We start from the raw sequence: 51378 nt of genomic DNA on the forward strand, positions 1-51378 counted from the left end.
AGTGGGAGGGGAGGCTCAGAGAGGTCACTCAGGACCCAAAGTGTGCCCAGACGGGCCCTAACTACGCGGCGTGACCTCAGGCGGGGCAAACACATCAAGGACACAGGGTCCCCACCCACCCTGACCGCTCTAGGGTATGCTTAGGTATCCCAACTCTTGCTCTCCGAAGAGATTCAGATAGCGAGAGACACCCTTAACTGTCTCCCGAGGCCGGGATTGGCCGGAGCGGAAGCGGAGACGCACTTCCTAGGGGCGCTCCTGGAGCGCACTGCGCAGCCGCAGTGGGAGAAGGCACTGGCCGCGCGGCGGGAGGGCGTGCGGGCCGAGCAGCGCAGACAGCGCCGGGAAGATGAGCACGGCAGGTGGTGGCCGTCGCTGCCAGGCACAAGTGTCCCGCCGCATCTCCTTCAGCGCGAGCCACCGACTGTACAGGTAGGGTGTGCACACAGGTACAGCGGCGGGCGGCGGGCGGCGGCGCCGGGCCCCGAACGTCACCGGGGCGGGGCCGGCGGGCGTGCTGACGTCGGGCCCGGGAGGGTCGCCGGGGCTGCTGCGGCTGCTGGGGCTGCTGGGGCTGCTGGGGCTACGATGAGAACGGAGGGCGGCGCGCGCTGGTCGCCTTCGCGGGGCTTCCGGCGGCCCCCAGCATCCTGATGGGGGCTGGAGTGTCCCCAGCCCTGGAGGGGTAGGGGAGCTTGATGGTTAACAGAGCCGACTGCGGAGGGCGATGGCCCACGTCTGGGTGCGGGGCCCACACCCGGCTCTACGACTCGAAGAAACGTCTCTGCCCCTAGGAGTCCCTTGGTGTAGACCACAGGGTTGCTGTGAAACTCAGCAATGTTAAACTCGCCTATGTTACACAGTACCTGGCGCGGCGGAGACACCCAGTAAATGTTAGCTAATCTTGTATGCCAGGAGCATTGGCGACCATATCTAATGTAATTACAAGGCAAGTTTTAGCCCCTTTTTTACCAAAGACAGAATGAACCCAGTCCCTGGTGGTCTAGTGGCGAGGAGAAAAAAAAAAAAAAAAAATGAGCCTAGACGTTCAGTTTCCGAAGCAGCATAGTTGGGATTTGAATCCCGATCATACATACTGCTTGCATGCACTGACGAGTTGATTTTGAGCAATTTTACCACGCACTAACAAGCTCCACTCTCTGGCCCTCCGTATCGTCGTCTGTGAAATGAGGATGACCGTTGCTGTCTAACAGGATTCATCCCTCCATTCGCTAAACCAGGGTTTGTTTCGTACTTGTCAGGGCTTGTGCTAGGTAACGGATGCATCAGGGATCTTGTATGGGGTTTCCAATCTGGCCTATTTTGTGGAGGGTACACTGAGAGAATTTTGTGCAAAAGACTTTAGCACTCTAAATACAAGAAGTGGCTGAGCAGGAGAAAGTGGGGGTGTGTTATTCCATTTTGCATTGCCACAAAGGAATACTGAGACTGGTATTTTATAAAGAAAAGAGGTTTATTTGGTTCTGCAGGCTGTACAAAAAGCATGGCACCAGCATCTGCTTCTGTTGAGGCCTCAGGGAGCTTCCACTCATGGTGGAAGGCGAAGGGGGAGCAAGCAAGCAACTCACAGGGCAAGTGAGGGAGCAAGAGAGAGGAGAGGAGGTGCCAGGCTCTTTTTAACAACCAGCTCGCCCATTAACTAATAGAGCGAGAACTCACTCATTGCTTCAGGGAGGGCACCAAGCCGTTCATAAGGGATCCAATCCCATGAGCCAAACATCTCCCACTAGGCCCCACCTCCAACATTGGGGATCACATTTCAACATGACGTTTGGAGGGGACAAACATCCAAACTACATTGGGAGGAATAATAAAGAGGATCTCAAAACAAAGGGGTTGTATAATAAGAAGCGTAAACACCTGAGGGTGGTAAGGCCTCATAGATGATGCAAAATTGAATGGATGGGTATAAGTATAAACATTCATTAAGCAATTTGTTTTCTGTCTGAGACAACAGCCAAAGATTGTAATTTTAAAAATTCACCTGCTTTGAATATTCCTCAACAGATTGGTAAAGTTCTCATGAGGCAGTAGTTGAGACATAGTATAAAGCAAGATTGCTAAATAGGAGACTTACCAGGTCATGTAATTTTTTTTTAATTTTTTTTTCTGGATCAGTAGTTTAGCTTCTGGGAGAAATGAGATAGTAAGCCACTTTGCGGATCACCATCTATGTTTATCATTATATGCTGTTATTTCATTCAGCACTTGCCTAGTACATTGTAGGCACTCAGTAATGTTGAATTGAAAAGTGGAAGGCCTATGAGCAGATCAGTTGCTGTGGAACAAGGGCGTTGAAGTTAAGGTTTGTTTGTGCTAATTTGTGTGGTACAGTCTTCTAATTAGGGAATATGCCATGGTTTCTGACATATACATGAGTAATAAAATCAACATGATTTCTGACTCTCCCTTTGGTGAGCTAAAGTAATAAATTGGGAAACTTTTCAAAGTTCAGAGCAAATAATAAATATAAGGAACAGAGAAGGGGGTTTGAATGTGATACTTGTGTCATGCTCACTTTTTTTTTTTTTTTGGTCAGTAAATTTCTAAGTGATGAAGAAAACTTGAAACTGTTTGGGAAATGCAGCAATCCAAATGGCCATGGGCACAATTATAAAGGTGAGAGAAAAACTGATGACATTTCAGCCCTTCAATAAGGATGAAAGAGTATTCAGCAAATGTAGACATAATGAATGGGAAAACTTACGGACACAGTGTGAATGCTTTGAGCCTTGAATAAGAAGTTAAATGGGAGTTCAGAATGAAAGGATCTGTTGTCTTGGTTGGGTGTGTGTTAAGTTTTACCTTGCAATTGTCAACTCTTAGAAACAGTCCAAAACAATGAATGGTTTAAAGCATTTTTCTTTGTCCTAGAGTACACAATAAATTTCTTTCTGATTAGGTATGGCTGAGGCTAATGTTAAAATTAGATTTTATTCTTTGAGTAAATAATGACTGACAAAATGGGAATGTTGCCTAGGAATGTAATGTATGGCAGAAAAATAGGTTTGGTCTAAAGCTTTGCCAGCAGTGTTGCAAGAAAGTAGGTAATTTGTTCAAGGATAAGAGACTTGATTCTTTGAGGTACAGCCTGCCTTAAAAAACAGCTACATAAGTCATAGAATATAAAACAGTATGTGGCGTGGTGGCATAAAAAAAACAGACAAGGTGTCAGGAGATTAGGATTACTGGTTTAGCTACTGCCTCTTCCTTAATCTATGGTATCTCAGTCTCAGTGTACTCACTTATCGTGTAATACCTAATGGTATTTGTACAGAACTAAAATACATAAATTCATAAAAGTTATTAATGTGTAAAGCACTGATAAAGTGTTTTTTTTTTTGTTTTTTTTTTTTTTTTGAGATGGAGTTCTGCTCTTTTTGCCCAGGCTGGAGTGCAATGGCGTGATCTCCTGTCACTACAACCTCCACCTCCCGGGTTCGAGCGATTCTCCAGCCTCAGCCTCCCGAGTAGCTGGGATTACAGGCACCCACCACCACGCCTGGCTAATTTTTGTATTTTTAGTAGAGATGGGGTTTCACCATGTTGGCCAGGCTGCTCTCAAACTCCAGACCTCAGGTGATCTCCCCACCTCGGCCTCCCAAAGTGCTGGGATTACAGGCTTGAGCCACCACGCCTGGCCAAGATTTTTCAAATGCTTCTCACAAGCACTTTTTAATTTACAAAGCATTACTTTAGACTTTGTATACATTCATGTGAGTAAGGGGATAAGAATTTAAGGCCCAGTAGTATTGCTTGTTCAGAAAGGTACTGCTCAGTATTGGACCAGCTTGCTGTGTAGCTGGACACCTGCAAGTACATTTTCTACTTCTACAGGCAGAGATTGAGCAGCATCTTGATGCTTCCTAGTGCGTTAACATTATAAGCAGAATTTACACCCTTTTCAGTCTTGGCTGAGTGCCTCTGCTTAGCCAAAGTTCCCACTAAGCTCCTTTGTCTTGCTTGCGTCTTGCTTTGGTTGATTAAAAAAAAATTTAACTAAAATAACAGATGTTTTAGGGTAAATATTTAAGTATAGCTTTTGGGGACAGATCTAATAATTTATGTTGCCAACTTGTGCTTGTATGTTGCTAACTTGTGCTTGGATGTTGATCTGTTGAAAGTCATGCTGTTTTTTTTGTATTTTGTTTTCTTTCCATAGTTGTGGTGACAGTACATGGAGAGGTATGTGCAGAAAATATTTGTGTGGTTTTTGCAGATTGCTGGGCTCTCTTTCAGCCAGTGTGGTGGATTCTGTGTTGAAAACTGTTCCAGTCAGTGTTGCTTCATTGTTGGCCCTTGTATATGTGTGTATGGTGAGCTGCTGCCATTCCAGGCCTCTCCTCTACCAAAGTGTTGTCTTTAATGTGCTGTATGTGGACAGGTAGAAGGGCTATACAATGAAAAGGATGCTTGAAGTACATGGTGCTTCCATGCTGAGGTCAATGATTATCTCTGGGATGAAGGCAAATGTGCAAATGTGGGCACAGTCTCTGCACATTGTACTGCCTTTAATAATTTGCCAGCCGTTTAATATGGAGAGCCTATGACAGTAATATTCACCTTTGTTTATTCTTTAGATTGACCCTGCTACGGGAATGGTTATGAATCTGGCTGATCTCAAAAAATATATGGAGGTAATGGCATGTTGGGTGCTTATTATGTGCTATTCCCTAAGTAATATTTGGTGGCCCCCTATCTACTTCCCCAACCAGTTATCTCCTAAGGTTCCATGACTTTGTGAATAGAACTGGATGTGGGTGTTGGGGAATAGTTGGAAGAACTACTCGCATGGCCTCTAAAGGTGTTTTGGTGACTTAACGGAAATTAGTCACAGTTGTGTTACAGTGATGGGAGGAAGTATAACATGCTCACCTTGTATTCCTTGTTGGAATATCCTGATTTCCTTCAGTTAACAAATTCTCCATTTCTTTTAAGACATAGCTTTCTCCTTGAGACTTACTTTCTTTTTTTTTTTTTTTTTAATAGGCACAGAACCAATGCAAACTTTTCTTTTTGGTAGAGGTAGGGGTCTCACTATGTTGTTCAAGCTGGTCTCAAACGCCTCCTGCCTTGACCTCCCAAAGTGCTGGAATTACAGGCATGAGCTACTGCTCCTGGCCTTCTCCTTGGAGCTTTCTCTTCCCTTTCTGAATATTCCTTGTACCTTTGATCATAGATTTAGACACCACACCGTGTTGTTCATTCTAGCTTTATTATAAACCCAGCAGAGCAGTACATCATAGAGATAACACACAAGGTGTTCAATGAAGAACTTAACTGATTGTGTCATTATAGAATTCTTGCACTGTAAGAGACTTTGGAGATTATTCAGACCAACTTCTTCAACCCACAGATTAAGGTTGAGAGATGCTGAACAGTTAACTGACTTGCCCCAGGTCATGTGGCTAGTCATTTGCAAAGTTGGGAGTAGATTTCTTTCCATCTAGCTGTTTTATTATGCCGTCATTTCACTTGCAGCTTAGTTTTGTTCTGAAATTTGACATTTGCTTTATTAAAATGATGTTATTAGTAATGATTACTTCTTTTACATTACTTATTCATATATTCAACAAATTTCTCTACTTTGCATCAGTTTTTGAGCTAAGTATACAAAGATGAATGAGATGTAGCCCACAGAGTGTATACATTACTTTTTCTAGGAGGTGAAGAATATTAATTGTTAAATAACTGTTGATTTAATAAATGAGTAGAAGAATGAGTGAATGAAGAAACAGCACTGTGCTCAAAATGCTTTAGGAAAGTTATAGAGATAGGGCCAGCATGCATTTATGGGGCGGGGGTCGGGAGGCAGGCGGGGAGAGGGGGAGAGAGAGAGACAGACAGAGACAGGAGAAGAGGAGGGGGAGGGGAGGAGAGGGAGGGGAGGAGAGGGGAGGGGAAAGAAAGAAAAAGAAAAAGAGAAAGGAAAAGAAAAGAAAAGAAAGAAAAGAGACAATACAGCAACATAAAAGGCCTCAACATATGACTAAATACTGGAGGAGGGCTTCTCTATGCTGTTTTCTGCTTTTGTATGCCTGAAGGACACCACACTTTCATCAGTAAAAGTGGCTCATCATGGCGTATAGAGTAAAGTTAGAGCCCTACTATGGGGGAAGGATTGCTTGAGCCCAGGAGTTCAAGGCTGCAGTGAGCTATGATTGTCCCACTTGCACTCCAGCCTGGATGACAGAGACCCTGTCTCTAAAAACAAAACAAAAGAAAACAAAAAGCCCTGCATAAGAGGCTTTAATGGAGAAATTGGGACTGGAACTGGGATTGAAGATGAAGCAAGGATGTCTGTTTTCTTGTTATTTATGTGGAACATCCCTTCATTGGATATATTTCAACAACTGTTTGATCTAGGACTTACTCTTTTTGTATGATTCTAGTTTTTCTCAAGAAATGATTGCTATTACTGTTATTAATGTACCCTTCTTGAAACTACATCCTATGGAAAATTAGATTTTTTTTCACAGATTTTTTGCAATAGCTAAAAGCAAAAACCTAGAAAGAATAAGGCAATTTAATCCTTGCTGATGATGAGGAAGAACATTATGTTAATATACATGAGCATTAGGGAGTAATAGTCTTTACATATTTATATTTTTCCTTCTATGAGCCCAAGATCATTCTTAAATTATTCCTCATAGCAAAAATTTAGAACTACTTACATAATTTCAGTCTAGATCTGCTTTGTAAAATGTAGTAGTCACTGGATCTTTGTCCTTATGATATTGTGGCATTGTTCCATAGGTGTGACAGTGTTATGGAAAAATATTTGTGCTAACTGTTTGGACAGGATTCACGAAGTGTTAAACTGAATTCCGAATTACAATGGCTTGTGTTTCGAGAAAGCTCCAGGAATTCCCTGCTTTTTGGTTTCTCACCTCTTTTTATTCAGTAACAAGTATTCCTAATCATTACCGACAGCTGGGCCTGACTTTATTTTACAACTTGAAATTTTGTAACGTTGCCTTGTAAGACTCAAATCTAGTACTTACAAGTATTTAGTTAGTGGCTAAGTGATAAGGTGAGATTTAGAGGCATACGTGGAACAATTTGGAATTTGAGTCATAAATGGAGTCAATGATATTTTCCCTTGGTTTTATCTCTAGGAGGCGATTATGCAGCCCCTTGATCATAAGAATCTGGATATGGATGTGCCATACTTTGCAGATGTGGTGAGGTGGGTGGCACTATATCTTGCCTTATATGGATTGTAAAACAAGAATTGCTTTGAATACTTTGTTGTGTGATTTCTGAAGTTTTAATTTAATGAAATCTTTCGAAACTAGAATTTCTATTCTCTGTAAGTACTAAACATGAAATTTTATTGTTTGCATTTTGAATTTTTTTTGTTTTTGTTTTTTTTCCTATAGCACGACTGAAAATGTAGCTGTTTATATCTGGGACAACCTCCAGAAAGTTCTTCCTGTAGGAGTTCTTTATAAAGTAAAATTATACGAAACTGACAATAATATTGTAGTTTATAAAGGAGAATAGCTATTGGGGTTAACATTGCACAAAGCCCAATTTCTTTCTGTGTTTGAAAAAGATTTTGATCCCATTGGAATATTAAGAGGTCAACACGTGATTGTTGTACGAACACATTGTGCTCTGGAGTGCCTATTTATTGAAATCATTGTAAGACCTGTTATAAATTTAATTCTATTTAAAACCAAACTTGTAATATATCCTGAAAATCATTGAGAGTCTTTTATTTATAAATTAAAAATCACTTCATTTTCACAAAATGTTTTGGTGTGGGATTATTTGAAAGCAAAAGAAATCTAATTTTGTTTTCTCCATTACCTCATTTTTAGTATTCATTTTTACTTGGTATAATATACATGATTAAAATGCTTATATGACTTCGAGTAGGTGAATCTTATAAGAAATAAAATTCAAGTGACCACAAAGTCTGGAGACAATATATATATTTTTAATAGATTGAACTCTCTTGATTACTAGTTGTTGGGTGTGCTGAAGGCATAAGTGGATTCAGTGAAAATTAGACACACAAATCATCTGAGGCAATCTGTTGTGGGTACATGTACAAAGATGGATGGAAATGCTGCTTTAGAGCACATTGTTCATTACAATTTTGCACAGCGTATTGAACTATGAATTGCTAGTGAGGAAAAACACATTAAACATATCATGAATATCAGTAAATTATTCAGTGTACTCATCTGAATTTCTGAACCTTATGGGCACTTGAATAATTTCAACTCAGAAGACTGCAGAATAATCATATATTTTAAACTCTAAAAAATACCATAAAAAGGATCAACTACCATATAAAATATTTCCTGTATATAGTTTTTCCTAATTGATCCCATTTTGTTCTGATTATTAAACTTACTATATGCTTGGCATTCTTCTTTGGGATCTTTTCCTTGTGACTAAATCCACAAGAAAGTATTTGCTTACTTTGCACAGAAGACTGTTCTGTGTTCTTGTTTGTATTCTAAATGTCTTAAATGCAGGGTTCTGATTTTCTCTCCACATAGCAACTAGTATACAATGAATTCCCAGAATGTTGTTGCCTGAAAATAGTAAAAGGACTTTTGCAGTGATTACTATTCTAGAAAAACTTGCAAAGAGTAGTCTTTTTTAGTGATTGCAGAAATAGAAAGTTTGACAGTAATGCAAATGGCCACTCAATTATATTTGAATGTATTTTAGTTATCAAACAATTTGAATGTTCTCTATGTAGAATGTTTTGTATTGATTACTTGAAAGGCAGATAGCTATTATTTATTAAGGCACTTTATGTTTTAATTCACACAAATACCCTGCAAGGTAGGTATTCTCATTCTTTAGGTAAGATAATTAAAGTTGAGAGAGTTTAAGCTATTTGCTTTAGATTATTCAGCAAATAAATTGCAAACTGGATGTTTAACATTCAGGGTCTTTCTGACTCCAAAACACTGACTCTGAAAAGGGACAATTTGAATATTTCCAGATTTTTTGAGAGTCTGATCTTACTTATTTGTTACTCAATTTAATTTTTTTTTTTTTTTTTTTTTTGAGACCGAGTCTTGCTCTGTCACCAGGCTGGAGTACAGTGGTGCAATCTCAGCTCACTGCAACCTCCGCCTCCCGGGTTCAAGCAATTCCCCTGCCTCAGCGTCCTGAGTAGCTGGGACTACAGGCATGCGCCACCATGCCCGGCTAATTTTTTGTATTATAGTAGAGATGGGGTTTCACTATGTTGGCCAGGATGGTCTCGATCTCCTGACCTGGTGATCCACCTGTCTCAGCCTCCCAAAGTGCTGGGATTACAGGTGTGAGACACTGTGCCTGGCCAAAAATCTTATTTTTGATTGGATTCAGACTGAGAAGTAGAGGCTTGCAGTGAGCCTAAAGCCTAAAGAGATCTGCGTCTCTTGGCAATCTGTTCCTGGTGCTTTTCTTTAGCCTCCTTCATTCTCTTGGCCAAAAGTTTAGCATATTCTGGAGCCTCTTCCTTATTTTTCTTAATATACTGTTTCTTCGAGCAATATGCTGGCATTTGTGCTGCAGGACACGTGGAGGAACAAGATGCTGAATCTTGGGCGCTGCAGGACATATGGAGGAACAAGATGCTGAATCTTGGGTGCTTTGGTCCTAGGTTTCTTACCTTCTTTAAGTGCTTGCTTATGACATACTGGCAGACATCATCTTCTTGAGAGAGATTGAAAAGTTTGCACATTCTGCTAGATCTTGGACCCCAGGAGATGAGACACCATAGGATCAGCCCAGGAATATCCTTCTCTCCTTTTTTAACAATAACCAATTTGAGAACGCTCAGATTGGCATCCACAATGCACGCTTGAACAGATTATTGCTTTCTTTCTCCAGTTCTCCCTGGTCTGTAACAGGAATGCCCCTTACCCAGCAGCAGGCAGACACCGCCATGGGTCAAGACATCCTGCTTCATGAGGAAACCTTGTTCCCACCAGTGATTCAGACTGCGTAACCCTTCCAGTGTTTACCCAGAGCGTCAGCAGCAACTTCTGTGGCCATACGCTTCTCATAAAAAGCACGGTTTGCTTTTTATCTTGAAATTTTACCTATTTAGTATTCATTCCCTGTTTTCTCCTGAGTTCCAAACCACATTTCTCCCTACCCCATCACTGAAGCATCTTGAAGCAGCTCATTGCCTCTGAGGTACTGTGAAAAAGAGGCCTGACTTCTGCTTTCATTTTTCATTTCTGTTTTTATTTATTTTTTGAGGCAGCGTCTCACTCTATCGCCCAGGCTAGAGTGCAGTGGTGCAATTTCAGCTGACTGCAACCTCTGCTTCCTGGATTCAAGTGATTCTCGTGCCTCAGCCTCCTGAGTAGCTGGGACTACAGGAGCATGCCACCACGCCTGGCTAATTTTTGTATTTTTTTGGTAGAGACGGGATTTCACCATGTTGGCCAGGCTGGTCTTGAACTCCTGACCTCAAGTGATCCGCCTACCTCGGCCTCCCAAAGTGCTGGGATTACAGGCGTGAGCCAGTGTGCCCTGCCACATTTTTTTTTTTTAAATGCAGAATTTTGCAGATCTGATACCATATTGGAAAACATTTTTCATAGTAACATTAACACTCCAGGTATTTGTTCATGAGTTGCTTCAAGAGAACTTTTGTTCCTACATGCCAAATGAGTAAATATTCTTAATGTAGAGAAGGAAAAAAGTCATTATGGGGTGATGAGGTTTGGAAAAGCTTAGTGGAGGAATGGTACTTTCAGTGATGGGGTAGGGAGAGTGGTGGTTTGGAACTCAGGAGGAAAGAGGGAATGAATACTGAATGGGTAAAATTTCATTAGCACAGTTACTAGGGTGGGAATATACAAAATATATTTGGGTTATAGTGAATATATTGATCTTAGTAGAGTGGTAGTGAGGTGTGAGTGTAATGAGAAATGAACTTGGAAATACAGGTTGGGGACAGCCTTGAATGTCCCCAACATTCAAAGGCCTTGAATGTCAGTCAGTCTTTATCTTTTGAGGAATAGCAAGCTATTTGTTTTTTAAAGAAGATAACCAGGTGGACAAAAGAAAGTGAGGAAACTATTTGCAAAGCTGTTGCAGGAATCTACACATGAAGTGATGGGTGCCTGGACCGTGGGGGTGGCAGTGGAAATAGATGGAAGAAGGAGAATCGAGCTAATTGTGCAGTGCCCACTGTGGTGTCAGGCATTTTGCTAAATACTTATCATATGACCTCATTTCATCCTCATAACCACCCTGCTGGGTGAATGTATTAGTTATCTACTGCTGCATAACAAATTACTCCCAAACATAGTGGCTTAAAACAGCACACATTTATTATCTCGGTTCTGCACACCAGAAGGCCACCTTTGGCTCAGAGTCACTCATAAGACTGCGGTCACCTCAGGGCTTGACCAGGAAGGATTCGCCTCCCAGCTTATTCCCATACTTGGTGGTTGGACTGAGACCTCAGTTCCTCCCTCTGTTTCTTGCTGTGTAGGCCTCTTCACAGAGCATCTCCCAACATGACGGCCTGCTTCAGCAGAGTGAGCAGGTAAGAGGGTAAGGGAGAGTGCCACCAAGATCGAAGGCACAGTCATTTGTAAGTGAAACACTTTTCCTGTATTTTGCTCCTTCGAAGCAAGTCACTCCATCCAGTCCATACTCAGGGAGAGGGGATTATACATATATTGCTGATGCGCACATTTTGATGTGGAGATAACAGGTGATAAGACTGGAGAGGTAGGCAAGGAGTGTATATCATGCCCTTTTTGATGCCAGGGAAGTAAATCACATTTCATTTCACAGGAGTGAAATATCAGAGCAGCATCTGTTGTTTACAGTGGGAATTGTGGAGTTTGTGGGTGGCAGAAGAATATAGAAATCTTGGAAACACAACTCTTGAAATTAAAACCAATTCTAAGGTGAGAAGTTAAAAAATATCACCATATCTCTGTAAACATAACAACCAGAGCTGAACGATCATTTGTATTACCTCAATTGAGGTAGGAACTACCAGCGAGTTATAAAAATAGCCAGGATGCTTTGATCAATTGCGTACACGTGGCCACTAATACATTAGACCTATGATAAATGATCTGTTTGGCTTTTTAAACTCCAAACTTTTAAATTCCCTCTGGAATTGAAACTGTCTTAAAGATGGGAAACAGATTGTGTTCATTTTGCTTTTGTTATGTCTGGGATATTTCTAATCTCCCTTGCACATAGAAAAATCATTGTTAGTTTCACACAATTTAACTTTATAGCAAGGTTCTGCTGCAAGACACTTCTGGAAAGTGTCCCAGATAAACACTGTTAAAATCTCCACATAGCTGCAGAGAGAACTGCTGTTGCCACAAAAGTAAGGGAAGGTGGTTCTTGCACTGGAGGATTTTCAAAGCAGCATTTCCGCTTTCAAGTAGCTCATCAGTCGGTTTGTTCCCTTCAAAAATGGACTCACCCATTTCCACCAGTGTTCTGCAACCATTGAGACAGAAGAATATATATATATATATATATATATTTTTTTTTTTTTGAGACGGAGTTTTGCTCTTGTCATGCAGGCTGGAGTGTAGTGGCGTGATCTTGGCTCACTGCAACCTCCGCCTCCCGGGTTCAAGTGATGATTCTCCTGCCTCAGTCTCCTGAGTAGCTGGGATTACAGGCGCCTGCCACCACACCCAGCTAACTTTTGTATTTTTAGTAGAGATGGGGTTTCACCATGTTGGCCAGGCTGGTCTTGAACTCCTGACCTCAGGTGATCCATCGGCCTCAGCCGCCCGAAGTGCTGGGATTACAGGCATGAGCCACTGTGCCCGGCCAAGATTTAATAATTTTAAAAAAGAAATAGAACAGTGTTCTTCCTACCCACCTTTCTTTGTAGTTCTTGGCTAAAGAAGCACCTCCCAGGCTTGTAAGCCTTGTATTCTTGAAGAAGCCCAGCAGGACACAGTGGCTCATGCCTGTAACCCTGTATATTTGGGAGGTCTAGGTGGGTGGATCACTTGAACCCAGGAGTTTGAGACCAGCCTGGGCAACGTAGCAAAACCCCGTCTCTATGATAAAAAACAAAAACAAAAACCCCAAAATTAGCCAGGCATGGTGGCATGCACCTGTAGTCCCAGCTATTCAGGAGGCTGAGGTGGGGGTATTGATTGAGCCTGGGAGATCAAGGCTGCAGTGAGCCATAATTGTTCCACTGCACTCCAGCCAGGGCAACAGGGCAAGACTCTGTCTCAAAAAAAAAAAAAAAAAAAGGCCAAGAAACGAGTACTGAGTACTTAAGCCCATATTTGTCCTTATCAAGCCAGTTTATTATTCAGTGAAAATTCTCAAGTTAGTATGATAATAATCTGAACCAAGTTTTCAAACCCTTTTCACTTTTCACAAGTATCTTCATAAATGCAAGCACTGTGGCTACAAACAACCTGAAGAAATAAAGGGATTCGTGTGTCTTTTACCTATTAAAAATTTTACTTGACCACAGATAGAGCCACTGATGGGTGTCCTGTGGGCACCACAAACTTAACATTTCCAAACATGAATTTCTGATTTCTCCTTCAAAACCTGTCCATCTGCCAGTCTTCCTTAATAATGCCACAACCAACCATTCTTTGTTTTGAAGAAGATTCTCACTCTGTTGCCCAGGCTGGAGTGGAGTGGCGTGATCTTGGCTCACTGACGCCTCTGCCTCGCGGGTTCAAGCGATTCTCATGCCTCAGCCTCCTGAGTAGCTGGGATTACAGGCACCCGCCACCATGCCCAGCTAGTTTTTGTAATTTTAGTAGAAACGGGGTTTCACCATGTTGGCCAGGTTGGTCTTGAACTCCTGGCCTCAAATGATCTGCCCGCCTCAGCCTCCCAAAGTGCTGGGATTATGGGCATGAGCCACTGCCCCTGGCGCCATTCATTTTTTCAAGTGAGAAACCTGGGAGTTCTTTTTGACCTACTCCTTCCCCTTCCCACCTCTTACATCTAATCTATCAGAAGGTTCTGGTTCTACCTCCAACATATATAATGGTTTTTGTCTGTCTCTTGTTTCTTTTTTTTTGGCGGGGAGGAACTGGGTATTGCTCTGTCACCCAGGCTGGAGTGCAGTGGCACGATCTTGACTCACTGCAGCTTCCGCCTCCCGGATTCAAGTGATTCTCTTGCCTCACCCTCCTGAGTGGCTGGGATTACAGCTGTGTGCCACCATGCCTGGCTAATTTTTGTATTTTTAGTAGAGACGGGGTTTCACCATGTTGGCTAGGCTGGTCTTGAACTCCTTACCTCAGGTGATCTGCCCGCCTTGGCCTCCCAATGTGCTGGGATTACAGGCATGAGCCACCGCGCCTGGCCCTGTCTGTCATTTCTGATGTCACCACACGAGTCCAAACCGCCACTGTTTCTTGCTTGGATTCCTGACATGGCCTCTTAACTGGTCTCTGCCTTCCCCTTTAGTTCTCTTCCACAATCCTGTGGATCTTTCTAAAAGAGTAAATCAGATCTTGTCACTTCCCTGCCCCGTATCACCACTTGAAAGCTTCCTCCTGCTTTAGGAATATAATCCAAACTCCCCACACTATCTACCAAGCCTGGTAAGATCCAGTCCCTGCCTGCTTCCCAGCCTCAAGCCCTTCACTGTTTTGGTTACATTAGCCTGCTCTGAAGTCCTCAGATGCACCAACTCCATTCCTGTCTCTAGAGCTCTGCATTTACTGCCCTTCTCCCTGAACTGCTGCTCCCCTAAAACCTAAGCATTCTTCAGATCTCAGCTTACATGTCACCCTCTTGGAGAAGCCTTCCTCAGGCCAGCCGTATAGATAGAACCCTGTTGTATTCTGGGACAATACCATATACTCCTCTTTCTTGCAGTTTTAAAGTTTTGTATATTTGCTTCCTTTTTTTTTTTTCACTAGTTTACTGTCTATCCCAACCACGAGGGTGTCAGCTTCACAAGGGCTGAAGCCCTGTCTGTCTGGTTCATTCTTGTCTCCCCAGGACCTAGTGTAATGCCTGCCATGCAACAGGTGCTGAATAATTATTTACAGGATGAATGAATGTGCCTGCCATCTCTAAAGAAGTGGTTGAATCTAGTAATCTGGTTTGGCAAATTTTTTGAGATTTAATAGCTAGACTACAAGTGTATACCACCATGCCTGGTTAATTTATGTTAGATAGATAGATAGATAAATAGATAGATAGATAGATATAGATTTTTAGTAGAGACAAAGATGTTGCTATGTTGCCCAGGATAGTCTTGAACTCCTGGGCTCAAGTGATCCTCCTGCCTTGGCCTCCCAATATGCTGGGATTATAGGCATAAGCCACTGCATCTGGTCTAATGCCAAACTTTTTGAGCATCATTCAGGTAGGTGGTATTCGTTATGCAGCTCAGCTTAGAGAACAACCACTACAACATAAAATAAAATTTCATAAGTATTCCTTCAAAACTGTTTATCTGCCTAACTTTATCTTCCTGGGAATTTTCCATTGCTATTTGTGGATACAATTTGTTTTAGTCTTCAACTACTGATTTAGGTAAAGATAAACCAGAACTCTAAATCCCAGCCCTTTTGGTAAATGGCCATCCTCATGACCACACAAGGGGCCTCCCTTTTAGCAGGGTAAACAATAAAGGTTGCATGTATTTGTCTCTCTCCCAGCTGTTGGAGAATAGATTTGTCTTAGGGATAGCCTCAGCTGATTTTGCAAAGAATGCTCTTTATCATTCTATCTGTTTGGCCCCGAGAGCAGGATTCCTTCTGGAATGTGGAACTGACCTAATTTGTGGTAACACTGAGGCAATATTTATTTTCTAGCAAATATGAGCCTCCTAATTTGTTGCCGTAATAACCCCCAGTAATTCCCAGAGTACTAGGAGGACAGTCAAGTCTCCATTCTTGAAGGGGAAAATGGTGTTTGCAAAAGAAAGAAAATGCAACTTAACCAGATTGTGGGGTATAACATATTCCACCCGCATTTGAGAACAGGTTGATGTCTGTGTGTTTCTGGAAAGGGGTCTCAGGCCAGACCCAAAGAGCAGGTTCTTGGACCTCACACAGGAAAGAATTCAGGGTGAATCACAGAGTCTGGTGAAGTTAAAATGGTTTATTAGAAACTACTCTTATTAAAGAGTAGGATGTCCTCAGAAAGCAAGAGAAGGAACACCCCTACCTCAAACATAATGCTTGGTTATATAGGATATTAGTGTAACTGAGTACTCCCGTTTGTCTAAGAGAAAGAGCTATTTTTTTAATGATTATTATTTGTTCTTTTTTCTTTCTCCTTTCCCCCTGCTCCCAACTTCCTACTTAGCTCTTCAGAAATGCAATTATAACCTTTTACCTCCCCTTCACCAGCTACTCCCTACAGGGCAAGTTCATCTAACATGCCAAGTCCCCCTTTAAAAGCACCTGCTTTCTGCTCCAAAAGGGACGTGGTACCCTGAAAGGCAGGAGCCTTTACATCTTCCTGTAAGCTAGCTTTGGAATAAAAAGTCACTTTCTTTTTTCTTTTTCTTTTTCTTTTTTTTTTTTTTTTGAGATGGAGTCTCCCTCTGTTGCCCAGGCTGGAGTGCAGTGGTGCAATCTCGGCTCACAGCAAGCTCCGCCTCCCGGGTTCATGCCATTCTTCTGCCTCAGCCTCCCGAGTAGCTGGGACTATAGGCGCCCACCACCACACCCTGCCAATTTTTTGTATTTTTAGTAGAGACGGGGTTTCACCGTGTTAGCCAGGATGGTCTCGATCTCCTGACCTCGTGATCTGCCCACCTCGGCCTCCCAAAGTGCCGAGATTACAGGCGTGAGCCACCGTGCCCAGCCAAAAGTCACTTTCTTTATACCAGACCTTGCTCTTGTTAACTGGACTCTGTAAGTGGCATGTGACTGAACCTGATTTTTGATTACATAAGGGCTAAAAATAATGTGCTTTATCGTATGTTTATTGCAGCACTATTTACAATAGCAAAGACTTGGAACCAACTCAAATGTCCATTAATGATAGACTGGATAAAAAAAATGTGGCACATGTACACCATGGAATACTATGTGGCCATAAAAAAGAATGAGTTCATGTCCTTTGCAGGGACATGGATGAAGCTGGAAACCATCATTCTCAACAAACTAACACAGGAACAGAAAACCAAACACCACATGTTCTCACTCATAAGTGGGAGTTGAACAATGAGATCACACGGACAAAGGGAGGGGAACATCACACACTGGGGCCTGTCGGGGGGCAGGGGGAGGGACAGCATTAGGAGAAATACCTAATATAGATGATGGGTTGATGGATGCAGCAAATCACCATGACACATGTAACCTATGTAACAAAGCTGCACATTCTGTATCCCAGAACTTAAAGTATAAAAAAAAAATGTGCTTTATTAAAAAGGCTTGTGATCAATTTACGACAGGCTATTAGTATTGTTATTCTCTTGTGTAATTATTGATTTCAGCAAGAATTTATGAGTGTACTATGATTTTTAAAGCGAAACCTATTTTTAAACTAAGAATGCTTTTTGTCCCCTCCCCCATCCTGCCCTTTTTCTTTTGAGACAGTCTCACTGTCTCCCAGGCTGGAATACAGTGACACAATCACAGCTCACTTCAGCCTTGACCTCCTTGGGCTCAGGTGATCCTCCTGCCTCAGTCTCCCAGGTATCTGGGACTCAAGTTCATACCACCACACACAGCTAAATTTTTGCATTTTTTTGGAAGAGATGGGTTAAAGTATCTTCTCTGAACATAATGTAATAAAATTAGAAATCAATAACAAGAGGAACCTTGGAAAATATGCATACACATGGAATTAAACAACATGCTCCTTAATGACCAAGGGGTCAATGAAGAAATTAAGAAGGAAATTTAAAAATTTCTTGAAGCAAATGAAAATGGAAATACAACATACCAAAATCTATAGGGTATGGCAAAAGCAGTACTAAGAGGGAAGTTTATGGCAAAAACACTTATAACAAAAAAGTAGAAATATTCCAAAGAAACAACCCAATAATGCACCTCAAGGAACTAGAAAAGCAAGAACAAACCAAACCCAAAATAGGTGGAAGGAAAGAAATAATAAAGATCAGAGAAGAAATAAGTGAAATTGAGCCAAAAAAATACAGAAGATCAACAAAATGAGAAATTGGTTTTTTGAAAAGATAAACAAAATTGATAAACCTTTAGCTAGACTAAGAAAAAAAGCGAGAAGACCCAAATGAATAAAATCAGAGATGAAAAAAGGAGACATAACAACTGAGACTTCAGAAATACAAAGAATCATTAGAGACTATTTGAACAAGCATATACTAATAAATTGGAAAACCTAGAAGAAATGAATAAATGAAGAAATGAAATTATACTTTTCATCTTCTATTCTATGTACAACATACCAAGAGTGAATTGTGAAGAAATAGAAAACCTCAAAAAACCAATAGCTAGTAATGAGATAGAAGGTATAATAAAATGTCTTCCATCAGGGAAAAGCCTAGGACCTGATGGATTCACAGGTGAATTCAACCTAACATTTAAAGAAGAGCTAATATCAATCCTACTCAAACTCTTCCAAAAAAAATTGAAGAAGAGGGGATACTTCCAAACTCATGAGGTCAGCATTACCCTGATACCAAAACTAGACAAGGACACAACAACAAAAGAAAACTACAGACCAATATCACTGATGAACATACATGCAAAAATCCTCAACAAAACACTAGCAAACTGAATCCTGTAATACATCAAAAGGATCATTGACTACAATCAAGTGGGACTCATCCCAGGGATGCTTCAAAAATGATTAAATCGACAGAAATAAACAGGAGGTACCATATTAGCAGAAGCAATAACAAAAACCATATAATTTTTTCAATAGATGTCAAAAAGTATTTGATAAAATTCATGCCTTTATCATAAAAACCCTCATCAAAATGGATATAGAAGGAACATACCTCAAATTATTAAAGGCCATCTGTGTCAAACTCATGGCAAACATCAGACTGAAAGGGGAAAATTTGAAGGTCTTTTCTCTAAAGACTGGTACAAGATAAGAATTGCCCACTTTTACCACTTTTATTCAACATGATACTGAAAGTCCTGGCCAGAGCAACTAGGAAAAGAAAGAATAAAAGGGCATCCGAATTGTAAAGGAAGAAGTCAAGTTAACCTTGTTTGAAAAGGACATGATCTTATTACTTAGAAAGATCTAAAAACTCCACCAAAAAACTGATAGAACATAAAACAAATTCAGTAAAGTTGCAGGTTACAAAATCAACATACAAAAATCAGTAGCATTTATATGTGCCAACAGTGAACAATCTGAAAAATAAGTCAAGAAAGTAATCCTATTTACAATAGCTGCAAAAAATATAAAATACCTAGGAATCAATCTAACCAAAGAAATAAAATTTCTGTACAAGGAAACAAAATTCTGATGAAAGAAATAGAAGAGGACACCAAAAAGTGGAAATATATTCCATGCTCATGGATTGGAAGAATAATATTGTTAAAAATGACAATACTACTCCAAACAACTTACAGATTCAATGCAATCCCTATCAAAATACCAATGGCATTCTTCACAAAAATAGAAAAAAACCCCTAACATTTATATAGAACCATGAAAGACTCTGAATAGGCAAAGCAATCCTGAGCATAAATAACAAAGGTGGGTTGTGCGCAGTGGCTTATTTCTGTAATCTCAGCACTTTGGGAGGCCAAAGTGGGAGAACTGCATGAGGCCAGGAGTTCGAGCCTGCAGTGAGCTATGAGTGCACCACTTCACTCCAGCCTGGGCAACAGATTGCGACTCTTCACACACACACACACACACACACACACACACACACACACACACACACACACACACCACACACACACACACACAAACACACTCTGAAACACAAAAACCCCCAAACCAAAAAACGAAGCTGGAGGGATCACAATACCTGACTTCAAAACTTATTACAAAAGCATAGTAACCAAAACAGCATGGTACTGGCATAAAAGCAGACACATAGACCAGTGGAACAGAATAGAGAACCCATTTATAAATTCATGTATTTATAACCAACTCGTCTTTGACAAAAGCACCAAAACTTACAATGGGAAAAGTACAGTGTTTTCAAAAAATGGTGCTGAGAAAACGGCATAACTATGCAGAAGAATGAAACTAGACCCCCATATCTCACTATACAAAAATATCAAATCAAAATGGATTAAAGAGTTGAACCTAACACCTGAAACTATGAAACTCCTAGGAGAAAGCATTGGGAAAATACTTTGAGATGTTGGTCTGGGCAAAGATTTTTTGTATAAGACCTCAGAAGCACAGGCAACCAAAGCAAAAATAGACAATTGGGATTACATCAAGCTAAAAAGTTTCTGTACAGCAAAGGAAACAGTCAACAAAGTGAATAGACAATCCACAGAATGGGAGAAAATATTTGCAAACTATTCACCTGACAAGGGATCAATAATAAAAATATATAAGGAGCTTAAACAACTCAATAGTAAAAAAAAAAATCCAATTTAGTAATGGGCAAAAAATTTGAACAGACATTTCTCAAAAGGAGACATACGAATTGCCAACAGGTATAAGAAAAAATGTTCAGTATCAGTAATCATCAGAGACATGCAAATAAATATCATAATGTGATATCATCTCACCCCAGTTAAAATGGCTTGAATCAAAAAGACAGGCACTAACAGATGCTGGAAAGGATGTGGAGAAGGAGGAATCCTCATACACTGTTGGTGGGAATGTGAATTAGTACAGCCACTATGGAGAACAGTATGGTGGTTTGTCAAAAAACTAAAAATAGAACTACCATGTGATCCAGCAATTCTACTGCTAGGTACATATCCAAAAGAAAGGCCGTCAATATATCAAAGAGATACCTGCACTCTCATGTTTATTGAAGCACTATTCACAATACCCAAAATATGGAATCAGTCTAAGTGCCCATCAATAGATGAATGAATAAAGATAATGTGCATATACACACATGATGGAATATTATTCAGCCCCCAAAAGGACAAACTTAAGTTATTTGCAGCAACATGGATGGAACTGGAGGCCATTATATTAAGTGAAATAAACCAAGCACAGAAAGACACATAATTGCATGTTCTCATTCATATGCAGGAGCTAAAAAAAAGTGGATCTCATGAAGATAGAAAGTAGATTGGTGGTTTCTAGAGGCTGGGAAGTGGGGGGGAATGGGGAGGATGAAGGCAAGAAAAGAATATAAATGTATTTATTATCACCGAGCTGTACACTTAAAAATGGTAAAGATGGCTCACGGCATGGTGGCTCACATCTGTAATCCTAGCACTTTGGGAAGCCAAGGCAGGCTGATCACCTGAGGTCAGGAGTTCGAGACCAGCCTGGCCAACACAGTGAAACCCCGTCTCTGCTAAAAATACAAAAATTAACTGGGCATGGTGGCACCTGTAATCTCAGCTACTTGGGAGGCTGAGGCAGGAGAGTTGCTTGAACTTGGGAGGTGGAGGTTGCAATGAGCCGAGATTGGGCCACTACACTCCAGCCTAGGTGACAGAGTGAGACTGTCTCAAAAAAAAAAAAAAAATGCTTTTAAAAAACTTACCTTCTTTTTTTTTTTTTTTTTTTTTTTTGAGACAGGGTCTTGCTCTGTCACCCAGGCTGGAGTGCAGTGGCACCATCATAGCTCATTGCAGCCTCAAACTCCTGGACTCAAGTGATCCTCCTGCCTCAGCCTCTCTAGTAGCTAGGACTACAGGCGTGCCACATCTGGATAATTTTTAATTTTTTTTTGTAGAGATGGGGTCTCATTGTGTTGCCCAGGCTCCAAATTTGATGTCAGACATGAATGTACACATATGAGAAACTCAACAAACTCCAAATAGTATAAACTCAAAGAGATGCATGAGACACATTATAACAGCGACTATCATTTATTGAGCAGTTATTACTACTACTATTAATGCTATTGTTATTATTAGACACTAACACAGTGAAGCAGGGCAGTTGTTTTTATCCCACATCCTTCAGCCACTTAAGGGCAGGCTGACTCCAAGGCATTGTGGTTAAATGGGAGAGCACAGTCCTTGGAGCAGGTCTGTACTCCTGCCCTGCCTTTCACTAGCTCTGCAATTGAGGCTGGTTGCATAACTTCTCTGAACTTCAATTTTCTAACTTTATTTATTTATTTATTTATTTATTTATTTATTTATTTATATTTAGAGACAGAGTCTCGCTCTGTTGCTAGGCCGGAGTACAGTGGTGCAATCTCGGCTCACTGCAACCTCTGCCTCCCAGGTTCAATCCTCCTCCCTCAGCCTCCTGTGTAGCTGCGACTACAGGTGTGTACCACCACTCCAGGATAATTTTCGTATTTTTACTGGAGACAGGGTTTCTCTATGTTGGCCAGGCTGGTCTCAAACTCCTGACCTCAAGTGATCCGCCCGCCTCGGCCTCCCAAAGTGCTGGGATTACAGGCGTGAGCCACCATGCCCAGCCCGAATTTTCTAACTTTGAAAAACGTGATAATAATCAGGCAACTTTCAGGGTAGTGCATTTTTGTGAGGACTTCACATGTGGCACATGTGAAAGTGCCTAGCGGCGTCAGCACATAGAAGGTGTTTCTGAATGCATAGCTTCGCGAGGGAGTGATGAGATGAGGATCCACCCGGGGCAGAGATCTTTGTTTTGCTCCAGAGCCCAGAACAATATCTGGCATGGTGCTCAATAAGTATTTATTGATAAATTAGCCTGAAGCAACGAGGGATAGCCATTACCTAGATCAGAAAAGTGTGGTTTTTATGGATCACACTGTGGTAAAATTCCTTTTTTATATATTTTCGAGGAGAGAGGGTGGAAATGTTAACAAAAGCAGCAAATTTTGGAATACAAAAATTAGGATCTTTCTTATAGTACTTTTGTGACAACAGTAATGAAGCATAAAGTAAATGCTTAGTAAATGATCATTTGTAGGCTTTTTCTCATCCCATAAAATTGCTCAGCCTTTTTGGGGAGCCACCTGTTCTTGCATCAGAGCTGGTGTGGAGTCAACCTAGGAGGCAGCATCTTAGAAGAGATTAGGAGCACGCTACTTCTCTGAGCCCCCAAATTAGTAGATGGATAATCTTAGGAAAATTAGTTGTTTTAGTTCCTTCTGGTGAGTATTTTTGGATGCTTGAAAAGAATCATAGCCAACCTGTCTCTTTGGCAGTTACTCAAGCAAGCATATATGACTAAGCAGATTGTGTATTTACATAGGACACGTATTACATTTCAGTTACAAACACCAGGGAGTGATAAATATCATCAAGGTGTCCTAAGTGGAGAGGGAAGAATAGAGTTGGAATTCTTACAAGGCGCACAATTTTAGGGATCAGCAAAGAATGTTGGCATCCTGGAATTTAGCATCATTATTAAAAGAAAACTTTGTTGCTTATTACAAGCTTATTACTGGAAATACCATGTTTCCTTCCGGTTGTACATTGCATTATACATATTATAAATAGGGTGTTAAGTCCAATCTCTCTCCCTCACTGCAAGACCCTGTTGCAGTGGTCCCTATACACAAATATATGTGTATATAGGTGTTGTTATCCCACATCCTTCAGCCAGTTAAGGGCAGGGCTGACTCTGAGGCATTGTGGGAATAACAACACTGCCTATATACACAAATATGTGTGTATATACGTGTGTGTATATATATGGGTGTATATATATATATATACACACACACATACACACACACACACACACACATATTTTGCCCATTTCTTAATGGAAATTACTATTAGGGGAAAAATGACCAGTTTGCACTTGAGGGAAATGAAAATTGAGATAGTTTTGCCCCAAAGTCTGGTCTTGAAAACACACATACACTCACCATTTGATTCGTTCTTTAATACCCACACATAAATAATACAATTCAACAAAATTCTCTGTGTTTTAACTTACTCATTAGAGACTTATGTTTGAATGGAACACATTCATTATTCCTGTTTAAAGTATAATTTATTTGTTGTGACAAAAATGTTTTTATAGCATAGTTTTTTTTCCTATATTGGCTGCTCAGACACGGTTCATTCCTATTCTCTTGCCCTTCAAAATCTACTGGTGTGGACAAATGGGAAGCTGCCAGCAGCCTCAGAGCTATTTCTCCTTTCTCCTTTCTTTCTTGAGTCACATGAGTTACAGAAGTTCCTTGTAACCTGAGTGGGTTTGGTCAGAAATCTGAGATCATCTTGAAAGCAAGGAAGGATTCTTCCCACAGAAACTCAGAGGGTGCAGGGGAATCATTTGGCAGTGAACAAAAGTTGAGATTGGCTGTGGAATTGGCTACCAACCTGTTCAACCGATAGGGAGAACTCTAGGTGACTACGTTCCGGCCAGATCTAAATATTTACAAAAAGTGTAATATGTGTCCTGAAAGATCCGGATGAACATCTTTGTGACCCAAGTCTGCCAATAAGTGCCTCCAGATCTTCGTTTTGGTCTGAAGCCATGGCAGCAGAGTTGCACATTTGAGAATGTAAAGCCTTCATTTACACACATTTGGTTCCCAGCACCAGCTTGGAACTGAATGTAGGAGAATGCAGTGGAGGCACAAACAATTGTTTCCCTAGCTTCCCTTTAGAAGAGAAGTGTGCTGGTGAGAAAAGCAAGCAGGATATAAATGGCATCTGTGATGGGGCTGCTGAAGACTTGGTTGGCCAAGTCTTTGAGTCTGATACTCTTGGGCGTAATCACGAAGAAAGGCTTGAAGGCTGAGCTCTGGGGAATCTTGGCAGCTAAGGCTAAGGTTGACACTGGAAAGGCAGTTGAGGGTGTGGTTGCCACTGGAAAATGGCATCGGAACCTCTGTTGGGTGGTGGGTGGGCACTCGAGAAAGGAGGATAATCTAATGGAATGCTACAGCCAGATTCATGAGCAAAATTCAATCAACCCTTCTCCAGTGCGAAGTGTTTTCAGAGAAGGGGAAAAGCTGGGGGTTAAACACATAGGGTTAAGTAACAAAAATAAGGAAGAAACACTTTCTACCCTTAAGGTCTGCAAAGTTCTATGAAATGAGGTGGAGACCTATTGAATTTATACAACTGCTGCATTTGTTGTTGTGGTGGGTAGTCTCCTCCTGAATGTAATCTTGTCTTTAATAGATTAGGTTAATCAGTGCAAATGTGATCCAGAATGACACAATGTTATTTTCTTCTTGTGAATTTCAAAGGCTTATAAGAACTAGATCCCATCCAGACCTGAGGACGGCCATTCCTGCTTTAAAGTTAGTGGAAAGGTGCCCAGTCCAAAGCCCCGACTCTCTTTCTGTGATTTCTGAGGCACTGGTCAGTTTTATACGAAGGGACCTGATCACACATTGGTTCTCTGAGGTCAACTTGCGAGAAGCACAGAAAGCCAGGCCCATAGTCCTGAGGGGTTGTCTGATCCTGGACAAACTGGAGGTTGGTGGGAATACCTCCAAGACTCTGAGTGGACCGTAGGAGAGTCTATAAGGAAGAGGAAGAGACCAGGTGTCTGTAATCCCAGCACTTTGGGAGGCTGAGGTGAGTGCATCACTTGAGGTCAGGGGTTTGAGACCAGCCTGGCCAACATGGTGAAATCCTGTCTCTACTAAAAATACAAAAATTAGCCTGGTGTGGTGGGAGGGGCCTGTAATCCTAGCTACTCGGGAGGCCGAGGCAGGAGAACCGCTTGAACCCGGGAGGCGGAGGTTGCAGTGAACCGAGGTTGTGCTACTGCATTCTAGTCTGGGTGAGAGAGTGAGACTCTGTCTCAAAAAAACAAAAAACAAACAAAAAAACCCCAAAAACCAAAAAACAAAAAACCAAAAAAAACCCACAAAAAAACAAAAACGGAAGAAGGGGAATGTCCAGGAATCGACTCAGGCCTGTGGAGTCTTCTTCCCGCCCGGAGGGTGCCTTCTAGTAAGGTAGCATTTCTAATCTTCTTTAGCACTTCCCCAGGCCAAATGTTTCTCCGGCATCCCACTAACCCAGAGAGTTGGAATGCAACTACTTTCTTTTTCTCTTTTTCTTTTTTTTAACTGGATTTTATTAGCCTGGAGCTAACGAGTCCTAACTAGAAACAAACCTTTTTTTTTTTTTTTTTTTTCCTTTTTGGCATTTATGTCAGGGAAGCAGGAGCCTAGGACAGTCAGAGTGACACCATTTAAAAGTCGACTACATCTTGCAACTAGCAAGCACATTCCTTGCCAGTCACAGCCCATGGTCCTAAGATGTTTACAGTTGAGGAAACAGACCAAAGATACCAACAAGGACACACTCCTATAACAGTGGAAAGTCCAGATGTCCCAATACCCTTAACAATATATGCTTTCAAGATAATTATAGCTATGCTTTGACGGACTTACACACTAAAATGTCAGGGATAGTTTTCTTTACATCAATAAAGTAATAAATTTTGTCATGCTGTCAGCCCGCCCACACACAGGCACAGCTTAATTTAGTCTTTACATAGACAAGGCCCCTATACAAGAAAAACTTAAAGACAGTGTGTTGCTCCACCTGCTTTCTGAGGACACCCTACTCTGTAATGGAGTAGCTTTCAGTAAACTATCTCTTTTCACTACACGCTGCCACTCACCTTGAATTCCTTCCTGTGTGAGATCCAAAAACCCTCTATCGGGATCTGGATCAAGAGCCCGTTTTTGCAGTAACATTTACACAAGGGTTCATCTTGACAATGGCCTTGAGGAAAAAACTACTATCTGTTTTCTTACAGAGGGAAATCCACCAAGGAAACCGTTAAGACATTCATATAATAGTTTCATTTGGCATAATCACTTTACAATTTGTTGTTGAATATAGTTCTCCCTTTGAACACATTTTGCAATGCGTAACTGGCGGGAAAACAGGCAGCATGCTAGGTGTCTTTCAGTGTCTGGGGGCTCGTGAGGACCACCTGTTGTTGGACAGTGAGAAAGGCTAATGTTTCTTGTTCTTGGTTGAATCTTGTATTTAAAAAAGTCATTCAAAAACAATGTATTTTTATAGTTTTGATGTAAGTCTAAGAAAAGTGGAAAAAATATGATATGGAATAGGAGTCTTCTTTTGGCCATTTACTTTCTGTGTGGCCTTAGACAAGTTACCTATTTTTCTGAATCTCCTTTCTTGAACCTTTTTGTAAATTTAAAAAAAAAAAAAAATTAGGCCGGGCGTGGTGGCTCACGCATGTAATTGCAGCGCTTTGGGAGGCTGAGGTGGGTGGATCGCTTGAGGTCAGGAGTTCAAGACCAGCCTGGCCAACATGGTGAAACCCCATCTCCACTAAAAATATAAAAATTAGCCAGGTGTGGTGGCTCATGCCTGTAATCCCAGCTACTTGGGAGGCTGAGGCGGGAGAACCCAGGAGGCAGAAGTTGCAGTGAGCTGAGATCACACTACTGCACTCCAGCCTGGGCAACAGAGTGAGACTCCATCTCAATTTAAAAAAAAATTAAATAGATCTAAGTCTCACTGTGTTGCCCAGGTTGGTCTTGAGCTCCTGGGTTCAAGGGATCCTTCTGCCTTGGCCTCCCAAAGTGTTGGGATTACAGGTGTGAGCCACTGCACCCAGCCTTAAATTTGTTATATATAGCTCCTTAGAGGGAGGTAAGAGAAAAGAAAGGGAACGGGGAAGAAGATGGGCGAGGAATCTCAGGGAGGTGCGAAGCTGGGGGCGACAGCCTGTGAAAAGCTGTGGAAATTCCTAGTGGAGTGGTGGTGGCCACAGGCCACTTTAAGAACTAAAGACATTATTGCTATTTCTATGATCTCAATCCTTTATGCAATTCCCCAGCCTCCACCCCCAATCCCTTTAAAACCCTTTGGTTAAAGTCTACTGTATCCATTAAGGCTTTGTGTGAGTGGGAATTATTTGTGGAGATTGAGGAAGATGTTTTCAAATTGTGTCTATGTGGTATTGAACAGAAACAGCTCCTATGGAAGCGGCATTTGGAGCCACAGATGACCCTGAGAATATAAGGACCCTGGGAATTTGCAGAAATCTTGGGGGAGGGCTTTTGTTTTCTAAAGGGCATGGGACAATGGGTTGGGCAAATCTATAGGTCTCAAGGTGCAGGGAGACTCGACTGACAGATAGCTGAGTGATGCGTGGTAAGAAGATCCTCTTTTCTAGGGAACCCACAAGGTAATTTTCCAGGCTGACTGAGTTCACTGCCAGACTTGCAAATGGGCTGCAGAGGAACTCACCTTTTTCTCTTAGCTTCAGAGTAGAAAGTACAGGCAGCGCTCTGATCTGGACAGTGAAAGCTCTGTGGAGGGCAAATCAATGAGAGATAATGGTGAGGACCTCATGCGGAATTCACAAGTTCAGCTCACATTTCTCACTTACCCCCCCCTTTTGTGCTTACTTTCTGTATGGCACAATGAGCAGATCATTAAATACTGGTCTGCTTTTGATTGATAAGATCCTCCATGATCTTGGTCAACTTCCACACAGCCTCTCCCATTCCGATGCCCCTACCAACGTCACCACCCTGCACTGCCCACAGGCTGGTACACATACCTCTGGTCTTTGTTCAAGCCAGTCTCTCTGCCTGTAATACCTGTCCTGGTCACATCTGCTCATAGACTCAATGGTAACCTCTATGAAGTTGTTTCTCCCTATTGTCACTAAGCTAGGCATGATGCTCTGTTGCACTGACTTGCTAGGAGCCTCTGTCACCATGGGAGGACCAACTTTATAAGGCAGGTTCTGTTGTCAACAGTGCCTGACATATCGTAGGTGCTTTATGTTTGCATCGGTACCGCTTGGTCTGTTATCCTATCAATAAACCCATTATTACATGAGTCCCTTGTTCATACATGTGTTAGATCATTAATGAAAGGACACCTCATGTCAGTCACTGTGCCTGGTGCTGAGGGGGCAGTGGTTGAGCAAGATAGGCCTGGTTTTCACCCGCAGGGTACTTACAGTCTCTTCAGAGGGATAGATTTTAAACAGATGATCAATTACCTAGGTAAAGAATTGATCTGTGATGTACGCTGTGATGAAGGGGAAGAAATTCTGAGAGTGTATAACTGGGACCTCATATTTGATTTGGGAGTTCAGGGAATGGTTTATTGAGGAATTAACCTCAGTCATTATTTCTACATAGGCCTTGCCTCCCTAACCTCGCCTCCCTAACCTCATTGTAACATTCCATGAGTAGGGACCTCTTCCCATCCCTTTTGTGCCCAGCCCACCACTGTGGAGTCCCCTGCTTTCTGCATCCCCCATAATATGGGGGCTCCACTCCCCTTGACTCAGCCTCGCTGATCAAGGCCATGTAACATGGTATAAACGAGCAGGGAGGCCAGCGTGTTATCGCGGGTGTGCATGTTAGGAGAGGTCTGGAGACCACGCTGTTGGTGGGATTGGGCCGTTTGTCTTGTGGATGGTCACGGTTTGGTCTTTCATCTCTTGTTGCATGGAATGTGGAGGCTTTAACGATGTGAGATGAAAAGAAAGCCCTTGCCCTAATTGGCCTTGGCTGGCTTCTAAGCAACTGCTGTCATTGGGAGGCTGGATTGTAGTAGCTCCCGTTGGGTTCTACTCTTGCGGTCACTCTGTGGGCACAATAGTCCCTCCTCCAAAGCCAATTAGGTCTGACCAGGCCCAGCGCATGGAGGGAGGGGGCAGGGTGGTTTGACAGCATAGTCACATTACCAGCTTCCACAGAGACATGGCTGTTCAAGCTGACACAGCCTGAGGGGCAGACCGGCCCCTTCAGTACAGAATGGAATCTGAAAGCCTTAAGTACTTCCCAACATGTGGTTCCTAAAGTAAACCTAATGACAGATCCTAGCTGGGAGGAAGGTTTGTTGTTAAAGTCTAATGCGATTCCAGGTGATCTTACCTCAGAATCTGAGTGTGTCCATTTTGTGTGACACTAGCAAGCCAGTTCTATTACACAATCATCACACTTTCTGTTAGCGAGCCATTTCCAAAGTGAATCCATGTTTTAAAAAATGATTCTCCAGTTTGAACATAGGGAATATGAAACAAAGTGGGTGCTCAGTTCTTTCTGAGGATGTTGAGCGTAAGTGGTGTGTGTGTGTGTGTGTGTAGAAAGGGGGTATGTGTGGGAATGTGGTCTGGTATGTGAGTGTGGTGTCTGTAAGATATGTGTGTAGTGTGTGTATGTGGTATGTGTGTGGTGTGTAGTGTGAGTAGCATGTGGTGTGTGGGGGTGGTGTGTGGTGTGTGTGTGTGTGGTATTTGTATGGTGTGTGTGGTGTATGTGTGGGGTGTGTGTGTGGTACCTCTATGGTGTGAGTATGGTATGTACGTGTGTGTGATATGTACATGTGTGTGGTATGTGTGGTATGAAAGTGTGTGTGTGGTGTGTGTGGTATGTATGTGTGTGTGTGTTGTGTGTGTGGTATGTGGGGTGTATGTGTTGTGTGTGGTGTGTGTATGGTATGTGGGGTGTATGTGTTGTGTGTGGTGTGTGTATGGTATGTATGTGTGGTGTGTGGTGTGTAGTGTGTGTGTGGTGTGTGGTGGGTGTGTGGTGTGAGCGTATAGTGTCTGTGGTGTCTGTGTGTGGTGTCTGTGTGGTATGTACATGTGTGGTGTGAATGTATGGTGTGTATGGTGTGTGGTGTGTGTCGTGTGTGGTGTGTGTCATGTGTGGTGTGTGTGGTGTGAGTGGTGCATGTAGTATGTATGTGTGTGTGGCATAAGTGTGTGTGGTGTGTGTGGTATATATGTATGGTGTGAGTGTGTGTGGCATGTGGTGTGGTGTGTGGTATATATGTGTGTGGTATGAGTGTGTATGATGTGTGTGGTGTGTGCTGTGTGTGTGATGTGTATGTGGTATGTATGTATGTGTGGTGTGTGTGTGGTGTGTGTGGTATGTATGTGTGTGTTGTGAGTGTGTGTGTGGTGTGTGTGTGCTGTGTGTGTGGTGTGTGTGGTATGTATGTGTGTGTGGTGTGTGTGTTGTGTGTGTGGTATGTGGGGTGTATGTGTTGTGTGTGTTGTGTGTGTGGTATGTGTGTGTGGTGCCTGTGGTATGTATGTGTGTGGTGTGTGTGTGGTGTGTGTGGTGTGTGTGTGGTGTGTGTGTGGTATGTATGTGTGTGTACTGTGAGCATGTGTGTGGTGTGTGTGGTATGTGTGATATGTATGTGAGTGTGGTGTGTGTTATGTGTGGTGTGTGTGGTATGTATGTGTGTATGGTGTAAGTGTGAGGTATTGGTGTGTGTGTGGGGTGCATGTGGTGTGTGTGTGTGTGTGGTGTGTGTGGTTTGTATGTGTGATGTAAGTGTGTGTGAGGTGTGTAGGGTGCGTGTGGTGTGTGTGTGTGGTGTGTACGTGGTGTGAGTGTGCGTGTGGTGTGTGGTGTGTATGTGAATGTGTGTGTCTGCAAGCGCCTATAGATGGAAGGGATGGTAGAGCACTGTGAGATGGTAATGAAGTGCGGCTGCTGAGTTCTCCATATCACATCTGGATTGTATTTTAAGTCCTCCTAGCTTAGTGTAAAACTGCATAAACCCAATATGAAAATTTTAAAGCCCAAAGCAAAGCAAGCTAGGTTCTTACTGTATCTCCACTTCAGTTATGTTCTCAGGTTCAGGAGCTTGCCACTGTGCCTCTAAGACCATCAGGTATTGATCTTTCACGTAATACGTGGAGTTGCTGTAGCAATTTTCATCCACTCTTTGCCAGAGGCCCACTGAGTCACTGTTCTTGTCCAAGGTTTTCATGACCTCAGCATAGACGCTGTCATTCACAGGAATGAATACTGGGAGGAAATGATGAAGAAGCAATCAGCCATCTGTTCCCTGTGAGCCAAACTCAAGGGATGACGGCAGTGAAATCAAAACAAAGCGTGAAACAAGAAAGTTACAAAGAAAATGTACATATAGTATGGTCTCATTTTTGTAAAAGAAGTTGAAAGTCTAGAAGGAAATACATCAAGATATTAATTGTAGTGATTTCTTGGTAGTGGGATTACAGATGATTTTTATTTTCTTTCTAGTGCTTTTTGGTGTTTTCCAAATTTTCTACAGTAAAAGGCAGACGAAAGAAGACTCATACTCAGCTCTGGTTTTGCTACACACGAGGGGTGAGACTCTGGGAGTGAATCTCTTTACCTCTCTGAGCCAGGGCCCATTTCTCAGATGAGAAGACAAGCCTGCTTGGTCCTCTTCTCAGGGGGAGTGTGGGGACAGAAGAGGCTGATGCACGTGGAAAGGTCAGGTGGGCCAAATAAAAGCAAAACCCTTTTTGTGGTCCCAGAAATGCTGATTCTCTTGGTCTCTGTTGTTAGGGTGTGGAAAGGAGTGCCTTTGAGCCACAGGGGCCCTAACTCCTTAGAGGGTTACCCCAAGTAACTTGTTAATTCCACTTGTTAATTTCAGCCTTTGGATATATAATGGAGAGGGCATTTAAAGAAAATATCTGTCTCTCCGTTTCTTCCCTTAGGAGATCTCTTCTGAGTGAATTCCTCAATGCTATAGTATTGTTCTTTCCTGGGCCCTTTCAGCCACGCAAAATTTCTTTAAGCCTTCTCCTTAACCAAGTGAAGCAAATTGATCATGCAACACAAAAGGATCAGACAGTCCTGGATCTGAATTCTGACTATAGCACTTAGGAGCAAGTCATTTCACCTCTGAGCCTCGGTTTCCTTATTGTTCATCATTCACTCCATAAATATTTCTTGCGTGCCCACTTTGCACCTGGCCTCGTTCTAGGTCTGGGGATAATAACGTTATCCTTCATTATCTGAGATCATGATACCTATCTTGAAAGGTCCTGGAGAATAAAGAGAAGAATGTGAAGATTTTAATACATGGGGAGTACTGGATAAATTGCAATTGTTATTCTGTAACTATATGCACACTACAGTTCTGTGTTCTAGTTGTTAGTTTTGCCAGTCACGGTTGTGTGATGCAGATCCCACAGACCTCGACTTGCTCAGTGAGCACCTGACATCTGTTCTAGATCTGTGCGTCAGGTGCAGTAGAAGGTGAGCAGAGACAGTGTCATGCAGATAGTCGTCAGTGTCAGCTCTGCACGTGTGTGCCCTGTCCTGCTTTTCCCCTTCCACTCTGGTTTAAATCCTCCTTCTTCCTTCCTAGGCACCTATATTTTCTGGATTTCTGGCCTTAGGTTCTTCTCCTTCAGGTGGCCTTGCAACGTGCTGCGGCCAGACCAGACTTCCTTACGCAGCAGGTCCATCAGAACACACTCCTGTCCAAACCTTCAAAGGGTCCTTCTTTCTAGAGCATGTCAACATTTCTGCTTTTATATTTCTGCCTCTGGTCTGTTGATTACAGTATCCAACACATGTTTTTGGACTGTAAGAACCCAGCCTCAGCCTGTTTATATTCCCACTCTAAGGGCAGCCAGCCTTTCCCTTTTTCTGCAAATGCACCTGCCCCTGATCCTTGCTCACCTCTGGCTGCCTGCCTGAAAGCCTTCCTTCCCTCTCATCATACATCACATCCCCTCTTCCACTCCAACAGCTTGCTTATGTCCCACCTCTGGACCAATTTATCCCTTTTTAACTCTCATTCCTTTTTTTTTTTTTTTCAACTGTTGAGTTCTTAATCATATTCTACTTTGTGCTTTGTGCTACGCGCTGTGGTTTCATCTGTGTTGGTATCTGGACAGCCCAGTGTTGAGCCTCTGGGGGGCCCTAAGTAACTACTCATTGGTTGATTTTAAAAGTCATGCATCCAATGTTGTATAGTGCCCTTAAGGCTTAAAGTTCAGCAAGAAAAGCAAGCAAATCACATCCCTCTTGCCCATAGAAGTTTTTTTTAAAAAAAGGCAGATCCTTGCTCAGTACAGTCTTAATGTAAATGTCACTGTATTAAGGGTTTCTTTCACTGATATCAAAACAGACCCAGGAAACCTGTTCTAACATGTTGCTTGAGCTGCAGTTGTCTCTTGGGACCTGCCAAGCCATTTATACATGGTTTACCAATGTTGACATCACCCCAAAGTTTAAAAGAATTTCAAAACCAAAATAAGGAAAAGCGATTGGCCAGGGTGGCCATTTACTCAGAGTTCCTAGAAGTCCTGAGTTCTGGCAATAACACCTGCAAGGCAATCGTGGAGCCTGCTGTGTAACCACGGGTGTGGGATCTGGCAATTCACATCTCCGTCGGCGAGGATTTTGACCCTTGACTTAAATCATTTGTATCATGAGTCAATTTACCACAGAGCTTTCGCAGCACATTTCTGTTTTAAAATGGAATTGGATAAAGTTTGGGGGTACATGGCATAAGTAGGCATTCAAGGAACCTTAGGTCTTCTCTTTCCCCGTTCCCTTTCCCTGCTCCACCTAACGTCTCTGTGACTGCTGTGATCCCCTTCACCCCAGTGGATCATGTTGACTCATCTTTCTCTTGTCTTTCTACTTTCAGAAGGCTCCCATGTCTCCCCCTCTATAGCATCTTCATATGATAGATTTCTTTCTTTCTTTCTTTCTTTCTTTTTTTTTTTTTTGAGATGGAGTCTTGCTCTGTCACCTAGGCTGGAGTGCAGTGACATGGTCTCGGCTCACTGCAACTTCCACCTCCTGGGCTCAAGCCATCCTCCCACCTCAGCCTCCTGAGTAGCTGGGATCACAGGTGCACATCACCACATCTGGCTAATTTTTGTGTTTTTTGTAAAGACTACATTTTGCCATGTTGTCCAGTCTGGTCTCGAACTCTTGAGCTCAAGCAATTTGCCTGCCTTGACCTCCCAAATTGCCGAGATTACAGGTGTGAGCCACCATGCTCAGTGATAGATTTCTCTTTCTTCCATTGCATTAGCAAAATCTTTCACCTGGAGAGGTATTATCTTAAATGCCAGAGGCTTGTGATCTCTTTTGTAGTAGTGCCTCTGACTCCTCAGGCTCTCCTCCGGGTTGCACATATGTCCACCTGTGCTCATCTTGAATTACAAGATTATCCTCCCTGCCCTGTCAGGACAATATCCACTGCCTGAGGGAGTGGGACATAGCTGACCCCATCACAATTTAAGCACTTAGTGTCAGTCCTCATTTAAAAGTAAGACAAAAGATAAGCAAGGTGAGCGTGTGAAGGCATGCCATGGTTGTTCACCTGCTGAAGTCTGAGACCTAGACTATGAGTGTGGAGATCACCCTGGTGGTCTTTGCAAAAGTTAGTTAGACTTTTAAGAAAGGCAGAATAACACAGTAGATGAGAAGAGAGATTCTGAAGCTGGACAGCCTGGCTGGACAAAAAGCTGTACGAGTTTTGGCTGTGCTATTTAGATTCAAATCTTAGCTAGGTTACTTATTAGTGTAAATTTTTAACTTCTCTGTGCCTCAGTTCTTGTCTATAAAATGATAACAGCATCTACTCCTAAAACATGCCCAGCACATCATAAGAAGGGTTAGCTCTCACTACTATAAGGAAGAGTATATAGTGGTTAAAGGCAGGGTCTCTGAAGCTGGAATGCTGGTTCATATCTTACCTTCACCATTTAAGTAGCTCCGGGACCGGAGCAAGAGTCACTTAGCATCTCTGTCTCTGTTTCTCATCTACAAAATGGGAATGATAGTGGTATCTCCCTAATAGGTCACTATTACATGTAAACACCATATGAAGTGTTATTATTATGAAACGAATTAGAAAGCATATTCCTTGACTTTTAGGTTTGGCTGATTCAAAAAGGGATATATAAAAAATATCTACTGGACACCTCTAAGAAAAGCATTGGATTAAGAATGAACAGACTAAGATTCAAGAGCCAGTTCTATGACTTACCAGAAGGGAGACTCTGGGCAGGTCATTTAATTTCCCTTGGCCTCAGGCTTCTCATACATAAAGTGGGTTAGTAACACTTCCCCTGTGTAGTTTATTAGATTTTTTTCACCCACAGACTAAATGCAGTATACAATTATCCCCAGAGGCATCATTTTGTCAAATAGATATGAAAAGATTACACACTGGAGGCTGGGTGCGGTGGCTCACACCTGTAATTCCAGCACTTTGGGTGACTGAGGTGGGTGGATCACTTGAAGCCAGGAGTTCAAGACCAGCCTGGTCAACATGGAGAAGCCCCATCTCTACTAAAAATACAAAAAATTAGCCAGGCGTGGTGGTGTGCACCTGTAATCCCAGTTACTTGGGAGGCTGAGGTACGAGAATTGCTTGAACCCAGGAGACGGAGGTTGCAGTGACCTGAAATTGTACCATTACACTCTAGCCTGGGTGACGAAGTGAGACTCTGTCTCCAGAAAAACAGAAACGAAAAGAGAAAAGATTACACACTGGAATGCAATGATTATCCCTTAAAATGATAAAACTGCCCATTTTATTTAAGTCAGAGAATTTACCCCAAGTGTGCTCTTACCGGGACTCAGTGAATCTGGGGTTGGGGCTTTCTCGCTCCTGTGGCTTGAATTCACAAGGAACATGCAGAAATAGCACCCCCAGCCCGCTCCCTTAATTCTCGCTCTTTCTCTTCCTTCCCTTGCTTCCCATTTGGTTCAGAAGACACATGTTTTGTATAATTGAGAGCAGCGATAGAGGGGTGTGTTCTGAAATTCTGGTTAATTTCCCTCAGGGAACAAAGGACAGCAGAGAGCATAGCTTCTACTCACCAGAATAGACTGCATTGCTTTCATAGATATGTGAACTGGCCTTGATGTCTAGGGTTACGGTGTAGTATTCATCAAAGGTGAAGCAAGTGCTACTGTACCTTATAAAGGTGGCAGAAGAAAGCTGCAGACTGAGGCACAGAAACATCCCCAGTGGCTGCAGCAGCGTGTCATGGAAGACTGCCATGATCTCAATCTGTTTGGAAAGTGCTAGGTCTGGAATTGGGTAAAACTGACAACTCACCTCTTGTTTATATGCCAGGGCTTCTGGGTGAAGGCATACATGCAGATCTTCTCCCTGCCCCTTCTGAATATACATTGGCTTCTGGAATTTGGCCCAAGATATCACCAGGAATGAATCACCAGTCACCATTACCTGTCACCGATGATTTTGCAAATTACAGTTTTGCTCAAGAAGGGGAATGTCCTGAATATGGTTTTCTTTTACACTTGTCATTTCAGCATCTGCTGTTTGAAGAAAGCCATTGAGAAGATGTGAATACCAGCAAGTGAAATTCAGAGTTGTGTAAAATGTAAAATAAACCCCTGAGGAATGAGATGTCTGTAGGGGGTTTGAAAAGCTTGGACAAATCCCTGGGAATCTAAAAAGCCATGTGCATGTGCAGGGCTACACACATTCCTAGGAAAGACCTGAGGAGGCCCTAATCTCTCACCTCTGGCTGACCTTGAGGCTTTGTACAAGTAAGAAGTAAAGGCTAAGGTAGAGCTGTAAACTGCCTATTTGATCACTGAAGGCATTCCCCAAAACACACATGCAGAAGTGCTTGGCAAAGACTGGGAGACTTGTTGGTTCCAGAGTTATTAGTTCAATAAATAAAAAAAAATCTATTTATTAGCTGCTCAATAAGCAAACAGAACAGAGACTTTGGCGGTTACACATGATAAAGAATACAGACTTCACAGAATTAATTTAGGAAAGTCATAAAACAAACAGCAGCAACAACAACAATAAAAAAGAACAACAAACAGCAACAAAAACAAACTCAGGGAGGAGAAGGGAGTCTGGTGTCCAAAGTTGTCACGTCGTGTGTGTGTGTGTGTGTGTGTGTGTATTTATTTTTTTGAGACACAGTCTCACTATTGCCCAGGCTGGAGTGAAGTGGTGCAATCATAGCTCACTGCAGCCTCAAATTCTTGGGCTTAAGTGATCCTCCTGCCGCAGTTTCCCAAGTAGCTGGGACTGTAGGCACATGTCATCACACCTGGTTAATTTTTATAGTTTTTGTAGAGTCAGGGTCTTGCTATGTTGTCCAGACTGTTATTGAACTCCTGGGCATAAGCAATCCTCCTGCCTCAGCCTCCCAAAGTGTTGGGATTACGGACATAAGTCACTTTGCTTGGCTTCATGTTTTTTAAATGTTCAGTTTTCAAGAAAAATTATAAGATGTACAAATAAACAAGAAAATATGTCTTATACAGAAGAAAAAAATCCCAGGTAAACAGAAACTGTCCCCGAAGAAGCCCACACGCTGAACTTAACAGGACACAGACATTAACTCTGCTTTATAAATACGTTCAAAGAACTAGAAGAAATCATGTCTAAAGAATTAAAGGAAAGTATGAGATTGATTTTGGTGATTGTCTCACCAAATAAAGAATAGTAATAAAGAGATTGAAATGATAAAAAGAGCCAAATAGAAATTTTGCAATGGAAAAGTACAATAACTACAATTTTAAAAAGTCACTAGAAGAACTCAACAGCATATTTGAACTGGTATAAGAAAGTATTGGTGAACTTGAAGATAGGTCAATTGAACACATTTAACAAAAAAAGTGCAAGACTTGTATATGGAAAACTATAACAACACACTCAGGATAGTCAAAATGATCTTGAAAAACAAACAAACAAAACTCAACAAAGTTTGAGGACTCACACTTCCCAATTTTAAAACTTACTGTGTAGCTACAGTAATCAAGACAGTGTGGTACTGACATAACGATAGACATATAAATCAATGAAATAGAATTGAGATTTCAGAAACATACCCACACATTTATTATTAACTGAGTTTTGACAAGGGTAACAAGACAACTCAATGGGGAAATAAATGGTGCTGGGTCAACTGAATATCCACATGCAAAAGAATAAAGTTGGAGCCCTACTCATACCATATACAAAATTAACTCAAGGTGAACCAAGGGCCTAAATGTAAAACTATAAAACTCTTAGGAAAAAACGTAGGTATAAATCTTCATAACCTTAGTTTAGGCAACAGTTTATTAGACATGATGCCTGAGGCAAAAATAAGTAAAGAAAAAATAGATAAATTGGACTTCAAAACTAAAAGCTTTTGTTCTTTGAAGGCCACTATCAAGAAAGTGAAAAGAGTGGGCACGGTGGCTTACGCCTATAATCCCAGCACTTTGGGAGGCCGAGGAGGGTGGATCACCTGAGGTCAGGAGTTTGAGACCAGCCTGGCCAACATGATGAAACCTCGTCCCTACTAAAAATACAAAAATTAGCTAGGCATGGTGGTGCGTGCCTGTAATCCCAGCTACTCAGCAGGCTGAGGCAGAATTGCTTGAACCTGGGAAGCAGAGGTTACGGTGAACCAAGATTGCACCACTGCACTCCAGCCTGGGCAACAGAGTGAGACTCTATCTAAAAAAAAAAAAAAAAAAAAGAAAGAAAGTGAAAAGATAATCTACATCATATATCTGAAAAGGGCCTACTTTCTAGAATATATAAAGAATACAACTCAACAGCAAAAAGACAAATATCCCAATTTAAAAATGGGCAAAGATTTGAATACTTTCTCCAAACAAATGTATAAATGGCCAATAGGCATGTGAAAAGATGCTCAACATTATTAGTTATTAGGAAAATGCAAATAAAAACTTGAATGAGATACCTCTTTATAGCTAGAATTACTACTATCAAAATGGCAGGTAATAATAAGAGTTGGCGTGGATATGTAGAAGTTGAACCCTCATTCATTTCTGGTGGAAATATAAAATGATGTAGCCACTTTGGAAAACAGTTTGGCATTTCTTCAGAAAGCTAAACATAGAGTTACTACTATATGGTCCAGGAACTCCACTCATAGGTATATACCCAGGAGAATTAAAAATGTATGTCCACACAAAAACTTGTACATGAATGTTTTTAGGAGCATTATTCATAATAGCTAAAAAGTGGAAACAATCCAAGTGTCCATCAACTTATGAATGGATAAACAAAATGTGGTATGTTCTTATAATGGACTATTGTTCGGCTATAAAAATAAATCAAGTACCGATACATGCGACAACATGGATGAACCTTGAAATGACTGTGCTAAGTGAAAAAAGCCAGACACAAAAGACCACATATTGTATGCTTTCATTTCTATGAAATATCCAGAAGAAGCAAATCCACAGAGACAGAAAGTGATTGCCAGGGACTAGGGATGGTGCGGGGAATGGGAAATGACTATGACTGCTCATTGATTTGGGGTTTCTTTTGGGGATGATGGAAATGTTCTGGAAGTAGATAGTGGTGATGGTTTCACAACCTTGTGAATATACTAAAAACTACCAAATTGAATTTTATGGTATGTGAATTATATCTCAATAAAATTTTTATTTATATAATATGCTATGTAGGCAAGTTGGGGTAGCGGAAAGAATGTGACAGAACTTTAGTATTGGGTCCTGTTCAGAGTCCTTGCTTTGGGAGAGTTTTTAAACTATCTGAGCTTTAGTCTCCACTTCTAAAATTAAGGCAATAATATCAATCTTACATACTTTTATGTATATTAAATGAAAAGTGTATGTAAGCTGTTTTGAACTGGGTCTGGTGGTGTGCCCCTATAGTCTCAGCTACTTGAGAGGCTGGGGTAGGAGAATTACTTGAGCTTAGGAATTTGAGTCTAGCCTGAGCAACATATTGACACCCCCATCTCAAAAAAGAAAACAAAACAAACCCCAAAACCATTTTAGGGAACAGGGTGGGCCTGACATATAGTATAAATTTTTAACAAATGTTAGTTTCCTAACTTCCCGACTTTCTTCTTCCGTCTTTCCTAAATTTATATATTAGGATGGTAGAAAATAAAATATAGGAGTTCTGCTATTGATATGGGGATGATGGTCTAATCTCCTTATGAACTGGGTCACATGGGATTGGGGGGATGGGAAATGACTCAGAAGGGAACACTCTGATTTATGTAGAATTGTTCCATGCATTTTCTGCAAGATGGAGCTCAGCCCAAGAGAGGGCCTGTGTGAGGACCCTGGCATGTCCTCTAGGGAGAGGGGCGTGTCTGCTGGCCTATAGCCCTACTGGCTATGGGGACAGCTGTTCATAAAACAAAATTGTTCTTTGAATCCAGCTGGAAAGGACTTGATTTTTCTTGAGGACAGGAGACCAAAAGAAAACAAGTTTTAAAATAAAATACACATGTTTGGGGACTCCTTGTATTTCACCACCCCCTTTTCTACAATTCTGGACTGTAGTTCCTGGAAATTCACACTTTCAAAAAGCCCCATCAGTGATTCTTGGATGGAGCTTTTAGAACATGCATGTGTGTTCAAGTCACCGGAAGCGTCTTGCTAGTACACAGTTTCCGATTCAGTGCATCTGATATGGGGCCTGTGATTTCTCATTTCTAACAGGCTCTTGGGTGATACCGGGAAGTTGCTGATCCATGGACCACACCTTGAATAGCAAGCGTTTAGCAGCTGGTTTGAGTAAACCAGGTTAGAGTTGAATGCCGGACTAATCATTAAAGTTGGAAAAGCTAGGTTCCATGACTGCCCTGTGCACCCCAAGCCTGCCCATCTGCCTACAGCTTATATGCAGAGGCTCTTCATGCTGTAGAAAGTCTGATGGGTCCTTCAATGACTTGTTGGTCTCCCTGGGAAGGAGAGCTGTCAGAGAGGAGAAAGCAGTTGGCCTTCCAAGGTCAAAGTCTAATGGGAGATTCTCTGAAATTCACCAGACACGACCACTGATGGATGCAGGAATCATTAGTCTGAGGAGCCCTGGGGTTTTTGGTGTGTCTCCTGGGCATGTCAGAGGTGTGACAGATGCAATATGGAGAACGAGAGGAAAGGGCTCAGATGTTAGAGTCCGAGAGGCCTCCATTGGAATCCTCCTCCTCACATTGTAACCTTGGACTGTACTTAACCTACCTGAGCCTCAGTTTTCTTATCCGTATTATGGAGAGACTCCGACCAACCTTGCAGGATTGTGTTAAGGTTTAAAAGAGGTAATGCAAGTAACATGCACGCCACAGAGTCACCCTCCAAAAGAGGAAGTTTTTACCACCGATGGCAAGTGTCTGTGTTAACTCGAGGGACAAGGGCGTCCAGGGAGCTGGGGGTAGCTGGAGAAGTTTTACTCTCATTTGTTGACCCACAGTGGATGTTCAAGTCTACACATATTGATTTATGAGCTAATTGGGTTGTGCCTCTGGCTCTTTGGTTCAGCATTGTGGGTGTTACGCTTTTGAATAGCCCAAAGTGAGAGTCCCCATGCTTTAGGGATAGCCCGTGGTCAGCTTTTGAGAAGATGCATACCATTCTTCTCATTCCCCGAGGCCTTACAAATTCTCAGAGAGAGGGAACACGCTACTATGTATTACATTAAGAATTTTCAAGCAGGACTGGCCCTAAGAGATAATTTTAATCTAACTCCCTTATTATGTCTGAGAAAACTGAGCACAGAAAAATTAAACAACTTGCCCCAGGCTTAAGAACCACTTAGTGACAAAATCAGGGCCAGATCCCGGCCTCCTTCCCACCAGCTGGGGATTCTCTCCACTGGACAGCTTACTATCTAGGGAATACATGTGTGCTCTGCTTAGCATTTCAGATTCAGACATATTCCAGATACAGCACATTTTAATTTTAATATGCTGTGTGTATATTTTGTTGTAGGTGTGGGACATGTGCCTCATCTACTTACATTTGATAGAACTTGGAGAGAAGTTTATCACAGCAATAGTTAATTGTTCTATCTTTGCTCAAGACTTTTTGTCGATCATATTTTTGTCTTTGTTTAATCCAAAATTGCATGTTGAGAGCACAGCTGGATCTGCACTGTGCTTTACTTGTGTTACCTCGTTGGCCCACCATGGTCAGTGGACTGGGGTTGGGTCGTTGAGCTGCTCCAGGTCACATGGCCTTCTGGGAAAATAACCCCTGCTTTATAGCAATGATTGCCAAACTCCAGGCTGGCAACGATCTTGATCAACTGTTTACCTGTTTTCATGGAATGACAGAGATGAGGGCAAAATTATGACATTTTTAAAAAGAAAGAAACATTGATTTGGTTTAAAGGCCTGCCTTTTATTTTGACATTATAGCTCTCTGATGTTTTGTTGTTCTTTCTTTTATGAAACTATGGTCATTGTAGATTATAGATGGTAGATTTTCCCCTCCTTCACCTATTTATTTACTTATTTTTTTATGTTTGGCTCGCACTAATAAACTTTTATTTCACTCAAATTAGAGCAATAATCTTCCATACATAAGTATCTTCCCTGCCCAATAATTCAAAGAAAAAAATCCAAAATGATTAGTAAAGAAAAATATAAGAATTAACAGTCCCTTTAAATTTGTTTTAAATATTTTTAAGGTTTAAAAAGGGTTTAAAGTTTGTAATTCCTAGTAGGAAAACATTATCTGAATGAATACCCTAAGGCAAACCACGGTAAATACTTCAGCTGCATTTGTGGGACAGGGATATGGATTATCTTCAAAGCACCCCAGCTCTCTTGATGAGAAGGTCAGAGGTACACTGGTTTGTATTATTGCAACATCCATAAGGTGATCGAGGTTGCTTTTTCTTCAGCAAGGTCTTTATTTATCAGAAGGACATTACGCTTGACCTCCAAATTTGGCTGACAATTTACTGGTAAGATTCATAACCTTTGGGTTGCTCTGGTATTGTGACATATTTGCTGGGTTCTGAGCCACATCCTGGAAGAGGCCACCATAATTTCTGGATCCTGTGTGGCTGCAAGAACCTCTGGATCACTCAGAATTTCATTGAGTCCAGGGATTCTGGCCATCCCAGGCATGCCCCCTCCCATTCCAAGCATTCCCCCAGGAAGTCCACCTGGAAAAGAGCCATACTGAGCTCCTGACTGTCGTCTGGCTTCTTCCTCCCTCTGGGCTCTCTCATGCTCTTCTTGAGCCTTCTTAACTCTTTCTATTCTTTCTTTGATCTCTCGCTGTTCACGTTTTTGCTCATACTTTCTCTGATGTTCTGCAATGTCTGTGCCCTAGGCTGAACTTCTTTCAGCATTGCACTAGCATCTTCATCATAATCCAATTTACAGGCAAGGGCAAGATCATGGGCTGCTTCTTCCCAGTGGCCTAGAAGTCTGTGTGTTTTACCTCGCCACTTGTAAGGCTGAGCTGAATCAGGATTTATTTCAATGGCTCTGTCACAGTCTTGGATGGCAGCATTTGGCTTCTGTAATTTGACGAAGACACTGGCCCTCTTGGCATACAAAATGGCCAACTGAGGATTCAGCTTGATGGCATCTGTGAATAAGTCAATGGCTTTCACAGTTCACCATCATTTAGGGCTTCAGTAGCAGCCACGTTCTTATCATTTGCCTGATCCATCATCTCCTCTGTTATCTCTGCATTTTCATCTCCCATTTCTTGAGGGCATCAGGGTCTGGTTCAATCACACCTTCATTATCAATTTCTAGATTACTTTCCTCACTTGATCGTTCGTCTGCCTTTAAGTCTTCCTCCACCTTCTTACTATCAGGTTTTCCTTCCTTGGTATTTTCTTCTGATTTAACTTTCTGAGTAGCAGATGGTAGTTTACCCCCCATGCTCTCCACCCACTCCCTCAGGAAGTGCATTTCCTTGGTGTGCAGAATGCTCGGATCCTGCTTACACATTTTCACAAAACCTTGAAGTGCGTTCACTTTGCGGGGGTCCATGGTCGGGAGGCGGTGGACGAAGCTGAGGGGCTGTGGCCCGGTTCCAGGCCAAGGCGCTCGCTGGCTCGGCGTGACCACGCAGAAGGGGGCACCTATTTATTTTTTAAATGTCCTTATTTAACGAAATGAAAACTTGGCACCTATCTACGTGCCTAAAATCCAAACTCTTGAAACCAGAGATCTAAAAAGATTTAGTTTGCATCATAACTTCCAGAAATGCCTTGCATTACTGTGGCAAAAAGCAGGAATTGCTAGCATTTAAGTAGGAGTAGGGAGGTTATGTCTCAAGAAAGGTGTTCAAGAACCCCTTTCTCACTGAATGGGAGGTCAGATCTTTTAAGCTCCTCTTCCCAACATTAGAATCATTCATCCCCCCAAAATTGGACATTTATTTCAGTCACTTTTAGGCAGAGATCAGTGTTGAGGGCACTTAGTGGTTGAGTGAGAGCAGGGGTTGGTGGGTGAGAAAGTGAAATCAGACAAGAGAAGTTGGGACTCAGAGCTTCTCAGTCCCCAAACAGAAGAGGAACTGGGAAAGTATCTCCAGCTGCAGAAGAGGAAGGTTTGGACACTCTCTTTACATGGCCAGTGTGGCTTCTTCCTTTGAGAGGCAAGAACTCTGTGCCTGAGAGGAGACCCACTGCAGGAACTCTGAAGAGAACTAAGCCCACCTAGGTCAGTAACTGGAAACAAGTGGCTCTTCCTCTGTGCTGCATAGCTACATTTAGAAATTTCGTGGAAAGGTGTGACATTTTATCAAGACATTTGGCTGCATTGCTCCTGCTGTTTAACCAGAGGATTCAGCAGCAAACAAAACAAGACAAAACAAAACAAAAAAACCAGGACGGTTTAATGAGTGGGACATGAATTGGAACAGGCAGGATGAGCTGTGGGTTCCTGCGGTGGTCTGAGAAGGATGTGATAAGGACAACTTTCCGGGGCAAAGTCAAGGCCAGGTGCTGCTCACAGGAAATTCCCTTCGGTTAAGTTCTTGAAGAGTGTATTGATTTTCTGATACCCTGCCTTATTCAGGTAGGATTTAAAGCAGCTTACAGAAAAACAAGATTTAAAATGTAAGAAGTTAAGGATATAGGGAAAAGAAAGGTAGAACAGAATGATAAGAGAAAGGTGGGGTTTGTGATCGCGGGAATGCTTGCTGGCATCTCTGTGTTGGTTCTGTTGTTGCAGGTACTGGGAGGAGGAGATGAACCCTGCTCCTGTGGAGGCTATGAGGTGTTGGTGTCATGTACACATCCAAGGGGTGGCCTAATTATTTACAACTAGGCTCCTGAAAATCAGCCCTGAATCCAGCTTTCTACCTTCTCTTTTCAATATCATTCAATTAATTGAGTCACAGAAACAGCCTTTCATTCATTTAATTCCCTTACATTCTTCTAACTTCTGCCATATATCTTGTGACCTGTGATTTTTCCTTTTGCACTGATTTGATACTATGTAGTAGCAACTAAATATTGTTACTTACACCATAGCAGCTAATCTTTCTTATCAACAAAAACAAATAATGTCCACACTCCTGAAAACAAATAGGCTCTATTTCTAGCCTTGTGAACAAATGCAATTTTGTCACTTACATAATTTGTTATTGATAGAGTAACTTCAGAATTATTTGTAGTACTGCTTCCTGAGACATATAAAATCATATTAATGATTTTTTAATAGCGATCAATAATAACATTTATTAAATACCCATGGTGCTTCGAATCTTTCAGTTGGTCAGTCAGCATTTATGTTCTTGATATCACTCCCAAAGCATCATATAAACATCAACTTTTTTTTTTTTTTTGAGAGGGAGTCTCACTCTGTCACCCTGGCTGGAGTTCGATGGCACGATCTCAGCTCACTGCAACCTCCGCCTCCCGGGTTCAAGCGATTCTCCTGCCTCAGCCTCCCGAGTAGCTGGGATTATAGGTTCCTGCCACCACACCTGGCTAATTTTTGTATTTTTAGTAGAGACGGGTTTTCACCATGTTGGCCAGGCTCATCTCAAACTCCTGACCTCAGCTGATCCGCCCGCCTCAGCCTCCCAAAGTGCTGGGATTACAGGCGTGAGCAACTGCATCCAGCCCATAAAAACAACTTCTAACCTCAGGAAGCCTACACTCCAATGGGAAACCAAGGGTGACCCCAGACCAATTTATGCGACTGCTTTATTTCCTTATCCACAAAGTGGGGAGAATGACAGTGCCCAGCTCGTAAGGCTGTTGGGAACTTTTAACGACATAATACTTGTGGAGCGTGATGGCTGGCATAGAGAAAGCACTGGATAACTGCTTGTTTTCCTTCTTATTATGATTGGAGCGATTCCGCGGAGGTGGTGCCTGGGAGCTGGCCACACCTCCCCCAGAGGGGATTTCCGGGTTTCACAGGTTTCTCTCCCTTCCTGAGCAACGGCAGGTGAGTCGCTTGTGCTCCCCTCCAGCTCTGGGATGTATGCTGTCCAGCTGGTTACGAGTCTCCATTGCATCCGAGGAAAAGTGGAGCTGGCTGAGGGGAGGTGGCAAAGAAGGGCAACAAATTAGTTTCTTGTGAAACTTTGTAAACGTAAGGCTCTTATCTCAGTCTGCAGAGCAGAAACAGGGTGAGGGCCATGGATCTGAATGTCTCCACCCGTGCATAAAAAATATGATTAGAGCTGAAGACCTAGAAGTCCCTTCCCCAGGCAGGGGACGAACTCTTCTGTTTCTAGAACCATTTAGGGAGGTGACAACTTGGCTTAGTCCCAGACATTCAGGGGAGGACAGAACAGAGGGCAGGGTGTTCTTGCCCTGAGTTCCCTGCTAATGAGCTAATTCTGGCCCTTCACCTTTGTTTGGTGTGAAGTTTACCAGAAAAGGGCCTCCTGCCTTTATCCTTGGTTCTCTATACCCTCGCTACCTTTCCTGTGTTTTGTAAACACGGGATGGGTATTTAGCTTTCTTTTGCTGGAATTATTTTCACCCCATGTCCTGTGTCTTCCTTGTCCAGAAGAAATCATCTTCTAGCCTAAGAGCTCCAGAGAAGGGTGTGCAGGGGCTGGTCATGTTCTGATGCATGCATTCAGCTGTGTCGAACAGTCCTCCTGTTTTGCTACTGTCTGAGAATATTCTTTCCATTCTGTGGGCTCCTGGGCCTGAGCTTTCCTTGGCTTATCTCATGAATCTGCCTCTTGGTCCCTTTCATTGGCTGCCTTCTGTGTTTAGCTTTGTAGGGGAAGGCCCCTGGAAGGTGGGTGGGAGAAGAGGCGCCTCTCAGGAGAGCCTGAGGCGCACAGAAGCTCTTGTCCACTCAAGTCCATATTTATTTATCTTCTAATATACTTTGTTTGTTTGTTTGCTTGCTTGTTTTGAGGGTCTCCTTTTTTTTTTTGTAGAGGGTTTTTTCATGTTGCCCAGGCTGGTCTCAAACTCCTGGTCCCAAGTGATCTGCCTGCCTCAGCCTCCCAAAATGCTGGGATGACAGCTGTGGGCCACCGTGCATGGCCTTCTAATATAATTTGGATATTCCATGGATATTCCCACCTTGATCTACATTAGGAACTTCCTGGAGGCTTGTGCTCAAGAGAGGTAGTATCTGCTTGCTCAGCAAGCAGAGGGTGAGTAAGTGGATTCTGAATATGGTTGTGCAGCAGAGTTGTGGGTATTTGTGGGAACATTGGCCTCAGGCCCAGCATTTAGATTTAGCTAGCAGACATGCCTGGGCAGCTAAACTGGCAATGTCAGACCAAACTGCCTGGCCTGACATTGCCAGGCAGTTTAGTGTATCAGGGCTCTGCTTAGAAGCCACAATGCCAAGGCCTCATGACCATATTCTTCCACCCTTGAGAATCTTGTCCACCTTCATATCCCTCCATTCCTCACACATCATGTCCTGGGCGGGTGTCCTGACACCTCATTCTTATCTCCATCTCCTTGCTCACTCGTGTCTTCCCGGTTTTACTTGAGAGAGCCTAGGCCTTAGCGGTAGAGTTGGTTTCAAGTTGCTGCCTTCCCATCTCCTGGTATGTAACTGGCTTTCTGGGTCTTAGCTTTTTTTCATTTCTAATGCCTGCCTTGTAGCCTCATTGTGAAAATTAATCAATAATTTGTTTCGAGGGCCCAATATGTGGCAGGCATTGTGATAAGCTTTAGGGCAGGGGCATAAAGACCAGTTAAGATTTCTCCTTTTTAAAACTTTTACTTTTTTGTAGAGATGGAGTCTTGCTATGTTGCCCAGGATGATCTTGAACTCTTGGCCTCAAGTAATCCTCCTACCTGGGCCTCCCAAAGGAATTACAGAATGAGCCCCCATGCCTGGCTGATCCCTCTTTTTGAATAGCTTTTGGTTAGTGTTGAGAGGCAGGTTCATAAACAGATAATTTCAAAATAATGGGTAAATGCTAAGATAGAGGTAAGCCTTAGAGGTACAAAGGAAGGGAAAGAATGCTTTTTGGGTAAATGGTGGATGAGATGGTTTTCTTTCTCTCCCTTCCTTCCTTCCTTCCTTCCTTCCTTCCTTCCTTCCCTTCCTTCCTTCCTTCCTTCCTTCCTTCCTTCCTTCCTTCCTTCCTTCCTTCTTTTCTTTCTTTTTCTTTCTTTCTTTCTTTCTTTCTTTCTTTCTTTCTTTCTTTCTTTTCTTTCTTTCCTCTCTCTCTCTCTTTTTCTGGAGTTCAGTGGCATGAATCATGTCTCAAAACTTCTGGCCTCAAGCAATCCTCCTGCCTCAGCCTCCCAAAGCACTGAGATTACAGGTGTGAGTCACTGCAGCCATCCTGGATGAACTGTTTTGAAGGATAGGGATAGGTTGGGGTGAGTGTTCCTGGAAAAGAGAAGTGTGGAATTACAAAACAGTGTGAGGTGAGCAGGGAGCAATTAAAAGGTAATGTTCAAGAAAAAGAGTGACAGATGCTGTTGCTGGCAAGTAAATAGGGGCCAAGTCATGCTAGGTCTTATAGGTCATGCCAAGCATTTTGAATTCAATCTGTAGGCAACAGAGTTTTATTTTTATTTGTTTATTGTTTTTATTTTTTTCACCCGGAGGTGGAACAATTTTATTTCACAGTTGCCTTTAAAACCACAAAGATACTATTTTCTTCATATAAAAATATTAGTACTGGGGGGAGAGGCCAAGATGGCCAACTAGAAACATCTACGGTCAGAGGCTTCCACTGGGAAGAACCAAAATGGCAAGTGAATCCTGCACCAGCAACCAGGGTATCCAGGTTCTCTCACTGGGACTGACTAAGCAGTTGATGTGACCCATGAAGAGTGAAGAAAAGCCAGGCGGTGCAATGGCCCATCTGGGAGTCACACGGGGAAAGGGCAGCTCCCACCCCAAGCCAAGGGAGGTGGTTAGTGATTATGCTACCCTGCTGGAAAACCGTACTTTTTCCACAGATCTGCGCAACCCACAGATCAGGAGATCCCACTTTTGAGCTACACTACCAGGGCCTTGGGTCCCAAGCACAGAGCTGTGCAGATTCTCAGCAGCCACTTGACTGGAGACTGCCTAAGACTCCAGTCAAGTGCCTGCTGAGATCTGCACAGCTCTGTTAAGTTAACTCTGCACAGCTCTGTTAACAGCTCTGTTCTGTTAACTCTGCTAAGAGTTTCCAGTGGGGTGGGGGCAGCCATTATCACTGCAGCTGCCTGCTGCCTAAGATGACTGAGCTCCCCTGAGGAGAGGCGGTGGCCATCACTGCAGCTCAAGTCTGCCACTTTTCCCCTGCTGGTTGGTTTTGACCCAGGAGGAATTCCCCCACAGCACAGCACACTGGTTGTGGCAGATCATGGTCAGACTGCCTCTTTAGGCTGGACACTGACCCATCCCTCCTCACTGTTCAAGACCCCCCTGCAGGGGTCGCCAGACACCTTATAAAGGAGCATTCCCACCAGCATCAGTTCGGTGCCCCTAAGGGACAGAGATCCCAGTGGTAGAAGCAGGCAGCCATCTTTGCTGTTTTGCAGCCTCCTCAGGTGACACCTATAGGTGCAGGAGGGACCCAGGTGAATAGGGTCTGGAGTGGACCTCCAGCAAACCACAGCAGCCCTATGGAAGAGAGGCCTGACTGTTAAAAGGAAAACAAACAGAAAGGAACAACAACAGCATCAACAAAAAAGTCCCCACAAAAACCACATTCAAAGATCAGCAGCCTCAAAGATTGAAGCTAGACAAACTCATGAAGATTAGAAAGAATCAGTGAAAAAAACACCAAAAACTCAAAATGCCAGAGTTCCTCTACTCCTCCAAATGATTGGAACACCTCTCCAGCAAGGGCACAGAAGTGGGCAGAGGCTGAGATGGATGAATTGACAGAAGTAGGCTTCAGAAGGTGGGTAATAATGAACTTTGCTGAGCTAAAGGAGCATGTTCTAACCCAATGCAAAGAAGCTAAGAACCATGATAAAACATTACAAGAGCTGATAACCAGAATAACCAGTTTAGAGGGGAACATAAATGACCTGATGAAGCTGGAAAACACAACATGAGAACTTCACAATGAAACCACAAGTATCAGTAACTGAATAGACCAAGCAGATGAAAGAATTTCAGAGCTTGAAGCCTATCTTGCTGAAATAAGACAGGCAGACAAAATTAGAGGAAAAAGAATGAAAAGGAATGAACAAAACCTCCCAGAACTATGGGTTTATATAAAAAGACTGAACCTATGACTGATTGGAGTACCTGAAAGAGATGAGGATAATGGAACCAAGTTGGAGAATGGAACCAAGATGATACACTTTAGTATATCATCCAGGAGAACTCCCCCAACCTAACAAAACAGGCCAACCTTCAAATTAAGGAAATCCAGAGAATCCCAGTAAGATAATCCATGAGAAGACCAGCCCCAATACACAAAATCATCAGATTCTCCAAGGTCAGAATGAAGGAAAAAATGTTAAGGGCAGCCAGAGGGAAAGAGCAGGTCTCCTACAAAGG

At 42.4% G+C, this 51378-nt stretch overlaps 2 protein-coding genes and 2 pseudogenes across 2 annotated transcripts; 1 reads left to right on the forward strand and 3 right to left on the reverse strand.

Annotated features, from left to right (window-relative positions):
* The first annotated feature begins 293 nt into the window (after nt 1-293).
* On the forward strand, nt 294-7943 carry PTS (6-pyruvoyltetrahydropterin synthase). Its single transcript, NM_001131278.1, is given in 6 exon segments — nt 294-432; nt 2561-2640; nt 4184-4206; nt 4602-4658; nt 7140-7210; nt 7404-7943. Coding segments are annotated over 6 exon segments (438 nt in total). The 5' UTR covers nt 294-349; the 3' UTR covers nt 7528-7943.
* A 1563-nt stretch (nt 7944-9506) lies between these two features.
* LOC100453583 (small ribosomal subunit protein eS6-like) lies at nt 9507-22690 on the reverse strand (annotated as a pseudogene).
* A 1907-nt stretch (nt 22691-24597) lies between these two features.
* On the reverse strand, nt 24598-37011 carry PLET1 (placenta expressed transcript 1). The gene is made up of 4 exons (XM_024255797.2): nt 36557-37011; nt 31531-31732; nt 28191-28252; nt 24598-24773 (listed from the first exon to the last, which is right to left on the reverse strand). The coding sequence occupies exons 1-4, from the start codon at nt 36924-36926 to the stop codon at nt 24598-24600; spliced, it is 810 nt and encodes a 269-aa protein (XP_024111565.2). The 5' UTR covers nt 36927-37011.
* A 6213-nt stretch (nt 37012-43224) lies between these two features.
* LOC100436444 (hsc70-interacting protein-like) lies at nt 43225-44463 on the reverse strand (annotated as a pseudogene).
* Between the last annotated feature and the right edge of the window lie 6915 nt (nt 44464-51378).

The sequence above is a fragment of the Pongo abelii genome, chromosome 9, assembly GCF_028885655.2.
Source record: "Pongo abelii isolate AG06213 chromosome 9, NHGRI_mPonAbe1-v2.0_pri, whole genome shotgun sequence".
Lineage (NCBI taxonomy): Eukaryota > Metazoa > Chordata > Mammalia > Primates > Hominidae > Pongo > Pongo abelii.

Excerpts from the sequence above, each read along its gene's own strand:
- PLET1 (XM_024255797.2), bottom strand. The coding sequence starts at position 36,926 with ATGGTGACTGGTGATTCATTCCTGGTGATATCTTGGGCCAAATTCCAG. Across the intron at positions 31,733-36,556 it reads AAGCAATGCAGTCTATTCTG|TATTCATTCCTGTGAATGAC; the intron begins GTGAGTAGAAGC and ends ATTTCCTCCCAG. Across the intron at positions 24,774-28,190 it reads TCTGAAGCTAAGAGAAAAAG|TGTCAACCTTAGCCTTAGCT; the intron begins GTGAGTTCCTCT and ends CTGCCTTTCCAG.